This window comes from Megalops cyprinoides, chromosome 22 (genome assembly GCF_013368585.1).
Source record: "Megalops cyprinoides isolate fMegCyp1 chromosome 22, fMegCyp1.pri, whole genome shotgun sequence".
NCBI classification, from domain to species: domain Eukaryota; kingdom Metazoa; phylum Chordata; class Actinopteri; order Elopiformes; family Megalopidae; genus Megalops; species Megalops cyprinoides.
Window position 1 is genome coordinate 3,819,824 of NC_050604.1, and position 72,089 is coordinate 3,891,912.

At 41.6% G+C, this 72,089-nt stretch overlaps 2 protein-coding genes across 2 annotated transcripts in view; both read left to right on the plus strand.

The window, feature by feature from the left end:
- The first annotated feature begins 18,621 nt into the window (after window positions 1-18,621).
- Window positions 18,622-22,826, plus strand: LOC118770013 (cationic trypsin-like). Its single transcript, XM_036517451.1, has 5 exons — window positions 18,622-18,661; window positions 21,249-21,438; window positions 21,888-22,147; window positions 22,269-22,399; window positions 22,599-22,826. Exons 1-5 carry the CDS (start codon window positions 18,622-18,624, stop codon window positions 22,740-22,742), a joined length of 765 nt encoding a protein of 254 aa, XP_036373344.1. The 3' UTR covers window positions 22,743-22,826.
- A 40,476-nt stretch (window positions 22,827-63,302) lies between these two features.
- Window positions 63,303-72,089, plus strand: part of LOC118769756 (major histocompatibility complex class I-related gene protein-like) — an 8,808-nt gene continuing 21 nt past the window's right edge. The window contains exons 1-7 of the mRNA XM_036517055.1: window positions 63,303-63,402; window positions 67,675-67,938; window positions 69,819-69,938; window positions 70,176-70,466; window positions 70,601-70,711; window positions 70,883-70,936; window positions 71,029-72,089. The exon at window positions 71,029-72,089 is cut by the window's right edge and continues 21 nt beyond it. Of these exons, the coding sequence (XP_036372948.1) occupies window positions 63,348-63,402; window positions 67,675-67,938; window positions 69,819-69,938; window positions 70,176-70,466; window positions 70,601-70,711; window positions 70,883-70,936; window positions 71,029-71,093 (960 nt within the window). The 5' untranslated portion in view covers window positions 63,303-63,347 and the 3' untranslated portion in view covers window positions 71,094-72,089. The remainder of the gene's footprint in view (window positions 63,403-67,674; window positions 67,939-69,818; window positions 69,939-70,175; window positions 70,467-70,600; window positions 70,712-70,882; window positions 70,937-71,028) is intronic.

The window sequence follows — 72,089 nt, forward strand, 5'->3', positions numbered from 1 at the left end:
CTGGGAATACCATCACACGTCAGCGGGCGAGCCTTCATCCAGCCCATGTTGATGCCCTTATCTTCTTACATGCAAACCAGGATTGAAACGCAAAAAACTGTGACTGAGCAGGACTATGACAGCGAGGAGTAGGCTTACAGGCTGGATCTTGCGTGAGTTTGCGTGCCCAAGTGTTATACTAACATTTCAACGTTTCTTCTTTCCCACTTAAATAGAAGTCGTAGCATACAACTTTTTCTCCAACAGACTGGCTAGACAGAACCTCAAGAAGGCCATAAAATCTGCCAAGAAGGAGTACAAAGCCAGGTTGGAGCGTGATTCAAGTGCCAACGACTCTGCAACTGTCTAGAACACACTCAAGACAATCACAAATTACAATAAGAAAAGCCCTGCAATAACCTCATCCCCTGGACTAGCTGAGGACTTCAACACCTTTTACACCAGGTTTGAGAAGTCCCCTATCACACACACTGATGGCCCCATCGTCTGGGCCACCCCCATCACTTCAAGACCATCAGCCCACCCCCACCCTATCTCAGGAATACTATATGGATTGACATCATTTTCCCGCCAGAATATTCCCCCTCAGTCGGACTGAGTGGCAAAACATCCTGCAACACAGCTGCCTTTAGTATGGGAAATTGCAAAACCGGGAGTAAAACAAACGATTATCTGCTTAAATTAAAGGCAGTTGGACTCGACAGTGATCCTTACAATTTACAAAAGACCCAGTGGTCCATGGAAATTGACATGTGGCCAGGAAACGGGTTTCCTGACATTTATATGTACATGATTTCGATGCCAGGGAAATTGCTACACAATTTTTTGCACACAAAGCAAAGCCTGAAGGCATACAAAAATCAGGACATTCTAAAACACTTAACGTGGCTTAATGTACCAAAACTGCGATCAATGATCACCAAATTTCTCTCGGGCATCTCTTGTCAGAAACACTTCCTCTCGTCAAAAAATCAAAACCGAAATCCTAGGAGTATGGTCGTTATATCACGTTAGCGTTTTCCTCTCCATTGACGCCCATTATAAGGAAAAAGCTTAAAATGGTTTAATGTCCCAAAACAGCGATCATTGATCACCAAATTTGTCTTATATCTCACGCGTCATAAACACTACCTCCTATCATAAAAGCAAAACTCTCCCTTGACGCCCATTATAAGGAAAATGCTTAGTAGCTTATTTTTCCAAAAAGCGATCAACTAACAAAAAAGCAAAACTGAGAGGACAGCACTTAACGTAACATCGGCCTAACTACCATATTCCTCGGATTTTAGTATTGCTTTTTTGATAGGAGATGGTGTTTATGACATGGGAGATGTCAGACAAATTTGGTGATCATTGGATGCTATTTTGGAACATTAAGCCACATTAAGCCTTTTCCTTATAGGCTAATGGGTGTGAATGGAGAGGAAAATGCTTAATGTAAAACTACGTCCATACTCATAGGATTTTGGTTTTGATTTTTTTGACAGGTGGAAGTGTTTATGACGAGATGTCCGAGAGAAATTTGGTTATCAGTGATCGCTGTTTTGGAACATTAAGACACGTTAAAAGCCATTTCACGTTAAGCATTTTAGAATGTCCGCAAAAGCCTTGACACTTGGTCATACTTCAAGGCAGCATTTGTTGGCAATATTAAAGTGACGAGGACATCAATGGATATTCTGGTTGTATGTGGACAGGTTTGCACAAATATTTTTATTTTATTACAACTTTTATTTGGAAAACTGTAAGCTACACGTTTCGGTGCCTGGATTCCAGTTGTTTCTGCGAATTGCAGCAATCTACTTGCTTCTCTTTTCTTTTGCTTTTGGCAGTCTGTAAAAAGGTTTCTTCCGATTTCTTGTTCTTGTGTAACAGCTCTTTCCCATTTTAGATGTATTTTTGTGTTTTCGCAGCATTCAAGCTGAACGCTAACGCTGCCACTCAGTAAGTCTTGCTGCCACTCAGTGGGTGTAACCCATGGTGACTCCGCCTATTGTGATGTACTGCATAGCCTCTATCCAGAGCCATTAGCTGTGGAATGCCTGCCTCTCCCCGCCTTCACTCTCACCTTCACAGAGGAGGACATCCATAAGCTGTTCACACGGCAGAATTCAAGGAAAGCCCCAGGACCTGATGCTGTCTCCCCAGCCACACTGAGGCACTGTGCCACCCAGCTCTCACCAGTGTTCTCACACATTTTCAATCAGTCTGTCTCTGAATGCCGTGTACCACCCTGTTTCAAAGCAGCCACCATTGTTCCAGTTCCAAAGAAGGACAGAATTATGTGCCTGAATGACTACAGACCTGTTGCCCGGACATCTGTAGTCATGAAGTGTTTTGAAAAACTAATCCTGTCCTTCCTCAGATCAATCACAGACCCCCATCTGAACCCTCTACAGTTTGTACAGAGCCAACCGCTCCATGGACGATGCTGTTAACCTCAGCCTCCACCACATACTACAGCATTTGGAAACACCCAGCACCTATGTCAGGACTTTGTTCATGGACTTCAGTTCAGCCTGCAGTACCATCCTCCCTGACCATCTGCACACCAAGCTGCTACAGCTGCAGGTACCCCACTCCATCTGCGAGTGGATTACGGACTTCCTGACCAATAAGAAGCAACAGGTGCGGCTCGGCATTCGCCTGTCTGCCCCCCTCACCACCAACACTGGAGCTCCACAAGGTTGTGTTCTCTCCTCATATCTGTACTCCCTGTACACCAATGACTGCACCTCCAGCCACCCCTCCATCAAGCTGGTCAAGTTCGCTGATGACACCACGGTCCTGGGCCTCATCAAGGACAATGATGAGTTGGCCTACAGGAACACTGTGTCACAGCTGGCAGCATGGTGTACAGAAAACAACCTGGAGCTCAATGTCAACAAGACGGAGGAGATGGTCATGGATTTCCGGAAACACCCACCCCCACATCCCCCACTCCTCATCAACAACACTGTAAAGGTGGTAGGATCTGTTAAGTTTCTGGGTACCAACATCACCAGTGACCTGAAATGGGAGACACACTCATCTAAGGTCATCAAGCAGGCTCACCAGAGGATGTTCTTCCTCAGACTGCTTCAGAAGATGAACATCTCCTTGAAAGTCCGCACCCAGTTCTACAGAGCCACCATCGAGAGTGTCCTCACCTCCTCCATCACTGTGTGGTACCCCGCATCCTCTGCCCACACCAAACACAGACTGGAACGCATTGTGTGAACAGCCAGCCAGTTCACAGGCCAGGAAGAGGTGCCTGTGAATGTTCTGCATGATGCCAGAGCCAGGAAGTGGGCTAGTAGGATAGTGGTGGACCCATCACACCTGGCTCACTGCCTCTTCAGAAAACTCCCATCTGGCCGCAGGCTCTGCTCCATCAGGACCAGGACCACCAGACACCTGAACAGTTTTTTCCCTAAGGCCGTCACTCTCCTCAACAACTCATCCTAGTTCCCACCTCATCCCCTGACTGCCCACATGCATCATTGCTAATGCCCTCCCCCTCACATACACACACACACATGCACGCATGCACATGCACTTCACACACACATTGTACGGGACATTGTATGGGACTGTGCAATATGTAACATTATGTAACACACATTATTACTCTTAATCTGTGCAAATATTCTGAACCTGTACATGTATTCTTACTTAATTTGTATATATATATATATATATATATATATATATGTGTATGTATATTCTTATTTACAGTTAATTACATTTCTCCTTTTTACTCTTTTGTTCACTGCGCTGTATCACCAAGTCAAATTCCTGTGTACATTGTGTACATTGTACATTTGGCGAATAAAGCGATTCTGATTCTGATTATTGCATAAATTGTTGCTGCTGAGTTGCAACCTGTTGTTATTTCTACTTGTTTCTGTTCTGCCTAAAAGATATGTGTATGAGCTGTTGTCAGAATATGCATTCAGTTTTGCGAATACAGTTTGTCACTTGTTGCAAAGCATTCCCTTCTCCTGTGGTTTTATAAATGACGTCATCAGCTATTAGTCGACGTCAACTCGACATCACATAACTGTTGACTTTAAAAAATCTGAAGTCGTGCAACTCCTAATGGACTATAACATTATTCATATTATGTTAGCAATTGAGAGAAAGTCCAAATTAAGAGAGATACTGTTCAACCAATACCATTATACCACAATATCCTTGTATTATGTATGCCTCTGGCTTCATGTTAAAGTTATTTCAGTTCCATCCAACCTGTGGAGACGTCAGAAAAATGAGTCAGACCTCAGAATCATTGTAGCTGCTTTGGTACAAAGCTCCAAAAAAGGCCAAACTGTTGGTGCTATATGGGTATGAAGTATATATGGCCAACCCGTAAGAACTGACAACATCAGTAGCTAGCCTAATAGGTCAAAATGTCATCTTTAGTGTTAGAACCCATGTCTCTCTTCTCTTCAGGTAAAATCTGTAAAGTCTGTAAACCATGCTAATATGGGAGTAACAAATGGGAGAATGACACTGGAAATTTCACATGGCAGAGGGTGTGTACCCACTGACTCCAGGCCAGATTGAAAAGTAATCCAGTACTCCTAGGTCAGACAGGGGCAGCTCCAGGCCTGGAGGGCAGCTGTTCTGCAGGATTTCAAATTAACTTTAGCTTTCAGTAGCAATGTTACACCTGGTCCATTAGTGGTTGCTTAGGTGAGATGACTTCCGGAGCGCAGTATGGCCGCTGACCCAGTGCTTCACGTCGGCAGTTTGTTTGTTTGTTTTAACTTTGTCAAGAATGTATGTACTAACCTTGTAACGATAACTGAACAAGCGGTTTTAAAAGCATGGAACTATTAAATGCTTGGATAGCGAGTTATATCGTGCTGCTGCTGTTTTCGGCGACTAGTGTCTCAACCAGTGGACATGACACGCACACCGTTCTCACCTATGGCAGAGATCAGCTGCTGACGCTCCAGGCCCACGCCGGCAAATTTAAATATCCCATTCCGATGGACTGTATAGAGATCCTGAGACACAGGAAAAGCATCCAGAAGGAAAACAAAGATCAAGAAAAGGAGATGTGGAGGAGGTGTACGCACGAGATTGAGGAGACGCGGCTCCAGGTTTCCTCTTCCCGCTATCACCTTATAAAATGTGCGATCTCTCAACAACAAAGTTGGTGAGTTAACAGCGAGACTAAGCCTTGAAACAGACTTTAAACTATGCGACCTCATCTGCCTAACAGAGACATGGCTAAAGCCAGAAACAACGGTTTCCTTTGCTGGATATACAACTATAAGGGCAGATAGAGAAGAGCACCTGTTGAGGAAATCAATCGGCGGAGGATTGTGCATACTCATGGACAACAACTGGGCCACACAGATGAACATTCAGGAACAAGTCTGCACCCCGGATTACGAAATCCTGACAGTGTCATTTCGGCCTTTCTATCTACCAAGGGAGTTTGGACAGATCACAATTATCCTGACGTACGTACCTGGACCAAAACATCAAGAGGCTGCAGGTAGGATAGCTGAAAGCTATAACGCTGCACTCACACACTCTCCAGATCATCCGGTGTTCGTCCTCGGGGACTTTAACAACTGTGATCTAGCCCATGATCTCCCCATGCTCTATCAGTATATTGACTGTCCGACGAGAGGCACTAGAATTCTCCATCAGTGCTTCGGTAACATTCCAGACGCATATAGAGCACTATGTCATATGCCACTAGGGAAGTCGGATCACAATGTTGTCCACCTGCTTCCGAAATATAGAGCCAAAGTTAAAAGAGAGCAACCTGTGGTGAAAGAGATTCAGGTATGGGATGAAAGGAGTCAGGAGATGCTACAGGACTGTTTTGGAATCACGGACTGGCAAATGTTTTTTGACTGCTATAGTGATGTTGACGAATTAACAGAGACTATAACTGAATATATGAAATTCTGTGAGGATAATGTCATGAATCTTTCCAAATAACAAAGTTGGAGGCCTCAGCAGAAATGCGAAAGTGTATTATGGAGAGGAGAACTGCTTTTATTAATGGGGATCAGGACCTTGTGAAGTCAAAGAGGAGGGAATTGAGGTCAATTTTAAGGAAGAACAGACTGAAATATAAAGAGAAGGTGGAGAGTCAGCTCTGCCCTGGGAGCGCCAGAGAGGCCTGGAATGGACTCAATGTAATGATGGGCAGGGAGGGAAAAAAACGGGGGGTCTTAGAAAACAAAGGTGTATCATTTGTCAATGACCTGAATCAATTTTATCTTTCAACATCACTTTTTGATTTTGATCCACTTCAGTTTGTGTATAAGAAGGGCCGGGGTACTGGTGACGCAACACTGACACTGATGAACATTGTCAGTAAACTCCTGCAACAGTCTAAGAGTTATGCCAGAATCTTATTTATCGATTTTACCTCAGCCTTCAATTGTATGCAGAAACATATTCTGATTAAAAGACTTTGTGATATTAATACTAACAGCTACATTGTACAGTAGATTAATGAATTCCTGACAGACCACCCACAGAGAGCGGTGCAGTGGCTTCTCCTCTGGTACTGTAATACTAAATACAGGGTCACCTCAAGGCTGTGTGTCACCTGTTTTGTCCTCTCTATACACTAATGAAATGCAAATAATGAACTCTACCTGTCATTTATATAAATATGCTGATGATATGGTGCTGGTTGGCCTTATGCAGGCAGGGAATACAATCAATCAATCCACATATTTCCACTGTATTGGGGAGCTTACAAAATGGTGTCATGACAGTGCTCTTTTCATCAATGGAAAAAAGACCAAGGAACTGGTGATTACGAGATTGCACAATGCCTGCCAGGATTCACCTGTTATGATTCATGATCAGCCTGTAGAAAAGGTAGAGGAGTTTAAATATTTAGGAACTTTCTTCTACTGCACTTTAAGTTTTACAGGGAACACAGAGTACATTTTTAAAAAAGCAATGCAACGTCTATATATTTAATCAGAAAATTAGATTCATATGAGGTTAGCAAGACCATTCTAGAGACCGAGTACAGAAGCCTTGTGAAAAGTGTATTGACCTTTAATATGCATACATGGTATGGGAATCTTGGGGCTAAGAACAGAAACAGACTTGCAAGAATAGTAAGCATGGCTAGTAAATTTATTGGGAGAGACCAGAAACAATTGGGACACACTTATGAAACACATGAGACAAAAAGCCCAACAAATCGTGTCTGATTGTACACATCCCCTGTTCAAAGAATTCATTAAACTGCCCTCAGGAAGACGTTATAGAGCCGCAACAGCAACTAAGAATATCTACAAAGAATCATTCATACCAAGTGCAATAACATTGCTTAACTCACAATAGGCCACTCATATGGAATCCATATTTATTTATACTGCTGTCTGTTTCGTGTATGTGTACTATTTATTAACTGTGTTTTATTGTATTTATTGTGTCTGTATTTTTAACAACTACCTGTGGAGCCAAAGGCAAATTTCCACATTTGTGGACAATAAAGTCATATTATTATTATTATTATTCTGAGAGGTTCTGATGATGTGTGACAATTTATACTCAATCCTAATTTAAGCAGACACAAAAGAAGAGGCAGAAGGCACAAAAGAAAACCAGTTTCATTCCACACCCCACATTCTCAATATACTCTAGAAGCTTGTAGCCACAAATAAAACCACAATTTACAGGCCATAACATTTTTTCACCTTTACAGAACATCACGCTAATGTCAGCCATCAGTAGAAACAGAAAACATTTAGAGACCTCAGTGTCTATTCTTCAGTTCAAGAACAGTCTATTCTACAGTCTGTTGTGAAACCCAACAAACCACTTCTAGCAACTCAAGCCTTCCTAAGGTCTTAGAATCTCAGGATTGGAGCCAATGGTCAACAAAACAAAAGAAACTGGTAAACTGACAGAGAGGGTTAATGATGCTAGGGATGTGTCTCTTTACAGTGAGGGCATGTGGTGCCAGGGATGTGATGATGATGATAATATAAAATGATGACTGATTATATTGCACCTTCAGCTGTACTGAGAGCCGGTATCCATACCACCTGGCTGTCATCAAGCACTCTCTCCTACTGAACAACTGAAGCTAAATGGAAATGAGCTTGGTTAGTATCTGGAAAGCAGACCTTGGGGGAAAAAATATCAGGTAGCTGTTGGAACTGGTGTTGGTGAGCCAGTAGTGAGCAGTCTTCCCACTGGGCCCAGTAAATACAATGCTGTAGTGCAGTGATGTGGGGAATGTGTTCTAGAAGGTGCTGTCTTTCAGATCTGACATTAAACTGAGGTCCTCACTCACTGTGGGTATTAAAGACCTCTTGGTACTTATTGGAAGGGTACGGTTGTTAACCTTCGTGTCCGAGTTTGCTATACCTGGCCACTTAATCATCCCTCAAGCTCCATTCTCTATAACAGTGACCTTTGGCTGCAACATGGGTGGAGACTGGCTATGCATCTTTTCCAGTCTCCACCTAAGTGGCATCCAAAGGTTACTGTCATAGACAATGGGGCTTTCAGCACACCTTATACATATTATCTTTTATTTACAGAGTGAAATCTGTTTCAAAAATTGAATTTGCATTTCACAACTTGAAGTATTGAGGACATTAACTGACTCTGAATGTGAAACTATGAATTTATGTACTATGCTTTGAATGTATAATTTGAGTTTGTATGTGAAATTCAACTCAAAACTCAAAAAGCCTTACATTCAGTTTTACAAATACAATTTTATATTTTCCTTTTTTGTGAATTGAGATTTCATATTCATTTTTCAGTTTCAAGCTTGATTTTTGGTGATTTGCCCTGCCCAGACCCCTATGGAGTATGCCGGTGAGTAATAAAAGCACACCTACTGATTTAAGAGAGAATGCCAAGCAAACATGCACCAGCTACATGCACAGTGAGGGAAATCAGGAGTGAGAGAGACAACTGTCAACAGAAACCAGCAGGACCAGTGAGCTGGTCGCAGAAACCCTGAAAATGGAGTAGGATTTATGCAAATTTGGTTTATTTTTATTTATGCATGTAATGTTTACCTTTTTGTCATTTAATATTTTCTCGGTGGATTCATAAGGGTGAATTGGGAGGATTTATTCACGCTCATTTCTCATGTCATATGTTTTGTGGCACCGATAAACATCACTTCACAGACCAGAAAACATACTTCCCACAAAGCATTTAATCCCTCCACAACCATATCACACAAGCGGTGTGTGACAAGCTCACAGTTTCCCCTTTATCTCATTCAGGCATTTCTTGAAATATTGTTCACATGCTTAAAATATTTGATTTAACACAACTCTAAGAACAGTAGGATGTTTTGTATAATGACACATTTCATCTGCAAAATGCTGTAATTCTCTCCTATAAAATACTTGTCACCAAACAAAATAAACGTGCCAAAACAGTATTATTTGTAATGGACTAAAAGGCATGTTTCATTCACAAATGGAACAGTAAATACTAACTAGCAGCAACAACATAAGTACAAATATAAAAACTTATCTCCTGTGTGTCATTCCACATACTTTCATCATATCATAATGATTATTCTCCCCCGAAATACAGCGAGGAAAAACCCTTGGTGAGCATGCTGGAGCCATCCCTGGCCATCCTCTGTGGTAACTGCCTACATTCATGGCATCCAGAAGCCTCATTTGGTCATGGGGATGGTGGTCATACACCTTCCATTTTCAGGCCAAGAAAAGCTCCTCATACAGATACGAAGAGGAGGAATACGTTGGGAGGTCCATCAACATACAAGGACGTGAGGGAAAATCACTCTCACATCAGCAGTGCAGTGAAAGGAAACATTGTCCCATATCACAAAAAAATTGACAGATTAGGCACCACTACCTCTTGCTCTTCAAGGGAAATAAGTCCACTTTACATGGCATCAAGGAAGGTGAGTAGGCTTTTGGTGCTGTATGGGACAATGATGGGGATTTCCCTAGAAATGGCAGCAAGCATAATAATATTATCACCACTTTGGCCTGGTACATTGACAGTTAATATTTTTCCAAGTATGTTCCTCCAACAGATCCTCACTTTGGCTAAACTGAATCCAGCTTCATCCGCATATATGAAAAGATGTGATGATACACCGGTTTCAAGTTTCATTATTTTCTCAAGGAAGCATTGATATGCAGTAATATGTGTTAGGAGGACACGACATATTGTGGTGAACTCTTACTTGTACATACTAGTAGCTCACCCCCTTCGCTCTGGTATCATTCTGTTCAAATTGCACCCTGTGCATTTGTTTCATTTTCTCCTAGTTTGGCTGCAATACCCCATTATATCTATCATAGCCAGAGAGACAGAGTTTATATTCTGAAAAATCTCCTGGTCTGCCAAGGGTGTAGGTTTGCTTTTGACATTGGTGGGGACATAACCAGCACTACCCACACGATTGAAGTCTGATAGAAGATACATCATAGAAGATATTTAACTATTTCATATTAATAATAGCAATGCTATTCAATTGACATTGTTTTAGTACATGTTGAGTACAATAATATGTTAATTAACTAACATGTAAGGTTATGTAATGTTCAGTGCAAGTAATGACTGACAAGGAGGCAGTTTCACAAAGGTTTTAAGTTTACTACAGCCATAGTCCAGTTGTAAACATCAATTAAAGCATGCATTGTAAACATCAATGAAAGAGCATCTAAACATAAAACTATATCCACTCTTATAAAACTAATACAGAACAATTATAAATGTCCACTGCCTTGTTTCTATGTGAAGGAGCCAAACACATGCCTACGCCTCTCTGTGACAGAAATGAATTGCTGGCATATTTCTTTGACATCAATACTGTGCAGTCTATCCTGGTGGACATGGCACACAGCAACATTGTTTAATCTGACTTGTGTCATGTTGTTCTCAGCCATGTTTTCAGTCTCCTGAGAGCACTGAAACTTCTTTCAGCCTCAGCTGATGAGACTGGGATGACTAAAAGGAGCCTGACAAGGGTCTCAACTTGATCAAACAGGCGTCTCACCTCAACTAGCATTCCTTTCATTATATTAGCCACGCCACCACTAGATTTGAAAGTGTGTTTGGATCTAAATATAGCTAGCTGAACTTTTAGACTCTCCCTGTTATGTTCTGGGTACTGATCAACAATGTCATTCACTTCTCCAGTGAGTAGTATTTACTCCAGCTTCTGCAAGACATCTAGATCTGGTTGGTTCAACCTCTCCTGAAACTGAACATCTACACTATCCAGCATTTTGTAGAACTCTGTTCTGTAATGCTCCTCGGGTGACTTAGGGGTGTGCTGGCTTGCCCCATCAGTGTATCGTTTTGAGGGCTGTCTATGGTGAGGAATCTGAATGGGCTCAATCCCAAGGGAGTCAACCATTGCCACTGCTTTATCAAAAACCTCACGGAAGCTTTCGTCATTCCTTTTGCCCTGTAGAATGGATCTGACATACTCTGTTGAACTTCTCATTCCTGCAATGGTCTCAGTGCGTTTTTTCAGGGACTTGTTCAGACATTCTAGTTGCTCAATCACTTCTAATGCCAAAAGAAGCCCAAGCACAGTTTTACCCTTTTCAAACCTCTCTCACAGCCCATTTGCCCTCACACCTGTGTTAGATCCATTTGCTGCCATCTCTTCTAAGCTAGACAAAACACTTTCATACTGAGACAGCACTGCTTTGATAGCTTTTCCTCTCACTGTCCACCTAGTTGGGCACAGTGATGCTGACGGTCCTTCTGCATCTGCTGCTACAGTTGAAAATATAGCTTTAAGCAAACAGTCTGGAAAGTTCAATGTCCCTAGCTCATGTACCCACTGCAAAGCATCATGTATCAAAGGACTGGCAAGGCATGCAGACTGGGTGATCAAATTAAGACAGCGTGTCCCACAATGCACATACAATGCCAATGGTTGCTGTCTCTTCAGTTCTGCTTGTGCTCCTGAATACCTTTCCGACATATTGGTGGCACCGTCATATGTTTGACCCCTCCAACAAGCCACGGGAATATTAAGCCTCAAGAGAACATCTGTGGCTACTCTAGCAATCTCCTCCCCAGTAGTCCCTGAGACCTCATATAAGCCAACAAAAACCTCATTTGGTACCAGGTCCTGGTCCACATGTCTAAGACATATGGACTCCTGTTCTATTCCTGAGATATCCTGAGTGCCGTCTATAATGATTGAGTACTGCAATACTGGTAAAGACTGGATGGATTGTGTAATACTTCTGACAATGCTGTTTCCTAACAACTGCAAAATCTCATTTTGCACTGAAAGAGAGGTATAGTCATGAAATCGGGATAACCAGCAAGAGAGACATGAGTCATCCCTGGCTTTGAATTTCAAAAGTTGAAACAGATTACCGTCTTGATTGTCATGGCCTCGCATTGCCATACCCTGCCTAGCAAAGTACTGTATTGAAGCTACAATGCTTTGTAGGCAGTGTCTGGCATTTTCTTGTTGTTTTGCCCAGGCAGTTGAGAGTTGTGAATCTATCGGGGCTGCTTCTTGAGTACTAACTGTAACTGCATGATGGTGGGACTCACTATTCTGATGGCGTTCAAAGCATTGTATGTACTTTAAGAGAGGCAGACCTGTAAGGAGACCTCCTTCACCATATGTAAAAGAATTCAAACCATGAGCGTGGTCTAAACAGAGATTGTGGAGTTTGAAGAAATGTTTTAGGACAAATTCAAAATATTCATTAAAAGAAGCCTTTCTTCACAATGTGTTTGTTGATCATATTAGAAAGCTACAGTTAGTGGAACAACTCAGTCTGATCCATATGTCTGAATATCATGCAATTGCGCCATGCAAGAAACAAAGAATTTAACAATATTCTTTCATTCAATTTACCTTTTTCCCAAAGCCTTTCTTTTATCCAAACCTGACTGTGAGGAGATACAGCTCTGTGCGGGGAGCAGTGAACAAAATTCTGCTCATACCCAGGAATTCTGTCATTAACATGCAATACTTACAGATTGATAATTGTTATTACTGTGCTGTTCTCCCAGAATAAGGGGCAGAGCCTTGCAGTCAGGAGAAGTGGACTTTTTGATCCTAACATAATTGGCTTAAACCCTGGATGGGCCATTGCTATGTTATTACTCCTGTATAATTCTTCATAAATGATAATTCTAGATCATGACTCAAATCGCATTCAAATTATGTTACTGTAATAGGTGCGCACTAAAATGTTACTGTTTTCCTTGTTAGTGAGTTGCTTGTTGCATAAGTGACAAGATTATTCAGATGTACATATTAAAACAGTCTAAAAATGAACAAGTAAATGGTTTAGGGCAACACTGGGTAACAGGTTCTTCAGGTGCATTCATACAATGTTATTACATTCCATGAACATGCATAATAAAAATTGAAATGACTGTCATTTTTAGGTAGAGAATGGCAATATTTGTACACTGAAGTCTGTAACTCGTCCTTAGCTGTTCAGAATACTTAGTCAAAACATTTTTAATAGAATAGAATAGAATAGAATAGAAAGCCTTTATTGTCATTATACAAAGTACAATGAGATTTAAAGCTTCTCTATACAGTGCACACATAACTTAAACATAGGGAAATATACAATAAGACTAAGTAGAATATAAAACTATAGTAGAATATAAAACTATAAAAGTGTAAAATATAAAACTACAAACAACTGTACATAAACTCTGCAAAGGTTGTCCTAAAGTGACTGAGTGACTAGATATGCAGTTTGGAAGGAGACAACTAAAACAGAATGTGCAAAAGGGCAGTTAACAGGTAGTTATGGTATAATAGTGCAAATCTGCTATGATAAGTCAGTGCAAGTTCTTAGCAGCTTTGTGGTGGTGATGACATTGCCAGTGGTGAGTGGGCATGTCAGTTTCTTAGTGCAAACTTGAGTTGAGTATGGAGACAGCTCTTGGGAAGAAACTGTCTCTGAGTCTGTTTGTTTTGGCTGATATGGTTCTGTAGCGTCTGCCCGATGGCAGCAGGTTGAAGAGGTGGAAGCTGGGATGTGTATAGTCCTTTATGATGCTTCTGGCCCTGCCTAGGCATCGGGAGTTGTAGATGGTGGTTAAGGTAGGTAGAGGGCAGCCAATAATCTTTTGTGCGGTGTTGGCTACCCTCTGCAGTCTGTGCCTGTCAGCTCCTGTGCAGCTTGAGTGCCACACTGACACAGCGTAGGTCAGCAGGCTCTCAATGGCTGATCGGTAGAAGGACACCAGCAGGTCAGTGTTGAGTTGCTCTTTCCTGAGCACTCTCAGGAAGTGGAGTCGCTGCTGCGCCTTCTTGACCAGTGCTGTGGTGGTGGTTGTCCAGGAGAGGTCAGCGGCGATGTGGACCCCCAGGAATTTGAAGGTCTCCACCTGCTCCACGCTTTCGCCGTTGATGTACAGGGGGGCAGGGGCGGCTTTGCTCCGTCTGAAGTCCAGGATGAGTTCCTTAGTCCTGGAGATGTTCAGCGCCAGGTTGTTCAAGGCACACCACTCACTGAGTCTAAGGACCTCATCTCTGTAGGCCTAATAACTGTGAAAGGAGGTTGTTCTCTTTCATCAGCAGTTGATCTACAAATGAAATAGAAAGGACACCGAAGTGTATCGTGCCTGTTCTGAGCTTTACCTGCTCTCTGCTCCTTAGCTGTTCAGAATACTTAGTCAAAACATTTTTAATAACTGTGAAAGAAGGTTGTTCTCTTTCATCAGCAGTTGATCTACAAATGAAATATAAAGGACACCGAAGTGTATCGTGCCTGTTCTGAGCTTTACCTGCTCTTTGCTCTATCTCACTTACATTCAAATAGGCCTGTTGGACATGAACAGAGAGAATAGTGCATTTGTGACTTAACTCTTTTGGACTGAACCAGGCACCAGGCAAGGGGAAAACAGACTTTATCAAAAGATTGATAAACTGGAACAGTGACCATTCAGTTTTGTACATCTTGTCCACATCCCTTGTTCTTCTAGATACAAGAGGGTAAAGTATGGACTTTAGCAGAATAGCACTTTCTTTAAAGGCTTAAGTATATGTTTGAATGTTTGATTAGTTGGGTTGTGACAGGAAGGTAAAACTTTATGTAGGACATGGCTTTGTACTGGTGACACTTTTGTGATAGCCATGTGGAAGGTGTACCTCCTCTCTTCTAAGAGTCAGCAAGTAAGTATTCATTCTGATGCTGTGAGCTGTAGACTAAATCCTGTTAAAATGTATGAGGAAAAACTGAGCAAGGACATTATTTAATTTAAAATTCTCTATACACCACAATGGCCCTGGAACCCCACTCCATCCCCTGGACCCCCTTAGTGTCAACACTACTGGTTTAGAATAAAAACATCTCAACATGTGTTACCATCTTACCATATGGTCAGCAAAAATAAAAATATTACATATGATACAATTCTCTGGAAATCAATAGAATTGCATAAAATAATATGTAAAATACATTGTATATTTCACCCTTTCAGAAACTGTGATCAAATGAGATGCTTTGCATAAAGCAAAACCTACAATTTCATCACACATATAAAAAAACAACACATTCACAATTAAGCGAACAAGATTGCTGATCATTCTGATAAATGTACAGTTTTTCATAAATTTTAAAACACTGTGACTGCAAGTATACACATTATCTCTACATTGAAGTTCATGCATCACTCTTTTGCAAAACACTTCACACACAGCTCTAACTTGCTCCGCAGAGCAGTTTTCATGATGACATATTCTATGTTCGTATGGGCAACCTATGACCGCAAATACCAAACTCACTCTTCACCTTAGCATGAATAAAGAAGTCACAGGTGAACTCTTCATTGAGTTAAACCAAAGACATGGTAAAGCTTTTTTAATGACATTTTGTGCAATGCTGGTTGATCATTTCATCATGCGTTGAATATGATAGAACAGGTAAGGGGACATTAGTCAGTGCTCTGCTGTGTTATCCATTGTATTCTTATATGCAGCATCATGCAATATGTAATTCAGCATGTAAGTGAATACAATAAAGTGAACTACTGAAATGAAGCATAGATATATTTTACATTGTAGCTCCATATGTCAGCATATTTGTATTTTGTATTGTGCAGAATGCGGCTGCACAACTCGTCTACAACCTCCCTAAACATATTCAAGCCACACCTGTCGGGGCTCAGGCAGGGACTCAGGCGCGGACCACGGGAGCGTCGGGTTCCGTGCGTCTTTAATGGAATCGTCAGGCAATTCGCTAATCCGAAAACAAGCAGGGTCGAAAACTGGGAGACAGTCCGTGGACAGAGCGAGGATCGGGAAATCGGAGCAGGCAAGGTCGGGGAACCGGACAGGCAGGCAATCAAGCGAACAAGGCAAGGAGGCAGGCAAAAACGAGGTCAGGGTACAAGCAGGGTCGAAAAACGGGAAACAGGCAGACAGAAGCATAAAGCAAACGCGGGGACGAAACGGGCGAAAAACACTGTGACGAACTAGCAACAGGACAGGGAAAAGCAGGGAAGATATAGGGCAGGGCAGACGAGGGAATGGGAAGCAGGTGTGCAGGCAATCAGGCGGGTGGAGACCGGGCGGGGAGCGGGGCAGGACTAAAACACAAGGAAAACAAAAGCACATGGGCAAAGGAAAAAACAAAAACTCGACAGCTAAGGAGGCGGAGCACTGACAACACCCCTCTTCAAGTCACTTCTTTGGATTCATGTTATCACTTGCATCAAGTTCAAAACCTTGGTTAGGGCATACAGGACAGTGAGTGGGATAGTCCCCTCATACCTACAGTCGGACTTCAAATAATATGTTCTGCCAAGATCAATACACTCTAACTATGGGACAGCTGACTGTCCCTTCCTGATGAGGTCACTCCTCTCAGACATGATGCATGTCTGTACTGGTGCCTCAGTGGTGGAATGAACTCTACACAGGAGTCAGGACAACAGAAATACTGGTCATCTTCCAATGGAGACTGAAGACCTTCCTCTTCAGACTAGTTCTACCTAAATGTGCACCCCCTAACACCTGCTACTTGTATAACTTCTGTTTTTTAGGTATAGTGTCACAATGTGTTTTGGATTCTGATGACTGTAATGTATGCTGGTATACCTGGCTTCCCTGATCTAGTACGGATGCACAAATTAGCTTGTGATAGGGCTGAGTGAGGCTAGTGTTATGCTCACACTCACTGTTCTGAGACTGTTAGCCTGGTCTGACACTGTTGCTCATTCAACTTGAATGGATACACTTAAGTTCTTTTTTCTGGAAGTCACTTGGATAATAGCATCTGCTAAATGAATGTAATTCTTGTACAGAGCTGAAAAAACTGCTGGTGGCAGTCTCTTTACTGTATGACAAGAGACTGCAATAGTTAGGTGACATAGACATGGTGTTGGCAAATAACACCTTAAATAACACCAAATAACTTGGTGTTACTGGACTGTGAGAAAACCAGTCATAGAGAAAAATGAACAGCTTCTCAATATACACCATGTTAGAATCTCTACCATTGAACATGTCCTGAAGAGAAATGGAATGAATTAAAAAATTCCATTGTGGTTTTGGTTTTTGATTTTTGGTTAATCTTTCCTGTATCTCAGAAATGACTTGGGAAAAAATCATGATATTTTACAGTGGTATTTATGTTCATTTTGGAACTGAAGATGTTTGTAGATTATCCATAGTAAGGTTTGATCAGGCCATACACACATATAAATCCTGATGGTACTATTTTTTATTTATCATTGCACTGTGACATTGGTGTTTATTGACAGCTATTCATATGATATATGTGTATCATTTAATGCAAATATTTTGAAGGGCATTAACATGGTTTTGAAGCCAATGTTTCAGTTTGCACATGATTTGTGAGGATTTACTGAGTCAACAAACTGTTGTGACCATTATATTAATATTTTTTGAGAACAAGAGATTTTGTTTCAAGAAAAATGTGTAAACAACTGAGAAAAACTCTACCATTAGTATCCCTGTGCAGGTATGGGTGTATACACAACCTAGTAGGTGACATTTTCTGATGTAGATGTTTTATTTTTACAGGTATTATCTGAATTTCAATCAATCCTTAATTTTGCAGTGGGATTTGACTGTTTTACAGAGAGGACATTTAGATGGGTTGTGTTTTGAGAGCATGGCCCTTAGATTGCAGAAATCTATCAAATTAATAAAGAAAAAAGTGTAAAATAGGTGAAAGCACTGGCTACTGGCTGCAGGCCAATGTAAAAATGATTGAGTGCTCTAAGGTCAGGGAGAGGCTATTCCAGGATGGCTCCTCTTGTGCAAGTGTTAAAATAGAATTTCATCACTTTATACCTGGTCTATTAGATGAGGATGTGGCTTCCTATCTAAATCTGAAAAAATCCCACCCAAAAACAGGCACTCTGAGGACTGGAGCTGCCCATTGCTGCTTTATCTCAGCATAAATTTAGAGACTGATTTTATGGTATTTGGTATTGCATGTATGCACAGACCATATCATAACAAGTATGTATGAAATAGGTTACATAGCTAAAAAAAATTACCCTGAACAGAATTTTTATTTATCAGATTGTTGAATTAGCTGGCATTGGTCAGTTGGTGATAAGAAGAGAGGGTGTGACAGGGTGTGTGTATAAATCTGACACTCAGTTCAGCTCAAGAACTCAATGAAACACTGCAGACAGAAACTCATCATGAGAATTTTTCTCCTTCTCCCCTTGCTTGGGTTGGCAGGTAAGCCTTACTAAGTATTCTCCTAATTAATTTATATAATGTTTATTAATGATGTTTTGATATCTGAAATTGCAAAGCTGTGAGTTACATAGTCTAACGACTCTCTCTGTTGAACATTTTACTGAGATAATTCTTGGTAGGCTATGGTGAGTGTGAGAGTATATATTGTCATTCCTCTAATGTTGTATCCTTCTTGTACACATCCCTGATGTTCAGGAATCCTGTCCATGCAGTAGATCTGCCTAATAGTTGGCAGCTAAATTCCTGATTACACAATGTGATCTATACAGCGAGTTGTTGTGTTCTATCTGGAGGTGTACTTTAAAACACTTACACCACCAAGCTGGTGTAGAATTTTAGACACCAGATTATTTTTGGTTGCTAGTCAGGTATCTATTTCAGCAGATATGGATACATAGCTGATCGAAGTGAGTATTCAAGGAAATGGACACTATTTTCAGTTTAGGATAATACTGTTATGGATGTAAATGGGCATTTGAATCTATGATTATACATTTAACACACATAATGACAGACATGTACATACTTTTGTTCTTTAATTTATGCACAATTTCTTTACATCTGAGAACTGTGAAATTTAATGATAAATAATATTATATATAATATTTTCATTGTTGGAAGAACTCAAGCCATTTTGTATATTTGTATATTGTTATAGAAATACTGGACACACTGCATTTTGTGAAATTGAGGATTTTCATAGCAATTTAACCACTGATGACCGAACCAAGTTGTGCTATTGACAAATGGATACATAGTTTGAAAAACTGATCTAAGAGATCAATAAAAGTTTATGTCAAACAATATGAAACAAGTCAAATTCCTCTACATGTCTATATGGGTGCTGCAGTGCACACAAGAATGATCATACATTTACAATACAGTCAGATGATCTGTTTTATTAATGATATCACAATGTTTCAATTCAGACAACTGGTCAGTTGGTCAGATTAATTTACAAAGTTAAGATGCAGACAGATCCATTCTATTTCAGTGTTCAGTTGCAGACTAAGATTCAGTCATTCCATTGTCAAAAACATCAATCACCCTTTTTTCAAAATAATTAAGGAAGGTGTCCCATATATCTCTGAACTCTTAGTTTACCCTTTGAAAAATAAGTTATCTTTTCTAAAGCAACCCTCCAGCCACTGGGTCACAGCAGGACTCTCCTCATTTATCTACATACGAGCAATTATACATTTAGCTTCAAGCAGACATAGAGTAGCTAAACAGAAGTCCTTTTTTATTCACATTTAAGCCGCCAGGCAAAATATGAAGAATGCACAGCTTTGGACTCAGGGGGATGTCCTTGTCAGTGATTGGTGAAATGGAGTCAAGTACCTTTTTGCAGAAACAAAAAATTCCCACAAACAGTGAAATAATGTACCTTTCAATGTCTTCGGGATCCAAACGTATCCGGGATATTAGGATTGAAGGGATGCAATTTGGGAGGGGTTATGTGCATTCTGTTCAACCACTTAAATTGGAGCAGCTTTAGACTTGTGTTAATGGTTTGGGTTTGGGCTTTGAGACAGGAGACTGCCCAGTCCTCCTCAGATGTTTCCTCCTGTAAGTCTTTACTCCAGGCTTCAAGGTTGTGATTATTTGATTATTTTGATTTCTCTACTAAGAAGTCATACAAGATGGAGACTTGGCCTCTACCTTGCAAGTGATCTACCACTACCTTTTGTAAAAAGGATGGTGCTGAGGGGTCAAGGGAGTCATGTCTTGAAAGAACAAAGCTTCTTACTTGAGGATATTTGAAAAAAATGTATATTTAACAAGAATAATTTATTTATCATCCACAGAAACCCTTGTGAGGAAATAAACACAGTTCAATTCCACAATTAATTATGATATAAAAAATATAATACAAATATGCAGTTGGTATAAAAATTAGCAGGATTGGATAAAATACATATGAGTTGCTAGCACACAGGGGAGATCCACATTACCACACAGGGCAGGCCAACTCCTAGGGGAGAAGACCACCACCAGAGAGAGGACACATAGTCACCACACAAGCACACACATGCAAGTGCTTCCACACACACACTGCAAGAAAGAAATGTGGAATTAGGTGCGGTGCAAAACTCAGTCACATGCAGGAAAACATGGAGAAGCATGTACTGGCAGCCCCCGTGCAGTACAACCACAATAAAAATACAGACACTCTGTCTGAAATCTGCTCTTTCTTCACCTTCAAAAACAGACATGGGCATATTTTTTTCAATTGATTCCCATGTTGACTGAGTTTACATTTTTTACTTTTTTTTGCAAGAAAAAAGTACCCATTTATATCCATTTTTATACTTTTTAATTTTTTGTGGTTAATGTACAGTATTTGTAGCATCCAGTGGCAGACAAACAACAGATGCCCTGGCATCAAATGTAATATTAATAAACTTAAGACAATCAAATAATTATGAAAAGGAGTTTTAACATGGACAAATGGTTTGATGAAATAACTACTACAGTAGAGGAATTTGAAAGTGACAGTTTTCAGACTTAAAAAGTACAATACAGTAATCTTTCATTTCTGTTTCTCCTGTTCTCACTCCAATAGTCTGGTTTACAAGTGCCACCCAAGTGGAACTATATAAAAGGATAATTGGAGGAAGGGACTGCAATCCTGATGAAGCACAGTACCAGGTGTTCTTGAATGATGGTCCTGTTGTTCGTGATGATGTTGATGCTTGTGGAGGATCCCTGCTGTCTTCCAAGTGGATCCTCACTGCAGCACACTGCAATTTTAAGTAAGATTCCCTATGGACACTGTGGTAAACACAGATCAACCCATGACGTATGTTTCAGTGAAAGGATAATTGACTAAAAGCTATCATAATGAAGTACAGTACTGCAGTTTTAGTGGCACGGACTTAGTAAGATACTAATGCACTATGGCACAAAAACCCATTATATATCATGAATATTGGCACAAATAGGGGATGCTCTTAGTCCTTTGGCATTGCTGACCCCCCCCCCCCCCCCCCCCCCTTTAGTTATTGTTGCTAAGTTATCCCACAATTTTAGATTGAGTCCATGACCTGTCTCTTTGATGAATGTTGACAATTCTAAAATGCTGGCAGTCAATATGAAGACATTAAAGAATATATCTGTCATACTCTGACATCTTCTTTTTGAATTCCTGATAAACTACCATGGTGAAACTTTTAAGAGGTGTTTGTGTGTTTTACTTTTTCAGAGATCTGAAGCTGTACATTGGCATCCGTAACACTGATGACATAAAAAATAATAATGTTCAGCCTGTTGAGGTCGAAAGAAAAATACAACATCCAAAATATAATGCAAAAAAATTTCTCAATGACATCATGCTGATCAAGCTGAAGAATGATGTTCCAAATCCAAAAACTGTAAAACTACCAGCTATATGTGACCACTACCCTGAGGTTAATGTTCCAACAAAGAGAGACCTTCTTGTCGCTGGCTGGGGAAGTCTTGGAGGTAAGAAAACTGTCAGAGATTAAACACACTGTGATATTGACTGACATCGACCAACCTCTACTGTCTGCCTTTCTTTAGGTGGAGATTAATGCTAAATGCTAAATATCTTTTCTTTTGTCAGAGAAAAAAGTCCCCAAGTTCCCTGCTAAGCTCCAATGTGCAGAAATCCGACATGCAGTGTGTCCAAACATTGACCCAAAAATCATTGCTGATGCCTTTTGTGCTGGAGGTGAAAGGAAGAACGTAGGATGTGTAAGTGATCGTCACTTTATTCTTCTCATTCATTCATTCATTCATTCATACATACACTCTCAACACACTCTCTCTCTTACACAGACACCTACTCTCTCTCTCTCTCTCTCTCTCTCTCTCTCTCACACACACACACACACACACACACACACACCATAATTAAAAACACACATGGTTCTGCTTTCTCTTTCTCTGTCAGGGTGATTCTGGTGGAGGTGTGGTGCGTACAGCGAGAAATGAGGTGTATGGAGTGGTCAAAGCTGGCTGTAGTGACCAGGATCCTAGTGTATTCACAAGCGTGTGCTCCCATTTGGACTGGATTAAAAAAGAGACCAAGCTGTAACAGCAATAATAAATAAAATGATCAGAGATCAGCACTAAGAGCAAACTGAATCTCAGCCTCCTCTTTTGTCCCTCAGTAGTATGTTTGTCATGTGTGACTATAAGTATAATTTCAAACACAAAAAGTTTTCAAGGTAGGTTTTGAAGGACAAATAATGGCTAAGATGAATATGACAATACCTGCTTATTATAATTAGTTACTTTTCAGTGCAAAATGTAATGAATACATTAGAATACTTGGGGAGAGTGAATGTGTGTGTTGCTCCGTGTGGACCAGTCCAGTTTTCTGTATGTGATTTGCAACATATACAATAAACCAATTGCATCAGACTCTGAAGATTATTCTTGTACTTATTTTCTGAAATTGTTATATGCAAAGTTGAGTAAGTTGGATACCTTGCAGTACAAGTGTGGAGGGAGCCACCAGTCCAACAGGCCAAGACTGGAAGTGGTTTTCTACCACAATCTCAAGTATGTTTTTATCAATTTTCATTTGCTAAAAGAGCGCTCTATACTTGCGACGGTAGATGGAATTGTCAGAAACACTTGGCATGCAATGGCCATGTTTGGAAAAGCAGTTTTCATGTCTCTGTCAACTAAATATTGCAGCACTTCAGATGGGGTGTTTACATCAGTTAGGAGCAGATGTGACAGAAAGGTAAATTCACTGGCCAGATCCACGCTATGAATCCCCCCCCCCCCCCAAAAAAAAAACTCAGCAAGCTCACCGCAGGCTTTGGTCAGGTTATCAATATGGTCAATATTTTTAATGTCCAACAACACGCCAAAAAGACGATTGCACTCACTCAAAAATGAAAAGCGCTATTGCATCTCGCTTAATACAGTGTCCAACAAGCAGTTGAAAAAGTTCACTTTAAACTTTTCCTCTCCATTCAAAGGCTCATCTACTGGCGTTACACCGGGAAGTTTTTTTCTGCATCAGGTACAATGTTCTGTGAAGGTGGGGGAAATTTTTTTTGTTTCCTTTCTCAATAGCATCCTGGAAACCGTTTAGTCTATACAATGACAGCTGTTCTTTCACAGATGTGACAACACAAAATGCGTCACTGATGCTCAGTTTTGGTGTACAGTGACAGCTGGTGGTGATATTGGGTGGGTGGGCTAACAAATGCATTGTACCCATCAATAGTTCATGCTGCAGCAACAGTAGCATCACATCCAAGATACTAAGTTACAGCAACAGCACTATATACCTTGTTATAGCAAGTGCTCTACAGCAACACTGTATCTGTCTCTCTCTCTCTCTCTCTCTCTCACACACACACACACACACACGCACACACACACACACACATACATACATACATACACATACCATTTGACTATTTTTCTCTGTACACATTAGCACATGCCATTTCTAACAAAAACAAAATATGCAAGAATGATGGATGATAGGCTACATGGTTGAACAGAATGCTCTATCATGTAGCCTACAATGTCAGAAAAGGGTCCACTTAGGGATGCACTAAAAAACGTGTCCCAACTGTAATGACTGCCAATAGATACTGCAACTGTTTTTATCACAACCGTTTTGCAACACATTGTGTCAAAAATCATGTCCCGAATAAAACAATTTGGTAACCACAGCAAATATAACGGTCATTACAGAAGAGTGACAGGCAATATATAGACAGGAAAGCTAAAGGAAAGACGTGTGATGGTCTTTTAAGAGGTCTATAGGCTTGGGTCTACCGTATTTGAAGAGAAGCTCACATCGACGACCTTTCTGGGACGATGATTTCTGGTGATTTTTGGATGAAGTCCTGCTCAATAGACAGCATAGCTAGTGCTTTTGCCGTGACCATGTGATTATTAGAAGAAATGTGCAAAACAGACAGTCAATAGATGTCAGTTACTTGTATTCCAGATGACAAATATATAGTCTGAGACAGTAAATGATCTAGTTTCGCCGGACTTTCTCAGATACTTCTCAGTAGTTTCCAATGGAAAATGGCATTCAGATTAACTGGCGAAAAACTACTTGAGCCTCCATAAACCACGTGACCGCCTGAGACTTCCGGGTACTTCAGTGGCGCAACTCTCTCTATCAACGGCTCTGGGCTGAATGAATTTAGCCCAAATGATCACCAATTCAAGGGGGCGTGCCACGCAACCTGTCACTCACTTGGCACTAAGAATATGGAGGGAACCTGATGCTACTGTGTCTGGGCTGTAAAAAATAAGCCCATTTAGATATATCCTGTGTTTTTCTTGTAACTATTTGTTGCTGCTGTAGGTTTCACCAAAATTTTAAGAAAATCTGTTCTAAGCTTTTGTAACAATAATTTTCTCATCTTTATTGTAAAAGATAGGGAGGGCTTAGCCCTGTTAGCCCATTTATACCAGCCATCCCTGTGATCGTAGGGCAACACTGGCATGGTTGACTGTGTTCGGCACAGTGTTGCAAATGACCAGGCTTGTCAAAAAGTCAAAAGTCTCAATTATTTTCACAAGGCTTGTGACTTCAGACATGGTGTCAGCATCACACATATTATCCTTGCTAACTTCAAGGAGTGCATCTCGAAGTTCAGGTAGCTGCTCAAACACTGTTTTTGTTGCAATTTCAGATTGATGACGTTGGAGAATCCCCCAGTGCTTTGTTGATCTGTACAGTCGATTTAGTACTCCAAAAAATTCTTGGCCTCACCTGAAGACTCGGCTGCATGTTCTACTGCCAGATTCCAGTTGTGAGGGCAACAGGGCATAAAGAGGGCCCATTTGTTCATCTGCTTCACTCTGGCCTGCACTCCTCCATGAGCGGCCCTCATGTTTTCCCCGTTGTGGAAGCACTGTCCCCTGCAATCCTTGATTCCTGATCCTTCCTCAGTCCTTGAGTCCTGATTGGTTGGCCCAAGGTCATTTAGGTTAAAATTTGAAACAGTGTCGTGCACCTGCTATGTTTCTTGGAAACAGGGGGAATAAGTTCATGGTATTTTAATTTTAAATGGTCTGTCTAGTTATATTATAAATATTTACATATTTTATTGTTATTCCAATGGGCATTCAGGGGGTGTGGTTTTTTTGGGGAAAAAGTAAAACTGTTTTGGTTTTTTTTTTTTTGGAGACTTGAGGGAAGGCTGATGTTGGAGAGTTGGTGACAGTGAGCGGATGAGAAGAAAATTGCTGCTGCGATACTGTTGTACCAAAGTAAAGTGATTCGGTTTAAGCCATCGCAACACGTCTGTTTGCTGCACCTAGACTCCTGGAAAGCCCAGTTGAGCCGTGGTGGCAAGGCCGAGCTGTGTCATTCAGGAGGTACGAGTCCTTAAATCCACTGGGACTGGTACCGAAGGATTGTTGTGCCAAAGGATCTCCACCACCTTGAGACGTCACGGCCGAGGACGCTCCGTGGTTGGGACAGTGGGTAAGCATTCTCAAACTCCACAAACCTCCAACAGAATCTCCACAAGCGCGCTTTTGAAAAATGTTTTCTTTTTATTTTTTTGGGACATTCGGGTACGGATAATTTATATTCTGTTCATTTACAAACGGTGCAACGTACATGTATGACTGAATTGTTGTTTTATTTATTCTTAATACAACTAATTGAGAATTTACTTGTTCGTGTTTGTTTCCCTATTAAGAGTGTTGACTGAGCATTCTGGTTGAGGGGTGTTATTCAGGGTGGGTGCTCATATTTTCTGTGTGTTTGTGTTTTTATTTTTGGTTATGGACACACACTCAGAGACAGCGACTTCACCACCTCAGCACTAGGACCTTAGACCTCTCACACACACCCCGAGAGCCAAACTGTACTGCACATTTTTGAATGTACAGGCCACTTCATTCACAGGCCCAGTTTATAGGTATGATAGCTGCGTATGAACTGCACTCTGCGGGCAGAGTGGCCTAAGTGGGGTTACATAGTGAACATTGCCTGAATGATTTAGATGTTGAGCTAACACCACGTCATTTTCAGTTCAAGCTTCAGAAAATTCCCATTATTGTCCTTGTATAACTGGTCAACAGTTCCTTGAAATGCTAGGTTTTGAGACTGTCAGTGCTCCGCCTCCTTAGCTGTCGTGCTTTTGTTTTCCTTGTGTTTTAGTCCTGCCCCGCTCCCCGCCCGATCTCCGCCCGCCTGATTGCCTGCACACCTGCTTTCCATCCCCTCGTCAGCCCTGCCCTATATGTTCCCTGCTTTTCCCTGTCCTGTTGCTAGTTCGTCACAGTGTTTTTCTCCTGTTTCGTCCCTGCCGTTTGCTTTCTGCTTCTGTCTGCCTGTTTCTCGTTTTTCGACCCTGCTCGGACCCTGACCTCGTTTTTGCCTGCCTCCTTGCCTCGTTCCCCTGTTTGCCTGCCTGTCCGGTTCCCGACCTTGCCTGCTCCGATTTCCCGATCCTCGCTCTGTCCACAGACTGCCTCCCGGTTTTCGACCCTGCCCGTTTTCTGATTAGCGATCTGCCTGACGATTCCATTAAAGACGCTTGGAACCTGAAGCTCCCGTGGTCCGCGCCTGAGTCCCTGCCTGAGCCTTGACAGAGACGCAAGAAACATCACACAATCCAGAATTCTACAAAGCACATCATGCCAATGTTGTCTCTTGCTCTCAAGTTCAGCCTACAGACTGCTATCAGTGGATCTGCCAGTTGACAGGGTGAATTCCAGTGTCTTCCACTTTGAAAAATTCTCAATATGGGACTGGTAATGTTTGTGTTCAGATAGCCTTAGGGACAATTTGGTCCAGTATAAAAAGACCCTGGTAAAGACTCCTTTGTCAGTTCCAAACAATTTACAACAAAAACAGAAGACAGCATCGGTAGACTTTGAATAGCCTATCCATGGTCGGGGGACATGTTGAACACTCACTTTCCTACTGTAATTGGCTGGTGTGAAACGACGGCCATCTGTTTTAGGAAATGCAAAATAAATTACCTGCAGTGGTTTGCTTAGGACTATATCCGTTCTAAGGCTGTAAGGCATTAAGTCTGGCCAATGTGCAGGGTCAAACAAGTCGTGCTCACACTCTCTATCTGGACAATCTTGCACTGTTTGGGCCTCTGTTGCTTTGTCGGAGAGCTCAGTACTGTGGCCATGATGATACTCAGACAATGATCCAGTGGATGTGCTAGCATGGGGATTGCTAGCCTCAGAATCCTCAGAAGACTGTACTTTAAGCCAGGAACTATACTCTCTTTGCGTTTTCTGCCTCCCTTCTTGTGTTTCCCAGGTGGCGTTATTGTTCTTTTCTTTTCTCGCAACCCAATTTATTTTTGTACATTTTACACCCTAGGTTAACACTATCTCAGGACTGACCATAGGGACTGACAGCCTGCACCTGTAGCAATCCAAGGGGGGGGGCAGCATTTATTATGAGTGGTCCAATGGCAATTAGATATTTTGAAGAGAATGCACCATTAACCATTTGAGTGACTAGAATAGACGCAAAACACAGTTGGATAGTTCCGAGTCATGCTTCCTGAGTCGGCCATGAAAGCACTGAATTCGGACAGGACACAGAGAGCTTGCATTAAAGACCATGATTCATAAAATATCATTTTATTTTCGGGCCCCCCTTAAGACTGGGCCTGGGTGCATCTGCAGTATTGCTTGTGTATGCGTCAGGAGTCCTGGCAGGGTTAATTGGCCGGGCTGGATTCCCTGGAGGTAAGTTGGTGAGGCGCCGGGAGCACATATTCCAGGGCATAATGAACAATTGTTTAATTGGCTTTTGGGCGGCGGTTTTGGCTGGAGTGCGGGCTTGCAGCTGCTCCCTGTTCCTGATTAGGGCGCCCGGCAGGTATTTAGGAGGGTTGCGAGGCTAAGTTGGAAGGGACGCCAGGGAGGAAGGCTCTGTGTGCAGGGAGTTTTGGGATTAGGTTTTTTTTTGTTGTGGAGCTAGCTACTTTGGGAATCAATTGGAGTTTTTTTTTGTAGTTTCTTTGTCAGGTTTTGTTTTGAGTTCCCGGAGGTTGCGGACCGGGAAATTTATTTTTGTTAGTTTATCAATTATTTCTTTTTTTCCCTTTTCTTTTTTTCCTTTTGTGGTTCTCAGCTGTGTGGTTTGTGTTGTCTTATGCTGTTTGTCGGGGCGGAGTGGACCACGGGCCTTCCTGGCGGCGGTTCTCGAGATGGACCGACACCGGCCAGGACTGATAAGAGCTGGGAAAAGGGGAAGACTGCAGGTGGATAGACAGCGGCCTATGACCCCCGCAGTGCTGGGCATGAGATTTGGAGTGGACACCCCTTTGTTTACAGTGCCGCGGCGCTCCGGAACCAACGGTGCGGGGTCGACGAGGAGGAGCCGACAACCGGGGACTACAGCAGCTGCTGGGAGGCCTGACAAGGCGTGGCAAGGGCCAGAGAGTGGGGGCACCAGGTGTGGTTAATAGCACGTGTGTGTGGGGGAATAGACCTGAGCGGTCCGAGTGGTGTACTGTGTAGGGGGTTGCCCATCGCTGCGGGTCATCTCCCAAATCTTGCGGGGAGCGAACCAGGCCGGGGGGGAAATAATGACAGTCTTGGCGTCCCTGTTCGTCTGTATTGTTTTTAAATTATTTGTTAAAGTCTCGCTCTTCTTTTACTTATCCTGTCCTGGCGTCCTTTGTGGTCGGTGGATCCCAGGGGGTAAAGAACCGGCTTTGGTTCAGGGGTGAGCTATTGCTGCTCCTGACGTGTGTGTTTGACGTGTAAACAAAGACATGAAATCAATTTCCCTGTCTGCATTCAGATATTCAAACATTTTTCTGTAGTTGCTCCTAATCATGTTTAAATTCACATTTTGCAAGAACAAACACAAAGCACATGAAATGAAGCTGCATGAAACAGTCCATACAGGACACAGCCACCCACATCTGAATATTAACCTCTTTCACAGTGCTGTGATAACTACATGATTGAATAACTTCACAACTGCATTGCATGTAAGTGCAATGTGGAACATGTGAAAATTATGACTGGGCAGTGGAGCCAAAATGCGGTTTAAATTGGTGGGTCCTCAGAGATGGCCAACAAGTCTGATGTCCAGTGGGAAGCTCATTCCAGCAAATTGGATCCAAAGGGCACAAAGGACATGACCGTGACATGTGGCTGTGAAGGGGAGGGGCAGCCAGGTGTCTTGACATTCAGAATGGAGAGATCTGGCTGGAATGTAGGATTTGATGATGAATTGACGATGAGAGGGAAGAGTTAACACCAGGGTTTGAAATGGATGTAAACCATGGGTGTTGAAAGATGCATGCTGAAAGATGAATGGGGATGAAAAAAATCAACTAGAAATATAATACTACTGGCAGCACAAACATAGGAATTTGCAAGAATTCTTCTTGTGTTGCTCTCCTACTTGCATATTATGCCTTGATCTTTCAGTTGAATCTCATGTGAAACATACAGAGGGACCATTCCTCATCAATGCCTTTGTCTCCTCAAGGCTGGATCATCCAAAAGAGAGCAACAAGTTGTTCTTATTGCTCTCCTATAGATGCCTGTTAAAGCTGGTTTCAGGTGTGCCATGCATGTGGGAACTTTGATAAAAGAGAGGATGCAATTTATTCAGCTGAGGAAGGGGTGTGTTAAATTCTTTGGGACATGGAGTAGTTATTAGGCTGACTCAATTTATTTTATTCCAAGCAGAAGATACATAGCCTAAGAAGGCTCTGAAACTCAGCAGATTTTGACTGTATTGGAGTAATGTATTGTAATGATCTAGCCTTGAGGACACAAAGACATAGACAAGAAATGGTCTGTTGATATTTTTGTTTTTCTAAGGTGAACAAAAAGGTCCCTCTCTATGTTTCACGTGAGATTCCACTGAAAGATCAAGGCATAACATGAACTTAGGTCTGCAATTTACATTTACATTTACCTTAACACAGACCCACTGTGACCTGGAATGATCATTTGTTTTGTCAAAATTTAGTAATAATAATTAGACCACATTTGGCAGAAGCAGGTGAGTGTAACCTTAGCAGGGGGGAGGAAGTAGACTGGCACAAGGGGAGGTAAATAGTACAGTCTTGTGCAAACTGTATTGTAACATTTTCCAAAAAAATGCTGCAAACATAAAGCATTTTCAAACTGCAGATATGTTCTGGTTCTATGTATTTCACAAATGGCTCATAATTTAACAGTAGCCTGTCCAAATAGACGTGGTCAAAATGTTTTGAATAGGGAAGGCGACAGTTTTTAGTTATTACGGCCTTGATGCTAATTTGTTCTGTGTTTTGTTACATTGACACCCAAATGGGCTCTGTGAAAACAATGGAGAGAGAGAGAAAGAGCGAGGGAGAGAGAGCATGAAGCAAATTTCAAAGGTCCTATTCACGATAATTCTCATTTCCATAGGGCCCATTTGGATTTCAATCAAACTGGAATAAAAATCAAATACATAAGGGGCAAGATCCAGTCTGGTATTCAAATTGTTTTGAATATGTCTGTTTGGACAAGACACCGTTGTAATACAAGTCTATGTGAAATGCATACGGCTTGAACTTATCTCTTGTGTGAACACACTTTAAATTACACACTGTTCACAATACTGTAATACAAACTTGTTATACAAAATACAAGAACTCTTTCTCAAGGTGCTCTTTCTTTACTGACATGATCAGCATTAATAATGGAAATCCCAAATTCCAATGCAGCACCTCATCAAGAAAAGCATGTTACTGACTGGGTCACTCAGGAGCCCAATATGTAATCAGTGTTTTTTTTAAGTCAAGTAAAGGGATTATGATAACTATGATAAAGGTGCCTGTTACTTACTGTAGGCCCTGGAAAGAGTGGCTTTCACTGCATTTGAAACAGGACAGCACAGATAGCTGTGGGTGAGGCTGGGTTGAAAACAGACAGCTGTAGGTAAATGTGGCTATCTAGCACTCAGTGCATAACTGCCATTACCATGTGTGCATGTATAAGTAATGGAAGCTTGATTTGTGGACAAAGTTTCTATGGAAAAGATCTGGAGGCCAACAGGATGACCCTTACAACCCTTACAATGAATGGTTGCCAATTAAACACTCTGAGATTTAATTTTACAATTATTTTAAGTTAATTAAATATATGTTACATTTATATCATTTTTGTTGTAGAAATGAAATAGGAAATGTGCATTGCTATTTACTTTGTGTGTTTGATTGTTCATAAATCCACCAGTCTTTGGTCTTAGAAAAACTTACACATCAAAAATAGGCGTTTTTTAAAGTAAAATTGTACATTGTACAAATTGTACAAGCTAATGGTTTCTTTCAAAAGTAAATCATGAGAAGGGGTATGAAGCAAGGTTTGCATATGGACGATAGGGACATGTCCCTACCAATATTTTGGGAGGACGGAACTGTCCCTACCAATATTTGAGCGAGCTTGTTCGCATTATCTTTGGAGTGAAGTATTATTAGATAATTCCGATGTGCCCTCCCAGAGGCTACGTCCCCAAGACAACCAATTTAGGCATGCTAGCATTTGATTGGCTGAAAGGGAGGGGGCTATCTGAAGGCTCACGTCACGTGCAAATATCATATTTAATGCCAGACACAGAGTTAGTTAGTAAGTTATCAGGGCTGTCAGTCTATACCCCAAGCATGGGTGAAAATTTTGTCTCCGATGACTTACTCCCTTTCCTCTATTGCCTGCACTGCACAGTGCACATAACGTAATTTTGTCCATGCCAACACATTTTGTACTTTCTAGATATCATGCCACCAAAAAAGAGAAGGGACATCAGGGGCTTTTTCACCAGCCAGAGCGTAAGTAAAAGGTAGTAAACTAACTAGCCAGTAGCCATGTTGATTTAAAATGAAAACGTGCTAGCGACCTAATGTCACCAGTCTTTCCACTGTGGAAAATAATGTCAACTGATGTTAGTTAACCATGTTAGCTAGCGTTAAATAGCAAGCTAACCCTGGCTTCTGTCATCTGTTGGCTAGCAGTCAGGTTGCCAGCAGGAGTAAACATAAAATGGGTGGATATATCAAATTATGAGTTGAATTTCAGTCTAGAAATCCCATGAAAACGTCACCATTAATGAATTAGTTTGTATGCAGGAAATACAGCAGCAGGCTAGAGAAGTAGAGCAGGCTGATGAGGAAACAGGTGCATCTTCAGGGTTTCAGATGAAATCCTAATTATGAATTATAGTGTTATAGTGTCAATTATAGGGAGGAATCAGCATTAAAGTTAGTCTTAGGCTGTCTGGGTTTTTTTAATTTTTTTTTTTTTTTTTTTGCAGTGGTCACACACCCTCCCTATTCATTGGTTTTGCATTAGACATTTTCAATGTGTGGGGGTGGGTTGTTGTGTCCCTACCAATGTTGACACCAAACCTACACCCTTGGTATGAAGTGTTAAAGGATGCATATGTTTAAAAAAACATTTTGCATTTATGCTGAGGAGAATAAGTAAAAATTAATCAAATCCTCCAGAATGAATTCAGCATTGGTCAGTTTGCGATAAGGAGAGGGGGAGTGGCAGATTGTGTGTATAAAACGGAAGTTCAACAACTCAGTGAAGCTTTGCATAAAGAAACTCATCATGAGAATTCTTTTCCTTCTCCCCTTGTTGGGATTGACAGGTAAGCCTTACTAAGTATTATCATAATTAAGCAACATACTGTTTAATAATGATATTTTCACATCTGAAAAAGCAAAACTGTGACGTAGATGGCATATGTGTTCTCTCGCTTGATTATTTACCTGAGATAATTTTCCCAGTAGAACTTGGCTGGTATGAGCTTGTTAAGCTCTCCCCGGTGTACAAAGAACGTGTCCATGTAGTAGAATGTATATAAGAAAGTATAAATGTGGTTGGCATCTTAATTCCTCATTTAAACAATTATGCTTCCACAATGTGCTCTATACATCAGGATGGTATGTTATGTCAAGAGGAGGAAATTCTTGGGATGTGACTTTTTCAATGCTGTTATTCAAGTAAATGTGCATTTGGATCTATGATTATATGCATGTAAAATACACAGTGACAGATGTGTGTATGTTTAATTTTATTTATGCATGATTTCCCTACATCTAGAAACTGTGAAATTTGGTGATACATTACATTATTTTCATTGCTGGAAGCACTCGTGTCATTTAAGTTATTTGTATATTGTTATGTGTATGCTGTAGATATACTTTTTTATTTCCTCCTCCATATCTACACATTCCACTTGCCTCATACAATGAGACCACTTGGCAGTGATGAATTTTACAGCGTAATGATGTTGTGATTCTGGCAGCTGACCTGGTCCAGTTTGAGTGGTGGAGGAAGTGAGCTGCCAGTCGCTAAGAAACTGCTCTCTTGACCAGACCCTTTGCCAGATGTGGAGAGGAAAGAAAGAAGTAGTTTTTAACCAATGAGAAGTCAAACCAGACACTTCTCAGCAAGCTCCCTGCATGTGACCATTTCTGATTATGAGATGGGAGACAGCTGTGCTCATGAGTGATTGTCAGCAGCCAACTTAAATGCTTCCAAAAACATATTTTCTTCTAGAATTAACTAGCTGTTCTTGGTTTTTTTAAAAGCTAAACATTAGGCCAAATTGTCCAAAGGAATGGATCCTAGTATGTCAAGAGACAACAGAATAATTTGATAAATATCCTAATTAATGAACTCCTTTTCAAATGAAAGCTCCATTCTGTGCAACAAAAACAAATGAAAAATATGTTACCATGAACTGGTTTTCAAATTAATCTTTCCATGCATTCCTGTCAACATGTTCAAGTAAAATAAAAGTAAAACACTTTCCATATATATTTACTAATTGTCATGATGTAATATTGATACTTCGAATCATATAAAATTAAAAAATATGGTGAGATGTGATTGTTAGTATGTATTTGACATTTTCATATTTTTGGGACTTTCCTTTGATTGGTTGTCTTGACAAAAGAGTGCCAGCCAATTAAAATGTCAATCTGACAGCCCTGGCTTCCATCCACCTGGGCATAAGGTTCAAAAAGACATGGCTAAAACAACTAGATCGAAAAGTTTGGTTATATCCTTTTTCATCCATCAGGTGTGTAAATGTCACCAGTACAAATGGGGTCACAGACTGTGATGTAAAACTGTAGGCAGGATTGTAATCAAATATATGAAATAATCTGTAGCTGCTATATTCATTAAACAGAAGTACAGTTAGCACTCTTGGGTATGTAGGTTACCTTATTATTACATTATTACAAGTGATTTCAATATTGGGCATTAAAAGCAAACTATGAAGGAAAGGTGTGTATTCCATAAGTGTAACTTCGTAACTTGTGTTACTTTGTTTTATTGCCTAATTTTGGCTTTCTTAGCAAATTTTTCGACAATGCCTCTCTGTTACCGTTACTGTTACAAGAAGAACATGAGTTTGCAGGCTGCAAGTATCAGGCAGGTACCATAAAGTAAAAAATCTGCAGGTACTGTACAGTCAAACCCAGCAGGTGGTTTCTCTTTTCTGACAGATTGGCCTACAGTAAGTCACTGCTGGTATACAAATATGAAAAAAGGATTACTGCCTAGTTATCTGATATAGTCAGTTCAGCATGGAAGGCAAGGGAATCATTATTTCTAAAGATCACTGACAATGAGTAACAAACTGTATATTCAAAGTACACTAAGTAAAGTTCTGTATTAGTTATTCAGTGTTTCCCTTACCATAGCCATTATCAGGTGGGTAGGCCACCTGCCGTGAGTGGCCGCCCACTAATTGCACAACCTCCCTCATCAACAGTTTCACTGTAGGAAAGCGAAATTTAATTGCACTGTAGCATACTTTCAGTCAATGACAAACTTTTATGTGTAGCTGTGATCATTTCTGCTATTCGATTATCTTGAAGATGCCATGCACATTCCAAATGCAAAGCAATTGCGATAGCCATATTGTCAGTGGTTAGCCTACATCCAACATACTCGTTAGATGAAAGCAAGCCATGAGGATCTTGCATGATGTTTTTGCTGTTTTGGAAGTTTACAGCCAGTTATTGTAATTTCAAACAGTTAGTGAGAACACCTAATGTCAAAAAATGGCACAACGGGAACAGGTTTGGTGTAAGACAGGTGAAAATTTCCTCTTTTTTGCCTTATTTGATATAGAAACAGAAAGTCGTATGGTTTGTATATGGTTCATGAGGTCAGTTGTATGTTCAGAGGTGTCAACATCTTATTTTATGAAAATGATTTGTGCTTGAAAACAACAAAGTAAAAAGTTCAAAGCTACATTAAACAACCCCCCCCCCCCCCCCCCCCCCACACACACACACACACATATCCATGTGTTTGTGTCTCTGTTCTTGCTCCATGCTTATAGGCACCACCCCTGTGGACCATTATAAAAGGATCATGGGAGGGTATAACTGCCACCCCAATCAAGCACAGTGCCAGGTTTTTGTCTATAATGACAAAGGGAGTTTTTGTGGAGGCTCCCTGATCCATCCAAACTGGGTCCTCACTGCTGCACACTGCAGTAATCCGTAAGTACTGTTGTGTGGACAGTGTGATTCTGACATAAACATGGTTATTAAATACATTATATATGTTTAGATAGACAGACAGACCAAAAGCTGTCACTGATGTAAAGCACCACAGTTTTAGTGAGCTAATAATATGAGAAAATGGTCATGTTATGACATCAATATTACTAATGACTATGATTATAGAAGTGTACTCATGATCCTATGCTATAGTATATTTGCCCAAACTGGGACCATGGGACCCAAACTAAGCTTTTCAGTATCTGATCTATACCTCCACATGTGGGGTGGGTATTAAAAATGTATAATGACTATTTTCATTAGACACATTTTCAACATACTGCATTCAACTGATGACTTTGTATTGGTTTTATTTTAATCACGAACTAACTGGGCTACCTGCTTCATTTAATACATTTAATTAATTTAACAACAACAGAATTATTTATTTATTCACATTTTCATATTTCAATTATTAACCCCGTTCTTTGAGGATAGCTTTGCTCAGTTCAGCATGGTTTTGGTTCTGTCACAGCTCCTCCCCTTATTCCTGTTCCCCCCCCCCCCCCCGCTCCTCTCCTCCACATTACATCATCAGTGATGCTCCACATCCTGCATAATGCATCTCAGAATTGGCTTCTCCCCATATTCTGCCAGTAGCAACATCTGTTCATTATAGTCAATCACAAGCTCAAGACAATGTAAATGCTTTGGATTATTCTGACACATTTTTGGCTCTTCACAACAGGCTGTCAGGGCTCCGCCCCCTTAGTCGTGGTGTTTCCGTTTTTTTTCCCCTTACCTGTGTTGTTTCCCCTGTGTTACAGCCCCGCCCCGCTGCCTGCCTGCTCACCTGCATCCCATCGCCTCGTTACCTCTGCCCTATATCTCCCCTGCGTGTCTGATTGCTAGTTCGTTTCAGTGAGTTCTTCCTGTCTCGTCCCCGCTTTAGTTTCCCCGAGTCTGATTGCTGTTTGCCGAATCCTGCCTGTCTCCCGACTTCGTCCTTCGCCTGCCAACCTTGAACCCGTCCGCCACTTTTCGCCCGCCTGGTTACCGACTCTGCCCGCCCCGACTTCCGATCCTGGATCTGCCCCCCGGACTGCTTCCCCGTGTTTTTGAACCCTGCCTGTCTCTGTACTACGAACTGCCCGCTGATTACTATTAAACGCTTGGTTCCGTTTACCCGGTGGTCCGCGTTTGTGTCCCGATCCCCGTTCTTGACAAAACGAACTAGCCCTCATGGACCCAGCGGACCTACCACAGCTGAGGACGGCCCTGGAGCTCCAGGGTGCTCTGCTGGGGGGACACCAGAACCAGCTGGATTCCATCGGCCGGTCCCTGGAGGGTTTCGCCACCAGCCTCGCCGATGTCTCTGCGCGGCTGCAACAATTGCAGCTCAGCCAGGAGAGCCGACCTTTTCCGCCAGCGGCTGCCTACCCACCAGTTCCGCCAGCGCCGAGTCATACGCAGGGGGCCCAGGAACCTGCCGCTCGTTTCTCTCACAGTGTTCCCCGATATTCGAGCTGCAACCCTCCACGTTCCCCACAGACTGGGCGAGGATCGCCTACGTCATCACCTTGCTGACAGGCCGCGCGAGGCAGTGGGGTACTGCTGTCTGGGACGCCAGCGCTCCCTTCTGCCGCTCATATGCTGATTTCGCTGATGAGATGAGAAGGGTGTTTGACCGTTTCAGGCAGGGCCGCGAGGCAGCGAGAGAGATGCTGCAGATTCGCCAGGGGCGTCGGTCGGTGTCGGATTATGCAATAGACTTCCGCACCCTGGCCGCCACCAGCGGGTGGAACGCGGAGGCCCAATTCGACACCTTCCTCCACGGTCTCGCGGAGCCCATCAAGGACAAGCTGGCCACTCGGGAGCTGCCTGCCAGCTTCGAGGCCTTGGTGGACCTGGCCATCCGCGTGGACCAGCGCCTTTCGCAAAGACGCAGGGAGAGAGCGTCCAGCAGCCTGCCCGGCCCTGTCCATGAGCAACCCCTCCCGATGGCGCCCAGGAGCCCTGCACCACCATCCCCGGGTACCTCCGAGCCGATGCAGGTCGATCGCACCCGCCTGTCTCCCGCGGAACGCCAACGGAGACTCAGCACCCAGTCCTGCCTATACTGCGGGCAGTCTGGCCATTTTGTTGCGAACTGCCCGGCCAAGGGCCAGCGGTCACTCGCAGCGGGGGGATTGCAGGTGAGTGTAACCCCACTGCGTCATTCTCCCCAGACCCGTCCTCTGTTTTCAGCCACCCTGCTCGTCGGAGGTCAGAGCCACGCTGTCTCCGTCCTGATTGACTCCGGGGCAGATGGCAGCTTTATCGACGCCGACCTGGCAGCCCGGCTGCGCCTGCCCCGCGTCCCCCTGCACTCGCTGTTGGAAGCCCACGCGATCACCGGGGCCCCCCTGGTTCGCATGACCCACGCCACTCCCCCGGTGAACTTCCTCATCTCGGGCAACCACCGCGAGGAGATCGTCCTCAACGTCATCCGTTCCCCGCAAGCCGCCCTGGTCTTGGGTCACCCCTGGTTAGCTCGGCACAACCCCCACATCGATTGGGAGGGCAACCGAATCCTGGGCTGGAGCCCCTTTTGCCACTCCCACTGCCTTCGGGATGCCGTTACCCCTGTGTCACCGATCGCTTCTGCTCCCGAGGACTTCCCGGACCTGTCGGCACTGCCGCCCGAATACATGGACCTGAAGCTGGTGTTCAGCAAGTCCCGCGCCACCTTGTTGCCTCCTCACCGCCCGTATGATTGCGCCATCGATCTGCTGCCCGGTTCGTCCCCCCCTCGGGGGCGTCTGTTTTCTTTATCGCCACCGGAGACCGAGGCCATGAATAAATACATCCGGGAGTCTCTCGCGGCCGGCCTCATTCGCCCCTCCTCCTCTCCTGCGGGGGCCGGATTCTTCTTCGTAGGGAAGAAGGACGGCTCCCTCCGTCCCTGCATAGATTACCGGGGCCTCAACGCCATCACCATCAAGAACCGCTACCCCCTGCCTCTTCTGTCGTCCGCCTTCGAGTCGCTACAGGGCGCTACCATCTTCACGAGGCTCGATCTCCGTAATGCCTACCACCTGGTCAGGATCCGCGAGGGGGACAAGTGGAAAACGGCGTTCAACACCCCCTCTGGGCATTATGAATATCTGGTCATGCCATTCGGTTTGACGAATTCCCCGGCTGTATTCCAGTCCCTGGTGAACGACGTCCTCCGAGACATGCTCAACCAGTTTGTATTCGTTTACCTCGACGACATCCTGATCTTCTCTCGCTCCCTGCCTGAGCATGTACAGCATGTCCGCCGCGTCCTGCAGCGTCTGCTTGAGAACCACCTGTACGTGAAAGCGGAGAAGTGTGCCTTCCATCAGCGCACTACTTCCTTCCTGGGCTTCGTGATCACGGCAGGTAGTATCCGCATGGACCGGCAGAAGGTCCGCGCAGTCGAGGAGTGGCCTCGCCCCACCTCCCGCAGGGAACTGCAGCGATTCCTAGGTTTCGCGAATTTCTACCGTCGCTTCATTCGCAACTACGGCACGGTAGCGGCTCCCCTCACCGCCCTGACATCGGTCAACAGAGCGTTCACCTGGGCTCCGGCTGCCGAGGAGGCGTTCCGCGACCTGAAGGCTCGGTTCACCTCGGCGCCTGTCCTTATCCAGCCCGATCCCGCTCGTCAGTACGTAGTGGAGGTGGATGCTTCAGACGTGGGAGTGGGGGCGGTCCTGTCTCAGCGCTCGTCCGCCGACAACAAGCTCCACCCCTGCGCCTACTTCTCTCACCGCCTTACGCCCACCGAGCGTAACTACGACATCGGCGACCGGGAACTACTGGCCATCAAACTGGCGCTCGAGGAGTGGAGGCACTGGCTGGAGGGGGCGAGTGCTCCGTTCTTGGTGTGGACTGATCACAAGAATCTCGAGTACGTCCGATCAGCTAAACGCCTGAATCCCCGACAAGCCCGCTGGTCTCTTTTTTTCTCCCGCTTTGACTTCACCCTGTCATACCGACCAGGCTCTAAGAACGGTAAACCCGATGCCCTCTCACGCCAGCACGCCCCGGCCGAGGACTCCCAGGAACCCAGCACAGTCCTGCCAGCCCGATGCGTTGTCGCAGCGGCGCTGTGGGACGTTGAGACCGCCGTCCGCACCGCCCTCCAGAATGAACCGGGTCCCAGCTCTTGTCCCCCTAACCACCTCTTTGTTCCCCAGTCTGTCCGTTCTCAGGTCCTGCAGTGGGGGCATTCATCCAGGCTCGCTGGCCACCCTGGAGCCCGGCGCACAGCGGCAGTCATTGGCCAGCGGTTTTGGTGGCCCACTATGACGGAAGATATCCGGAGCTTCACCGCCGCCTGCTCGGTCTGCGCCCAGAGCAAGACCTCCACCCGACCCCCCGCCGGTCTGCTGCAACCCCTGCCTGTTCCCAGACGGCCCTGGTCCCACATCGCCCTGGACTTTGTTACTGGCCTGCCACCATCTGACGGTAACACCGCCATCCTCACCATCGTGGACCGGTTTTCCAAAGCCGTGCACTTCATCCCCTTACCCAAACTGCCCTCCGCCAGGGAGACCGCTCAGCTACTCATTAGCCAGGTATTCCGGCTGCACGGTCTACCCTCCGATGTGGTGTCCGACCGAGGGCCCCAATTTACATCTAACTTTTGGAGGGCGTTTTGCAGGTTACTGGGGGCCACCGTCAGTCTGTCCTCTGGTTTTCACCCCCAGTCCAACGGCCAGACCGAGCGGGCCAACCAGCAGCTGGAGACGGTGCTACGGTGCCTGACATCTCGGGAGCCGTCGGCGTGGAGCCAGCACCTCCCCTGGGTCGAATACGCCGTCAACTCCCTTCCCTCTGCTTCCACGGGGCTGTCGCCCTTCCAGTGCTGTGTGGGCTATCAACCTCCCCTATTCCCGGCCCAGGAGGAGGAGGTGGGGGTCCCCTCGGCAACGGCGTTTGTGCGGCGCTGCCACCGCACCTGGAGACGCGCGCGCACCGCACTGCTCCGCTCCTCGGCTCGGGCTAAGCGGTTTGCTGACCACCACTGCTCCAAGGCACCCCGCTATCGCCAGGGCCAGCGAGTGTGGCTCTCCATCCGGGACCTTCCCCTCAAGGTGGACTCCCGCAAGCTTTTTTTGCTACTAAAAAAATTTTAAAAAACCCGTTGTGATTTTTGACATCCCGGATGAGCGATTAGGACACTTTAAAAGTGATAGAGCATCAATGTACAAATGCTTTCATCCCATGCACACCAGGAAAGCCAAAACTTCCAGCTATACCTGTGACTACTCTTCTACGTATGTAAAAATCTAAACTGTACATATTGTACACTGTTTATTATGACGTGAGCATCCGCCTTATAGAGAATGACTTTTCAGTGTAGTTTCGTGTTCATAATCAAGGTGTGCAACAGGCTCACTAATGGTAGAGTGCAGAAACCGATGGCTATTTAAGGCAATCCTAAATAGTCAAAAGTGCAATTAAGATTGGAGCAGGGACCATGAATAAGCTGGGGCTGCCAAGATGTTGAGCTTTATCTAATTTCAGATGTTTTTAACTTAATTGGATTTCACATGTTTTTATTTTGATATACAATTTATTTTACCTCAGACAACAGTAAAATAGGTATAAGTACATAAAACAAGTGAGTAATAAATGTTAAAGTAACATTATAAAGTTCAATTTTATTTCATTAAAATTTAAAGATATCATCTAAAAAGCTGTTTGGAATTATCCCGAAGAGTAGCTGATCATAAAGCAAATAAAGGGCTCAGAGGGAAAAATGTTTTATTGTGCAAAATTCCTATGAATGCCCATAAATTCCCATTAATTCACATAAATTCCCAACTATTCCTTTTAATTCCTACAGATTCCCCAAAAATTCCTGTAAATTCCCACAAATTCCTGAAAATTCCCAAAGAAAATATCACATTTTGAACATTCCTGGAATTGTTCAAAATTGTTCAAAAAGCTAGGCAACCCTAGCTGTGATCCCAGACAACAGTCATAATAAAATGTGTCCATATCTCTGTGTGCTGTTTCATGCTAGCTTTATGTCATTGTCCAGACTGACAAAAAGTCAGGTGATCACTTGGCACTTTGGGCGTCACGCTCCTCCAATGGCAAGCAGCAGAGAATGAGCATTGCTGCTGCTTTTGTTCTCTAACACTATCCTCCTTCTTCTCTCCCCAGACCACGCTTCTCTAGATTTTTACTGAATTTATGTAATTCTTTGAGAGCTTCTTCAGGTAAGTCCATCTTATGATGCCAGACCCTGCTCTTACAGGTACTGTCTATGTCCCATGGGAAATGGGAAGGTGATGTTGTTGAAACGCATTGACTCACTTTGTGGATGGTTGCTCCAACATTCTCTCTGTGACATGGAGGGTTGTCCTTGTCCTGTGTGGCTATTATTCAGGTCTTAACTGAGATTATCAGAATGTATCAATTGATGTGCTTCAGAACGTTTGAAATGTTTACATCCAAAACAAAGAAATGATCACAAGGTAACATGTTGGTCTCAGAGACCAATGCTCTTGTGAATTTTGTGCTTTTAAGGTTGCAAGGGATACATAAAAAAGTATTAAGATGTCAAAAGGCTTAAGGTAGTTTCTCTGTTTTTTAGGCTTAAAACTGTGATAAATCTTTTGGAAAAGAGGTATTAAGTTTTGAATGATTGAAAAGTTCTAGATTTCATGCAGGGTGCTGTTGTGCCTTTTAGTTTCACAGTGCCAGTGTATCTCCTTTTCCTTGTGAGTTTGAAAGTGTGAAAATAACTTGAGGACAAAAAATACAGAGATGGGTTGAGCCATTAACAATGCTTCCAAGGTCTATGACTGCATTTGCAGAAAATGCCTAAGCTGTCAGGAAGGATGGATGCGAAAGCTGCTGATTCTTGCATACAGTGTGACACACAACATTTGAATTTCCATTTGGTCACTTGGCAGATGCTCCACAGTGATGTACAAGACGTGAATAAATTTAACGTTATATTTCCACCCTGCAGCTGCTCTTATCCAGAGTTATGTAAAAGAGTACACTTAATGTCACATTTTTGACATCCAGAAGATGCTCTTATCCACAGCAACTCAAATACAAAGGGCATCAAACAAAATGTCACCAAATTTTACACAAACAAGTACACCAACAGCAACACAGTGCTTTCTGCAGTTCATGCTACAAAAGCTCAGTGAAAACCAGAGCTTTCTGTAGTTCATGCCACTGTAGCTCAGTGAAAGCCATGCCACCATAGCTCAGTGTGGGGGCGCTATATAAGGTTCTGTGAAACACTCTGATCCAAGGCAATGATCTCCCTGTGACCACACAGTCTGTCTGAGAGAAGAAGTACCACAGATTAAACACTTGAGACCTTTTGTGTGAAGAACTTTTTGCATAAGAGCTGATCCTTGTGCAGATATACCTGTCACAGTTTCAGCTTGAGAATGTTCAATTTCAGAGCTTAATCAGGCTTTAGACCCAGTTACTTCCTCCTTTGTATGAAGTTAAACACATGAAGGGGTAAGAAGTTAAACACATGAAGTATAGTGGTAGTTTTGTGTGGGCTACCCCTGTAACAGCTCCTTCCTACAAGTGTGCTCTTTGCTCTGAGGAACTCTCTGGTTGATAGCAGGAATGACTTCCCGGAAGCTGTCTTCTCAGGCATGACTGGTAATGCCAATAAACATCACACAGCTCTTTAAATCTGCTTATGTGTACATTTTACTCAACTTGAACTCTGCCATTTGTCTATCTTGCAGAGAATGTTGCTTATAGTGCTTAATATTCTGAGACTGTTAAATGTCCCAGTTACATAATATAATAGGTCGGTACTGCTTGCTTTTGTTGGCAGTGTGTGATTTTGACAGTTAGCAGATGGGAACAAGGGGGTGTCAAGTTTGATGCTGGAAGCCAGGTGTTGGTGGGATGGAACACGGATTGAACATTTTTGTTGGAGGTCAGGGCGTTTCTTGGAGGTACGGGTTATTTGAGTCGCTGAGTTTCGGCCCCCTCACAGGAAGTGTCCTAGCTGGCTGTGATGGATTGTCCCACAGGCCCACATGCTCCGGAGCTCTCCCCCGGGGAAATGCACTGATGTGCTATTGATCTGGGAGCACTGCATCTGGGTGCACAGAGGAAGCCCCTCCCTTATTATGCATACCCAAGCAGTGTTATGTCCAATAGATTGTCCTCAATGAGATTCCTCTAGCCTCACTCTCACAGAGTTTGCAGAATTTTATCATCTGGGCCCAGCATTCAACCAATAAAATTTTCTTTGCTCTGTTGTCCCACTGAGTGACTTAATTTTACTTTTTGCACTTTAAGTACCACTTTCCTCCACGTAAGAACACCTTGACACAGATTCATACATTTTTACAGGGTTTTGTGATCACAGGCTCATTATACCCCATGGATACTTTAACCTAACCCAAACTTTGACCTGGTGCTGTGGAGATGTGTTCTGTCTGTACACAGGGTACTTGTTTAAGTAGTGTGATTTCTCCCAGTAAGGGCTTCTTAAAGTGCTATATATTACTCAGATAACTGCAAGATGTTTTGAATTATTCATCGGCAAAAGGTATGTCCAGTTCACATGTGTATACCAAAATGTTGCCATCTGTGTGGAGTAAGCCGCAGAGTGGATATTTCCTTTCTACTGAAAGTGGACCATTTAAGTAAAGTTCTTGACCCTTTGGTTTAGTAATATCCCCTTTCATCACAGGAGACATTTATGTTCCTGTTACTTTCCGAAATGTAACCACACATCAGCTGGTGTTTTCACCTTTGCAGTGAGTAGGCCACCTCATTGCAGTAAGCTGTGGTAGTGTGCTCAATGACTCTTCAAGATGATGCAGAACTGTCTCTACTGCCAAATTAGGAAAAGGATTGGTAGCTTACTAAGAAGCCACTTATTTTTACAGGGATTTATTTTCTTTTTTTTTTTTAAATCAATGTCAACTACATTTTAAAATAATTATGACATAGCCAATAAAAAGTGGTGAGTTATTTTCCTTATCCATAACAATGACTTATCGATAATTATTAATAAAATGATGTGTGGTCTCAGTCTTAGTTCACAGTTAAGGTGAATAATGTTTGTGCAAATATGTGAAAGTCCCTCTCCAGTTTCCCAGCACCCTAATCTGGGCTGGATGTGAGTTCTCACTCTCTCCATCTCTCCCCCCTCACTCTTTCTTCCCCTTAGTTCACTCAAAGTTATTAATGCACTAATGCATATCTTACCAGGACTCATAGTGGAAGCAGAAACCCTGAGGGTGTTGAAGACCCTGCTGAATACAGGGCTACATACAGTCTAAGTTACAGGCAGCATGACAGGTTTAGCTGTGTTGAATCATTAAACTTCTCTTCTTATTTGACCACTCCTGTCTCTGCTTGGTTGATAATCACCCCCCCACCCCTTTCTCCAGCTGCTTCCCGTGTCTCCAGGTGGTGGCAGCCATTGTGTGAAAGATTAAACAGAGCTGCTGGGGGGTGAGTAACTCCAAACTGCTCTCCATCATCCTCAAAAGATCCCTGCACTTACCTGCACCCTCTCTCAACTATCCTCTCTCAGCTGCATCGTCTCTCACATTTACTCACATACCTACACCCTCTAACCTTTAACACAGTGGACCACACTCTATTTCTATCCACCATGGCTACATTGGGGATTCCTGACACAGCTTTCCTTTGGATATAAGCAATCAAACCTCTACAACTGATTCAGAATGCAGCTGCACAGCTTGTCTACAATCTCCCTAAACTTAGTCAAGTTACTCCTCTCCTCACCTCACTTCATTGGCTGCCTGTTATCACTTGAATTTATTCTTCTAGAGACTGTTGTATAGTAATATGGTAATGGGACTCACTAATCTTGAGAGTGTTGTTAGCCTGGTCTGACACTCTTGCTAAAATGAATGGATACACTTATGTTCTATTTTCCCGGAAGTTGCTCTGGAGAAGAGCGTCTGCTAAACGCATTTAATGAAATGTAACATAATGTAACCTACATCCATCGTCTCTTATACCCTCTTTTACCAACACCACTGGAGCTGCTTTCATTGTATTTGTCTGACTCTGACTGACTCTTCGTTTCAATCCACTTGAGTTGATGTACTGGGACAACAGTTGGTTGTGAAGATATCGATCATGATAGAAAAAAAAAAGTAGCGATCCATGTTTTGCTTTCTTCTTGATTAAAATAGCCATTTGTGAACTTACCTTCCTGCACAGTAATAGAATGTGACAGGACCATAAAATGAATAAAAAAGTATTTATGTGACACCTCAATCATACCCCCACCCCTACCCCAACCTCTTCATCTAACTGCATGTGTTCTACGATACCTTACATCTTTACACTGAGGCATTTTTATTTGTTAACTCGTATTTCTAGGAGGAAGTCTAAAACATATATAAATGCACCTCTAAATACATATATTTATACCCTAAGGTCTGATTCATTATGAACATTAATGTCTGTGGCATTAAGCCTCATTTAAACATACAAAGTTTGAATATAATTGCAAACAGCCACAGTGTAAATGCCCAGACAAGAACTTTTTAATTTCTTCCTTATCATCTTCTTCCTCTTCACTTCTTTCTCTGTCTTATTTTTCCTGCTGCATTACATAATAAATATTCCTCTGGGCCCCAAATAAAGCTTCCCATAACTGGCCTCTTAGCATATTTAACCAATAGCCATAACTGTTCATTATATCTTACGGCTGTGGACATGTGAGTTGATTGGTACAAGCAACCACAGGAAATTATGGATAATTCAAACTTCTTCACGACCAACAGTGACTTAAACAAGTCAGACAGTTTTTACATTTAGTAGTTTAACTAAATGTAAAAACTGTCTGAAAGGAGAAGAACAACAAAATCTAGTTTAGTTTGAAACCAAAACTAAAGTTATATGTTCAAAGATACTTATGAATTGTATTAAGAATTCATTTTAGCCAGTGCATACAATGATACAGCGTTCCTTTTTCAGCTGCACACGTGCAGATCTTACATACACAACAGAGTAGAAAGCACACACAGAAATGTACCTTTTGCTTAGCATCTTCAACTGCTGAGCTAAAAATCGGAATCAGGTCCTGAGAATCTAGCACAAACACCACCCCCCCAAAAAAGCAGGTCTACTGGAGGCACCAACAGGATGCCCTGTTGCACACACAGCAGGGTATAACTGGAGGACGTTTTTACAAAAAAAAATTTAAAAATAATTTAAACAAAGTTCAACTGTCTAAAGAGTTACATAAACATATCTTTTTGTTTTCCTTTTTCAGAACTCTGACAGTGTATATCAACATTCGCAACATTGGGAACCTACAACAGCATCAAGTTGTACGAAATGTACGAAGAAAGGCAGACCCAGGCTATGACCAAAATGCCAGGCTAAACGACATCATGCTGCTTGAGCTGGAGCACTCTGCTCCCAATGGTGCCGTCACTGTTCACCTGCCAACTCAATGCCAGCTCCATGCTAACACAGCTCCACAAAGACAAGACCTTTTAGTTGCTGGCTGGGGAGATATAAATAGTAAGAGAACTGATCATGTAAATGTAAAAATGTAAGGATCATGCACTCGTTAATACTGACTAACAGGAACTTAACTCTGTGCTCTCTTTCTTGAGACCAAGGAACTATCTCTCCCCAGCTCCAATGTGTGGAAATTCAGACAACCCCATGCCCACCAATGGCAACTCCTGATGAATTTTGTGCTGGGGATGTCATAACAACGATCGGATGTGTAAGTAACACATTACATTTCAATGCCTCCTTTGTATCTTGGTATAATTGACACATTAACCTGAGGAATTCTTTTAATCAGAAAATTAACAAATAAAAATAAAGCATTTTCAGACATATGTTAATTTCAGTAACTGCCTAACTCATCTTTGAGAAACAACAAAGATAACACCAGCTACCTTTTTTCGTTTAGGTCGCAGTGTTAAATACCAACACACTGAACACAGACAGACTCAAATTGCCTTCTCTTTCTCTCCTAGGGTGACTCTGGAGGAGGTCTGGTGTTTAACACTGGTCCACAGAATGAGGTGTATGGAGTGGCTAAAAGTGTCTGTAACCTTACTATTGGTACTGTTACTTTAACTTTACATAGCAGATTCACAAGTGTGTGCCACCACTTGGGCTGGATTAGAGGTGTGACACATCTTCCATAGAAATGATGGATAAATCCTAATAAAATGATCACAGATTACCTTTATGAGCAAACAGAATGTCAGCTTCTTTTGTTCTGAGCAGGGAATATGAACAGATTTTTTGATTGGTTCATTCCGAAGAGATCCATTTTTATTGGTCCTAGTCTTTTGTCCCAGGTTCTTACTTACATTACTTAGACCCAAATGAAACTCACCTTGTCAATTTTTCAATATAACACTGGTTGACATAAACATAAGGATGAAATGGAAGAAAACCCACATTTGTATTGCTTAAACTTCAAATACTACTACTGCTACTTCTATTGCACAGATTCAAAGCCATAAAAATCTGTCTGGGTACATAATGAATTGGCTCATTTTTTGGTTTCTTCACTAGCCAATATATTCAAGTCTTCATTATTTTTTATTTTTGATACTGTGTGAACTCACAAAATTCAGCTGCCTAGCTAGTTATATATTGCACACTTGTGGTAGCCCAGAGCCATTTTGGTATCCAGGAATATTTATACAAAACATCAAAGAAAGAAATTAGCAGTTATCTTCAGACAAAAGATTTTCAGTTTTCAGATTTTTTTTAACAGATTTTATATCCTTAGATACAGCAAGCCAGGAATTATAGAGATAGAAATTTTGTTCATGTGTATGTATTGAATGTATGTACTGTGACGTGACCAGAGGTAAGGAACGGAGTTGTGCAATAAAATGACAGACAAAACACAAGGAAATATGAAGAAACTAAATTTATTGCTTTTATTGTGACAGGTGGAGCACTGCCAATAGCAGGGCAACAAAAATAAAACAGACACTATATCTGTTTTGGAGACGAGGTGGACAGGTGTGGTTAATCTCTGTTACTGGCCAGCTAAACTGGTTACCAGTGAAATAAACAAATCTGAAACAACAGACAAAAAGGGTAGTCAAATAACACTCCAGGATCAAAATACCAACTCAGTTTCTCAGATTTTGCACAAAACTGTTTTTATTTAAAACACTATCACTCACTATATCTCACCATCCACCCTTTTACCTAAAAAATACTTCACACTCACTGTGGCACAAGGGAAGCTAAAAACACCATGGGTGAATTAATTGCCTTCAGGTGACCTTTGCCAGGCAGGCTTAAAGATATGGTCTGGATACAGTCATCCAGGGAATGGGGGCACATTTTGTTCAGTTCAGAACAAAAACCCATTAATTTTGTCATTGTAAAAGTATTTTAATGCATTAAATTGTATTAAAATTCATTCAGAATGTATAGTTGTCTGTATTATACATTACACACCACCACAGCCACAGAATAAACAAATATTGAATAAAAGGAAACCACATCCTGATTTTATTGGTAGTCATACAGTTAGCTTCATTTATGTCAGTGTTTCTCAATCCTACTCCTGGAGCCCCCCTGTCCTGCATATCTTCAGTCTATCCTTGCTCCAAATACACCTGATTGAAATGATTAACATGCTCTTGATTAAATAAGGTGTGCTTAGCTAATCAAAAGTGCCACTGATGAGTTCAGTCAGGTAGGTAGAGCAGGGGGGCCCCAGGAGCAGGATTGAGAATAAGTGATTTATCTGAACAGGTTTTTCTGAATGACTTGGAGTGAAGACATTCCAAGTCAAAATGGTGGTTGAAATGCTGCCGTCTCCTGGCCATTTGTGTCACTTACCTGCTCCAGTGGAAAGAAATAACTACCACCTGTGGCCAATTGCCCAAACAACCACATCTAAAAAAAAAAACAGTTTGCACTCAAGTATACAACAATGTAAATATCCAGGTAAATTTAGTCTTTTTAACCCTGTCCTTGCTTTTAAGCACTATAGTCAAGCATTCAAATCAACAGACAAAAAGTTTTTTTTTTATGTTTGGAAAAATACAATAGACATACATAGAATAGTACTGGCATTTAGCAGACGCTCTTATCCAGAGCAACATACATCAATTCCAGGTTTTTACAATGTTATCCATTTATACAGCTGGATATTTACTGATGCAATTGTGGTTAAGTTCTTTGCCCAAGGGTGCAGCAGCGCCCCTGTAGGGAATCAAATTGGCAACATTTCAGTGATGTCTTGCTCCTTAACCATTATGCTACACTGCCACCCAATAACACATTCTAATTCACATAAGAATGTATTATGTAAAATTAACATTTGTGTAAAAAATATATATTTATTATGTAACAGAAAATAACAAAAAATAACAAAAAAATAACAAAAAAAAATCTATACAAAAGGCAACAAAAGTAACTACACCAACGTTTGGTCAATAACAGATTCTAATTGGTGAACAGGGTGTGTATTCATTTCCAACAACAGCACACCTGCTATTTTCTATGGGCATTTTGGCTCTTTTCACTGAACCAAATGGTTTTGTTTTGGTTTGGTTTGTTGTGAGTATGTGCATGTGTGTGTGGGTGTGATGTTGTACAGTTTGCATTTTGTGACAGTGTGCATGTGTATGTGTCAGTATGTGTGTCAAATCCATGTTCCCACTTCACTCTCCTGTGGTAGTGTGCTATTTTTTGCCCCTCATCTTCCCTTTAATGATGTTAGAATATTTATGTGGCTTTGGATTCTTTGGGCTCTTTCTGAATTGACTCTAAAGCACACGAGGACTCATCATTCTGCTGTGAGGAAAAGAGCAAAAGTTACTGACACACCTGAAGGCTTTAGATCTGCATCAAACACTGAACTCAGACTGAAGAGCGTGAACACCCACCTCCTACTGCTGTGTGCTGCACATCTGTGACAGGCTGTAGGGCCCCTCTGAACACTCCAAGTTAATGACACAACTAGGTCAGTGGAGTATTCATTATAATAAATGCATTTATGAATTTGAGCAATAAACTTCCACCTTCTCCATGTATAAAATTCTACATATCTATAATATTCTCAAATGGAGGTTCATCATGAACCTCAAACCCTTCCCTTACCAGTGTCTCTTTTCTTCCAGATGCAGAGGCCAAATATGGTGAGTACAAGTGCAGTTAGAACCCCAAATGATCCTCTGTAACGGACCAGACAGTTCCGACTCGGCTGGCATGCTGTAGAAACACAGAGTTGAAAACAGGTGTAACAAGTAACAATAAAACAATAAAAATGTTACTTGCCTTAACTGAAGACATAGGGACAACTTTTTTCCTCTAATGCACATCCTGCAAATGGAACTGGTGCAGTTGTTTTTGGTAAGCTGCTGTTAGTGCCATCTACAAAAATGCATCCGTTCTACGGACAGTTGACCTTTGTTACACCACCTGAGATCTGGAAGAAACCCTTTCATTGTCTCATTGTCTCATTACAGGAGGACTTTCTTACAAATAAGAGATTTGAGAGTGGCATCTGCTGATTAACACCAGCATTCATTTAACATTGGCAAATGACTGCATTGGTCTGTGGGAAAAATGCACATGAAACTGAGGGGGCAGTTTCACCCGTGACTAGGTTCAGGCTAAATTGCTGTCACAGTGGGGTGTCGGTCAGGATACAGGAGTCAGGTTCCGGGTTCAATTTTTTATTGAAGATTTGGGAATGGGTGGATGTGGGTGTGTGTGTTGTTTGTATGTGTGTGATTTCCTGCAAGGAGTAAGCAGGGAGAATAAATCAGGACTGATGGTTCATATTTGAATGTGCAATATACAATGCCATATGATAATGTAATTATAGCATTTATAAAATATACATTTACCATCTATGCACAATATGTACAAGCAGGCATTCTAGCAGTATTGCAAAGTACATTGCACCAGGATAACATGTGTGGGACATACAGGCTTTGACTGCATTAATGGGTATGGCTATGGAAACATTTATACATCAAGGACAAACACTATCTTAATTAACATGCACACACACCCTTCTCTCTCTACAGGCAATTGTATTACAACCAGTTGAACTTAGGCATACTACTTACCGTGGCACAGACGCACACAACAGCAGCACAATGCTTGGTCCCCAAGGGCTTGGTCTCCCCAGTTCTTCACCTCTCAGGTATTGTTGCGGTACTGAGGTGGGGGAGGTCACCACCACCTTTATATTGTCCTGTATCCTTGGCCCTATTGAGGCCTTGCCGAAGGATACGGGCAGGTCAGAGGGCAAATGGTGACCTGGGGGCCGTCCTTGGGGGTGCGCCTGTGCCTCGAGTTACCTGCGGGGGTCCTGCTGATAAGGGGAGCAGCAGGACCGGTTTGGGCAGGTTTCAACTGAGTTGTAATCAAGTGCCTGTGAGAGGTGGGGGTTGTTCGCAAACAAAGACAAAGACAGAAACAGAAACCTGTGGCCCTTTTCTACAGTATAAAACCCTAAAATAAATGGAACCAATCTGCTATGTAGGGCCACATGAAATCTGTTTTATTATTTTAAAATTTCTGTTTGATATTTAATTGATTTCTGTTTTCTTGGTGGTAAAAATGACATTTTCCATTATCACTGTAAAAATTTTAATCTTTTTGATAAATAATAGCAGGAAAGTGTGGCATTTTCACTTTGACTTCTAATACTTTTAATAATTTCACTTTGACAATGGAATGAAACTTCATCAAAAAAACATTTTTCTGTAATGCTGTTAAGACACCGTCTAGGGTGAGGTGCAACATAAAATAAAATGTGTGGACACCCGCTTTCTTGTCTCCAGTCCAGAACACAGACACCGCAAATAAAGCCAGGGTTCTTTTATTAACTCAAAATTTCGGGGGTGGGCAAGGCCAAAATAACAAACATAACACAACTTGCTGAGGAGAAAGGGAATAAATGACCTAGCCAAAGAAAATAAGAAGACAAAATACAATCTATTCCCTGACTCCCTAACTATTCGAAAACAGGAGAAAAAGAAAAAAAAATCAACAACAGAAAATGGCACCCACCCCCTACTACCCGCTGGCTAAACCACAAAACAGTAACACAAAGTATTTACATTATATTACAAATATACACAAAAACAAAGCACACGCACACAAACGCACATCATCTATCCGAGGCGAAGCCCTCTCCCCATCCCGAGGTTTCCTCCTTTTTCTTCTTCCCGCTCGTTCCTCAGCCAATCGCAGCGGGGCACCAATCTGCAGAAAAAAAAAAGAAAACGGAGGGCGGAACAGCACGAGAGCGGGAGCAGACACACGAACGGTAGTCTACATCTACATTCCAGGACGTAACAGTCCCACATTACATCTAGTCTTAAATTAAAGCTATTTGGCAAAGTAAGGATTGACCAGGCCCTTGATCAAGCAGTTGCCGTAAGCGTCCAAAAGCACAATAGTCAGGTAACTAAAAACCGTGAGATAATGAAGAGGCTAATCAGCAAGGTGTTGTACTTGGGAAAGCAAGAACTGGCATTTCATGGGCATGATGAATCTGCTCTTAGTCTGAACAGGGGTAATTTCACTGAGCTAGTAAATGCCATGGCATTGAGTTTGACCAAGAGCTTGCTTCCCATTTACAAACGTTGATGCCGGTGTTCACAGGAATGTCCAGCACCATCCAAAATGATCATCTCTTGCATCGCTGATGTGGTACAAAGTGAAGTTGATACTGACAGCAGCTTGGCCCCTTTCATTGCGGTGCAGATGGATGACACCTCTGTCATATCCTGCAAAAGTCAGCTGATTATCATTATCCAGTACATCAATCAAAAGGGCCTAGTGTGTGAGCGATTTCTTGGTTTTAGTGATGTGAGTGTGGACTGAGCTGCTAGGCTACATGTAGAGGTTATGCATGTGACGACACAGTAGGCGGGGGTCACTGCGGGTTACACCCACTGAGTGGCAGAAAGGCAGTGTTAGCGTTAAACTTGAAGCACCGTACTCTGTGCTCTGTATATTTTCCTGCTTTTTTGTCCTTTTGCCAATCACATGCCTGAATCATACAGAAATGACACACCTGCCCATGGCTAAAACTGCAAGAAAGTCCTGCCAGGCTATGGGCTGAGAGATTATCTGCAGACACTGTGGCTAAGACAACACGGAAGTAAATGCATTGGTCATTATTGTTGACTGTGAAGCCATCCCTGTAAAGCCTTTGAAGGTCTGTAATCAGTGGGTTCAAAATATCGGCGTATGTGGATCTTTGTTTAAGCAGCTGATGCCTCACAAGAGATGAATGTGTCGAAGTTGTGTCCTGTACTTTGGCTCAATGTTTCCAACAGAAAAATAAAATGCACAGATTTTGTGGATGGCTTTGTTAGATCCTAGAGGGTTTACAGTTTAAAATTCATCGGTGTAAAAATGAAGCCTAATTATGTTTTCATCACTATTAAATGGGAATCTTTGAAAAATTTCTCCATCAGTGAAGTAGTTCAAATAACCTCCTTCATGGACTCTACCATGCGCCACATTCTGAGAGATGTCTTCTTTTCTCAAAATCACTTTCAGTAGATCCTCAATTGGAACATATTGAAACGTATCAGGTAATCTTTTTTCATTCACCCCTAACATATGTTGTACTGGCGATACCAGACTGAGGTCAGTAGATGCAAATTGCAGTAACTTGTATTCCGATTTACGAATTTAAATGTGCGATCAAATACAGATGCATCTGACAGAAGGTAGAATAATAATAAGAAGGTTAAATGTAAATGTGAACCCTCAAGGCACCCACACTTTTGTATTTTTTTTCTACACTGTCCAATCACACATAAAGCAAAAAAATCAGTTTAGCGCTGGTGTGTCAGTTGCACATGGCTCAAGTACTTTGGAATGGTGAACTTCACTACACTGCAAAAACTACATCTAAAAAAATCTTCCATCAACTTGAAAGAAGGAAATCATTACGAAGGACGGGTTTGCTTAGCTTCACTTAAATTGTGTTGCTCCAGCCACAAACAGGTGTCATCAGGGGACCAAGTCTCAACCATATTTCCTAAAAAAAAAAAAAAAAAACACTTATAATGCATGGATTACACACACTCAACTGTAGCTCTGCGGTTCCAAGCATAATTAATGGATTTATGGATGATTTCACAGTCAGAATAGCATGATTAGAGATGTATTCTCTTGCGGTGCATTCTGCTGTGATTATTGATGGTCAGTAGATGGCGCTGTTGTGCTTTGGACTGAGGCAAATAGGATCCTTGGACCAGACAGCTGTCAATTATGTGATATGAGAACAATAAAATATAAATAAATACACTGGTGTTTATAAGACCCGTGTAGGCTATGTGTTTGAGTAGGGTGACCATACGTCCTGTTTTTCCCGGACATGTCCTCGTTTTGGTACCTAAAACATGCGTCTCTAAACGAGGACGTGTCCAGGAAAAAAGAGGACGTATGGTCACCCTAGTTTGAGAAGCCTGTAGTATAGACACCAATTCAAGTAATTGTCTCTGTAATGTCCCGTAGTGATTATTAATGTTGTTGCCAGCTAGCTAGCTACTTCGACTTACTGCTAAATCACTTAAACGTTACATTAGCTAGCTAGCTAGCTAGCCACCTTCCAAGCTAGCTAGCATAGCTAGCTAAATTATCTTAGACAATACTCATGGGAGGACATGGAATTTCCACCATAAACAAGAACTTATGTTGAAAGGGATACAACTCAAAAACACATCATTGCTAGCTGGTTTTCTGTTACTAAAGCAGGTAGCCTTTGAACAATTTTTTGAACTTTGAACAGCCTTTGAACTAGCTAGCTAGCTAGCTAGCTAAATTAATGGGCTAAACCTGTCCATACTGCTAGTAAAGACGTTATTAGCTGGACCAAAAAAAGTTAATGCCCCTTGAGGTTTATGGGAAATGGGAAACACCCCTTGAGGTTTTTAAGTAACACCACTGGAAGCTTTGGTCTGCACTGCAAACAAAACAGACATTAGCTACATTATTCACAGAGCAGAGATGAAAATTTTGTGCCACTTACTGTTAGAAACCAGTGCAAAATAGGCGTCTCTATGAAGGTTCTAGCAAAGGTCGTTGAAGTTCAAATTGCCCTTGCGTGCGTGAAATAGAACCTTTAGTTGGAATAATGGTTCTATTTCCCAGCGTAACAACCTCTATGATTCCATATGGCCACCTCAAGAACCCATTTTTCTAAGAGTGTATCATGAATATAAACGCAGCAGGTTTCTCTTATAGTGAAATTCAGGTCTAGAGTTAGTAAGATACCATTTACAAAGTGCCTAATATGTTCTGTATTAGTCTAGGAATATCTTGATTTTTCTTCCAGTACTCTTTTGGAGGGGACACAGGGATCATTGTACTGAAAATATTATTGGAAGAATATTCATTTTATGTTTTCAACTTTAGTTTGAAGAGAATCTGGGATCTCTGTCCTTTGTCCCATCTTCTTTACATCTCTTGCAGCTTTTTCCAGTATTTTAGCATGGTTATGTCAGTATGGGGGACTGAATTTTGTTGTCTGAATAAATCAATTATTTTGTAATTGTAATGATAGAGGAAAGAGCTAGCTCTCCTCTCATTAAGAGGGAGACTTTGTCCAGTTAATTCTGTGTTCAGACAGGTCTCCAAATTCACTAAAGGTTGTTAAAATACTGGGGATGGAATTCTGGGTATCAGTAATATAAAGTAAGATATCATCAGCAACCAGTGAAACTGCATGCTTTTAAGACTGTGTTTGGAATACTGACTGATGTGTTGTGCTAGCACTTTGAGCAAGAGGGGAAGCAGGATGGGTGACAGAGGGCAGTCTTGCCCTGCAGAGCATAGACTGTTTGGCATGGATGTGCGTACAATGCCTGCACCATTATTGATGAAATTTATACATAGACCAAATCTCTCCATCATTTTCCAGAGATATTCCCATTCAAGTCTGAAATCCAAATCTTATGCTCAGTATTTTATAAATAATAAACAGTGTATGTTGTCAGCCGCAAGCCACCCCTTCATAAAACCAGGGTGGACCAGTCTACCTTAGCTAAGACTTTAACATGTAGTTTCAGATTAGAGCTGATTAAAGAAATTTACAGTTTACAGTTACAACAGTTGGCATGTTGTGTGTGTCCTTCCCATTTTTTGGCTATTTTTAGAGATCAAGATGATGTTCATACATTTTTTTTTCATACAGCCTTTTTCAATGACTGACTTTGTTGCATTGAAAGATAATGGCCTAGTATGTCACAGAAGTATAATAAACGCTTTGGGGGAATCCCATCTGGACCTGGTGTTTTACTTTTTTGTTGTGGTCTTCAACACTGAATGGTGTTCCTGTTATGAGCTAGGGATGTTAAGGCCTTCTTTTTTCACTTTCTGTTAATTGAAAAAGATTGCAATGTGGGGGAAAAAAACACTTGTTTAACACTTGTTTAACTTCTTTAACACTTGTTGACATCTATATTGGAAGTAGATTTTTGTAGGTCTGTAAAAAACATACGTAGAGTTTATCTTTTCTGGGTCAAACTAATCTTTCGGTGAGTTTATGTAGGTTCAATGGTTGCACTAGACTTGGTTTGTGTTAGGCATGCATAAGTAATCAGGTAGGTTCACCGCCAATGAAATAATTGTTTGGCCTTACTGTGTATGATAAATTCAGATTTTCCTCTCAATATATCATTTAGCTCTCCTTTGACTGTTCAGAGCCGATTTTGGACTGACCACTTATCTTGCAATGGGTCTTCCAAGAATTTGCGTATCCACTCCAAATTATTGATCATGTTCTTTCTGGTTTTGTTTGGGTACAACTAAATACAATTTTAAGTGGCTTTGCATATCAGAAACAGATCATTAATGGAACTTTAGATTCCATCAGTTTGATTGTGAATTGGGAAATATAATCTGTGATTTGTTGTTTTTTTTTTTAAAAAAGCTACATTGACTTGCCAAGGCAACAAAAAAAGCAACAAAAAACCCCAAATGCGCAAGGCTAGGTTTCTTTTCATTTATTTTGAACAGACAGTAGTGCAAGTTACAGTCTTTCACCTAGTGTCATATAGCCCCCCCCCCCCCCCCTGAGGTAGTTGGTACAGCCTCAGCTATCTAACCATGGAAATTAATTGTATTGAACATGTGCTATATTTCTATTGAGGAAAATTATATTGTGATAATTATTGTTATCGTTTTATCGTCCAGCCCTACAGTTACAACTATTAATTACAAAAAGGGATGGAAAAGGAAAGGCATTTTAATTGACTATTACAAGCAGGGCTAACGTTTGCTAACTAGACTAAGATGTCAACAAAATGTATGCCTGGTTTCTTGAGGCAGACAGTGGATGGTTCGTGCAGCACACTTTCCCTATGAATTTAAGGTGGGAGTAACTGACGTTAACTCTAGCTATTTATTAAATTAGCGAATGTTACTATCATCCAAAGTAATCTAGTAACACTCTGCTCCAACGGAACCTAGTATTACTATGCAACAGATAAACTATTCATTCATCACATTACGTCTGTCTGCTTCCCGTTTTTCCTCCTCGTCTCCTTTTTTCATCCCTGGGCACCAGAGGGCTTCGGTCTTTTTGACATGATTACCCTACTGATGTTAGTCACGTTTCACGGTCACTAACTCAGATAACTCGCCCATCCCAAAATCAGGTAAGTCCGGGGGGCAGGCGATGCGTCTGGGGTGATGCTGTGGGCAACCCAAAAAATTAGTTAAGTAGTTATGTTGCTGTGGGCTTTTCTAATATTTCAAAATAATAGTATTAAAGTAGTATTAGTAAAAAACAGAAAAAGTTAAAAATTTTGATTTTTTTTTTTCTTCCCTCATTTGGACCGCCCCTATGGATGGACGGCGCCCCTAGCATTCGCCTATACCACTTATGCCAAGGGCCGGCCCTGGCCTTAACACTTGTGCATTTACATTGTACATACTGTATAGATAATACAGTATACCCTACACAGTGTAATTCACAACTGTAATTACACGAGACAAAGAGTGGTTTAACAGGTAGCAGATGCTCTTGTCCAGGGCAGCTCACATAGTTGGGGGCCAAGCAGCAAAGCTGCGTAGGCACCCATTGTGTTTCTACTTTTTTTTATTATTCACCTTTTTCTGTGTGTCTATGGCAGCCCCTCAAACTGTATGGTAAAAAGCTTTGGAATTTGGAGATATGTTTACACATGTAACTTTAGAACCGTATGCCCGAGTTTCAAAAATGAGTTACTGTTGGATTCCAAGTTCAATGCACGTATGAAGTCAGTTTCTGCCATATTGGATTTTCTGCCATTTTGGATTTTATGTTGACACCAAACTTGGTACATGGACTCGGGACCCCATTCTGAGGTTGTGCATAAAAAATGCATCATTTGACCACTGGGGGGCGCCACAACAAGGACTATTGATGTGTTTGCCTTAAAAAAGAAATTCTTGTGTCTGGTGATACCTTGGGAGGTCCATGGACAGAGACAAAAGCATTTGTCCATTACAGTCAACTGAAAATGGCAGCAAAGCCGCCAAACATGAAGTGAGGTCATAACTCAGCAATGATTTGATGTATCAATACCAAACTTGGTACATGGACTCGGGACCCCATTCCAAGGATGTTCAAAAACTTTTTCATCATTTGACCTATTGGGGGCGCTGCAATAAGCAAAAACATCTTTTTGCGTTGTAATTGTCGATGTGTTTCACTTGACAAAAGTGATTCTTGTGTCAGGTGATTCTTTGGGAGACCCCAAAGATGAGACATGACAAATTGTCAAGTCAACTTAAAGGACACGGCTGCCATTTTGTTTTTTTTTTTTGTTTTTTTTTTTATGAAAAAATGAACACCAACCAAACCAAAATTAAAACACCAACATATTTTGTCCAATCTTCACCAAACTTGGCACAGATCATCTTCAGACCAACCCTCAAAAAAGTTCTCTGATGCATTTTTGATTTTCAAAAACATTTATCCATTACAGCCAAATCAAAGGCAAATGATCTAAACAGGATGTGAGCTCATATCTCAGTTACACCCAGTCTTTGGTCAATTGACATAAAACTTGCTATCAGTGCTTACAGCTACGGTTTTAACATGATCAGATTGTAAGTTGCCATGCCCTGCTGGACAGCTTGGCCCCCTCATCACTACTTGCAGCTATATTTTATATATTTTATATTTTGCATGATATACATTTACACAGCTGGATGTTTACTGAGGCAATGCTGGTTAAGTTTCATGCGCAAGGGTACAGTGGTGGTATCCTACTAGGGAACCAGCAACCTTTGGGTTACAAGCCCTGAACCTTCCCACAATGCCAAGTGGGTACAATGTAAATACAGAGGTATTACTATAGGGTGACAAAAATGCAAAATGGGACCTGAAACAGTAAACATAAGGAGCCTCTCTTCTTATTCAGAAGCTGAGCTGCCTGTTAGCCCTCACCTTGGACCAAGTTCAAGGCCTGGTACTGCAGCTATATTAATGGCTTTCCAAGACACTGTACATGTGTGCAAGAGATAGGGAAATGTACTTGGTGGGTCACGCCTTACCAGGAATTGCTGCGCGCAATCTAACACACATGAGCGTGCACACACACACAATCACAATCACAATCAATCAGATCAAACCAAGACCCCCCCCCCCCAAACCCCCTCCTCCTACTCCTCCCCAAATTCAAACATAAGGTTGCTCCTTTGAAAAAAGAAATTACTTTCTAACAACAAAAAAAGAAGTAACTGACTAAAAACAATGAACTTCTGTGATTACTGTGCCAACCAAAATGAAGACGGTTTCTACGCACGTGGGTGCATTCTAAGATCCTTTGCTTTATCACTGGAGGACAATGCATTAGAACACTGTCTTGTGGTACTGTCTTCTGGTTGTAATCAGGACAGGGGCACAGAATGGTGTGTGTGGGTTTCTTTTCACTTCATCACTTGTGGTCATCTAGTCTACTGAAAGCCAAAACAAATGAAGCTGCAGTAAACCCCACTGCCAGTAGGGTGCCGCAAGCCTGCAGTACATCAAACAATGTGAACAATACACTCACTGTTGGAGACAAATGGGAACAACCCTCACAACACAACAGCAGAGAAGAGGGAAAAAAAGCTCCAAAAACAAACAGCCCTCCTTCCTAAGAAATGCAACGCAACACAAGCTCACTGTCTTTGGCAGGCTATGGCTGTACTCACACTAGGCCCAGTTGCCTTGTACCGTGCCCGAGCACGATTGTCCCCCCTCCCCACTCCCCCGCTGGCCTGCGCTCAGATTGCGCTTAACGTTCCGGGCCTGAGCACGCTTACGTCATTACGATGCAATTTTTTGTGTTGAAGAAAAGCGCTCTCGCACAGCACAATGGAGTGCATGATTGTACTTCCTTTGTGGCTTATTTGGAGTCGGTTTGGGTGCGGTGACACACGGCCCTCTCATATACAGTACCTTATAGATATATCAATTATGCAACACAGCGATTTTCAGTTAATCATGCTGCACGTATACAATGATTTTTATGGATTTTTCTATATATCTATGGGTTTCTCACTAAATGCTTCTAGCTAGCTACTGACTGTCTGGACCAACCAACCATCATAACCTTAAGCCTCCTAGCTAGAGTAGCAGGGTGGGTGGCACCGGCAAACCAGCGACCTAAATCAGATGTCATATATGAATGTCCAGTGTCAGTGGCCAATTTTGTGGCTTTCTGCAGGCTCAATGCACAAGCCCCTGCTCACTACAAGTATATGCTCATCAAACTGCTGCCATGCACATGGTAGCTAAAAAGCAGGATTTATTGCTTGACAGTCATACAAACACATAAATAGACAGCTATATCATTAAGAAAAGTTTGGTTATTTTACTAGTTAATTCCTAAGGTGGTTAGCCATGCTGTGCTGAGTAAAAAAGACCATTTCTTACCAAGTGTTTGGAAGTGTCTGGCTTTGTCTCCCTATGTCACCCTCAACACGAGGTCTACCACTCTGACTTCTCTCGCTTTGCCGGCTCACGCAACCTTCAGCATAAAACTTGCTATCAGTGGTTACAGACCTGTGTGAAGTTGGCACCCCAAGTATTTAAAAAGTTCGAAATGGTATTACTGTTCGTTTGTGCCGTAAAAATTTTCGTTTGTGCTGCTATGATTTTTTTAGATATAACAAATTATATTGTGACGTCACCCAGCACCCCAACCTCGTCCGAATTGCTCCAAAATGGTCTCAGCCGTGTCATGGTTAACCAGCCAATTAGCAAATGCAACTCAGGCATTGTAAGTAATTAGCTGGCTTAAAAAATAGCTACAAGTGCTTGTCATTTTTAAGTGTTGGATATTTCCAAATAGCGCTGCAGCGTAAGTTTACTGGGATCCCATGTAATCTCTTGGCATTGAAGTGCTCTGTGTAGGCCTATCAGGAAATAATGTAAGTTTTTTTCAGGGCACCAACCAGCAAAACGTTGCACAGTAGAAGCCACTTTCTTCGTTATGGAGAAAGCAGCATTCTGGAAGTTGTCACAGAATTTTTGCCATGAAGTACAGTGTTTATCCAAAGCATGACCGCACGAACTAAAATTATCATGGCACAAATCAGCACAAATGTAGCAGAAACTAACGTGACCATTTAGGAGCAATTCGGAGAAGGTTGGGGTGCTGGGTGACGTCATCACCCAAAAATGCAATGTTTATATCTACAAATCCATAGCAGCACAAACGAAAATTTTTACGGCACAAACGTAGCACAAACTAACCAGAGCATTTTGGAGCAATTCGGAAGAGGTTGGGGTGCTGGGTGACGTCACAGCAAATACAATATAATTTGTTATATCTAAAAAACCATAGCACAAACGAAAATTTTTACGGCACAAACCGGCACAAATGTAGCACAAACAAACAGTAATATCATTTCGAACTTTTTAAATACTTGGGGTGCCAACTTCACGCAGGTTACTTACAGCCACTCTTAACATGATCAGATCAAGTTGCCATGGTGACTCTGCCCTAGTGGACTGCTTGCCCCCCTCATCACTGCTTGCAACTATATTTGATAATGTTTCACATCTTTGGAACATTGGAACCATTGAAAAAATTACCTGTCAAACAACTCCTCCCTTTGGCTGACTCAGCTAGTGCAGCACACAGCTACAAAACCTCAGACTCTCAGCAGTCAGCACAGATTTACAAGAGGAAGAGCCTGTATTGGAGTGGCTGCCTGATATCCTAAAAATGACCCTGTTTCATGTATTGGCTCTAATGTCCTTTGTCAAGATTATTCACGCAGGTAAGGTGTATTGCTGTTTTACGGTATATAGATAATTAAATTGTGCATTTTACTGTAATAAAAAATCTCACACATTAGGTCAATGTAATAAAAAAGCACTTGAAAACTAAAGAAAGAATAAATGTATATTTATTTAACTATTTGTACCAAAACAAATGCTTCTCCATTCTTATATATTTATATAGTTTCCAGTGGAGTAACGTGTCTGAGTCATTTTCAAGTACAATTAGCCGTCACTGAGTAGCAGCTCTTGTTAGTGAATCGACAAAATGTGATTTTAAATGACTTTTAGTACTTCGTTCCTTTATAAAAAAAAAAAAAAAATAGGCTACTATTTAAAATGACACGTTAAAAGTATTTCAAAAGTAAAAGAGGCAAACTGTAACTTATTGTTTCATTTTTGTTTGCATGCCTGCGCAGGAAAACAGAAGATGAAAACACTTCCCCAATCTTTTAACTCCTCTGAGTCGTTCTCACTCAGAGTATCTCTCATATTTGGATATGAGATTTCATGGAGTGTAGGTGTGACTAACTCTCGGCACAAGCTGTCGCGTCCGTCTCACTATGAGGAAGTAGGAGGGATCACAAACGAACATTTGAAGTGAACTAACGCAGAGATTCATATTTGAATTATATACAGTTTATTTTTAAATTCGTCCTGTCAGTTTGTATAGTGCGTTCTTACAGAAAAGACAAATAAGTACGATGACCATAAACGGCTGATGCACTGGGTTGCAATGGCTGGCTGTTTGTTCGGTCAAGTTGCTCGACTTGATGAACTTGATATGCCTTGGTGTACCATGGTAAAATGTGGTCCTGTTTGCAAAGTATGCGGAAGCCAAGTAACATTTGCACTTTTAAGTGATTTGTATTTATAATTGGAAAAAAATCGGTGTGTATGTCGAAGACCAGTGTCAAGTAACGAACAAAAAGGATTACTTCTCGGTCATGGTTTTTTTTTTTTTTTTTTTTTTTTTTTCGAAATACGTCTTGATAAAAGTTTGCATTTACACGCGACATATGACAATGAATGCGCCAATTATTTTTCGCCATGAAACCATCGTATGTAGGCTACAATATTCAAGAATGATATACGGTATGTGTTATACCAGAGACATTTAGAGCTTTTTACATTTTACATGTCGTATTGGGACACAGACGAAAGATATTCAAGGTGTGTGATACACATGTATTGGGTTGTAAAAAACAACAACAACAACAACAAAAAGTGTAGAATTGAAAACTGACTATCCTGACTGATGAAGTGTTGTTTTGATGTTGCTGCAGTCCAACTGGCGATTTGCATGGCACATACACATTGGGCTATCGCAGAAAAAAGGATATTAAAAAGAAGGTCCCATGAGGTCCCCTTAGCTATAGTCAAACAAGTGGCTCTGAAGTGAGAAGTGTTGCGGGGCTATCACTGCAGCCTGATTGGCTGTATAAGCACAATTGTGCACGTAAGAAAATTACACATTAATACTGGGCTGTAGCAAAAAATAAATAAATAAATTTCAAAAGTATTAATGTTCAATGCACTCTCCAACATGTGCTAATCTAGTCAGTCTGCTGAATTGAAAGCTCTGGCTTAAGTAGTGTTGCTCCTAGACATTGTACACATTGCACATATATTTTCCTACATACATTAGCTACTTGTGTGGATGTAGCCACGATCAAAAGAGAGTTAATGGATGAAAGGTTGTTTCAGTACTCCCATTAGAGCTCCCATTTGAGAGGGTGAACCCATAGCTCCTTTACAGGAAGCGTGAAGTTTTTCTTAATTTTACTACATTGGGAAAAATAACCCCTTTACTTATGTATTTTTACCATCATAATTGATTTACCCCTTATAAACCTGAGCAGCAACTGTGTCCGCAACATTAATATTAATGAGAAAGGAAGACAATCATACGCTATTAATTTTGCCGTAATTATTTACATCACGGTGGTGCAGAAGAGGAGGACAGAGCTATCACTGGTGCTGAAACACGTGGTTTTGCTTTATGGAAAGAATCACTCCTTTTAGGTCAAAGAACAACAACAATAATGTAGGAGATTTAATTGAAAAACAATAGCTTACTAGTTAAAATTCCAATAATTCATTATAATATTAACATAATATTAGTCAATTACTTAAAATGAATATGTTGTATAATGAATATATTTTAAAATGAAAATATTGTTCCCAATTATACTTGACTGGTGAAATGCACATAGATACCACAGTTGTAACCATTTGACTGTTCCTAAAAGTTAGGGCAGAGATTAAAAAATTGTGCAATGTGCACTGAATTTTATCTGTACTACACACATTACCAATGTTTTGATGGATTGCACCTCTATTTCCTCAACAACATTATGTAAAAGGAGATTTTGCTTTCTGCAAAAAATATAAATTGCAGTCCACTTGGTCAGGTATGGTGCACTGCAGCTCATCTGAGACATTTTGCTGTTATATCTCAGAGCCACTGTTTTAACTTTTGTACTTGACACCTCAGTTCAACAAGACTCTCTAGAATTACTCCTGCCACCAGGAACTATGCAAATATCCTCTGTCATTTATCATTCACTCTTACCCAGAATGACTTACAAAGTGTGAGTACAATCTGCATCTAACAAAGTAGCATGCAGAGGTATACAAACAGGAGGACACGGACCACATTCAGACATGCATCAGTGCCAAACTGAGATGCTGAGGTGACAAGTGCATACTACATCCTTCCAAATGAAAAGCAACCACATGCCCTATAAAAAGACTTAGACTTGTAAAAGTACATGTAAGATGTGTAAAAGTACATATAAGAGTAACAAGATCATGCTTTGGTGGATCATTCTGTGGTACGTGTTCAGATAAGGTGATATAAATTTTTAAGTTACAAAACAGCCAGTGTCATTAATTTCTGAAAGGTGTCTCTGTTGTGGGATATTCCATCCTCCCTTGTTTTTGCTCTCTCATTCTTAAGAGACTTTTATCAGTTTTTAGGTGGCTTGAAAATGATTTCCTGTGGTACATACATTGAAAAATATTTTCAAATATTTTCTTCATATCATCACCACTAAAAACAATATCTGATTTTAACAAGATTATCTATGACTGTTCATTTCTCTAGTACGGTAGTACTGTTAAACAAATCCCTTTCTTTGTCTTTTTCAAAATATTTAGCTCCCAAATTAACTGTTCATTCATTCTCTCCCAGTAAGATGGGATTTTTGGGTGTTGGGAAAGAGGAATTTAGAAATAGTTTTATTTTCAAATTGAGGGAAGTATTTGTCCCATATTATGTAATACTTTGAGCAGTATAACAGGAAGTCCATCTAAGTCTTGGTTTCTTGCAGCTCACAAGGCAGCCACAATTTCACACAAGCCACAATCTACCTCACTCAGTTTCAAGGCTGTGGTCACTGAGTCTGGACTTTGCAAGAGTTTCTCCTTTTCAGTTCTCTGTTTTCAGGTATGCCACTAATTTAATGCCCCTGTTTAGCACCTGATAGCCCTGAAGTTGGTTTTGTAATTTTTGTTCATTTTTCCAGTTTTAGGTTTGTTTGATTTTAAAATTAGGATCTATTTTTCTTATTACCGTTTTGGGAGTTTTCATAGTTTGGCTGTGGGGCACTAGTAAGCACAAAAACACCTCTGCACCCTAAAACACCCACACACAATCCAACTCAGCTACAGGGAGGGGCAAAGCAAGTAACTTAAGTCAGTGCTTTTTCAATACACTCACATGACTATTGCTTGTGATTAAATTATGGTAAGACATGGAAAGATATGGTCTATGGCAGAATGCAAGTAAGATGAGTGGATTAAAGGAATCCTGTACACAGATACAGACAAACAAATACAGTTTAAACATGGATGTATGTTTGATTCTGAGTGTGAGGATCTCATCCTAATGCCCATGTTTTTAATTGTTTCTCAGATTACTGAATAATGCATGATGCTGAAGTTTAACACTGTTTTAAAACAAAGCCATATTTAAACTAAAGTCAACAAATAATTTACAGTAGAAAAAGTCTATTACAATGACAAGGGTTTTAGGTAGGTCTATGTTACCTTCTATGTAGAATCCTTTCACCCTCCAAAGAATACTTGTGGAACCCTTTTTCACAAATGGTTCTTTGCATGAAAATTGTTCTAGATAAATCTTACCCCTCCAAGAACCATTTTGGAACCCTTTTTTACAAGGGTTTTGGGCCGAGCCGAGGGAGGCTGGGTCGTAAAGCTATTGTATTATAGTCATCTACTTTCTCTGTTTCATGTGTCCGAACCAGGAGGATCTCACTCACTCTGGTACTTGGTCACACTGACATCAGGACTGACACCATTTCCAGAGCTGCTTTTTGTAAAAATGGTGGATGATTTTCCAGTTGGTTACTATGACAGCATGGAGAAAAGGATGGTCGCATGGAGAAACTGGGAGAAGGAGGAAAATGAAGTTCTAAATCCAGGAATTTGGCAACATATACTTGAACAGACCAAAAATATGATGACAAGAAGATTTCAGCTACTGAAAAAGCATTATAATCACAGTAAAGGTAAATCTTCTTAAATGCATGCATGAAACCATTACAGTTTCTCAATTGCTTAAACACAATTCCTGGAACAACTCATCATTTTCTCAAATCTTCACACACAATTTTAAAAACTTTGCAATCAGACAACACACTGGAGGGATTAATTCAAAACACTGCTACCAAAATATTTAGAATAGGTTTTCAGAGAAATAATTTGGAACTTTATAAAATCACAGCACAGACTATACAGATAACCCTTTCAGGAACACCCTGGCAAGAAAAATTGAAAACAGTACTGTAATGAATACCTCTTACATTACTGGATAAGGAAATATTACTGTATATGCTGTTTTGGTCAAAAACCTGACCTTTGAAATGTGACACTGACAAAACATGTAAGGAATTCCTTTCAAAAGGCACACGCTACAGCTGCTGTGTGGTTCTTCTGAACGATCCGGTCAATGTTGGAAATGCTGATGCTGTCAATTCCTTGGAAGACTACCTGGTCTTCAACTATTTAAGTTTGAATTTCCCTCAAATAGATGGCATTATTGGCAATCACCATATTCACCAGGGCAGTCTCCTGCTCAGCTGTGAGAAGTCTCTGCCTACCTCCAATAGATGGCCGCCTCTCAGTTCTGCAAAAATTAAATGTGACCATTACTGACCTATGGTCATTCATTACTGTGGTACAGGAAAAACTACACTGAGAACAAAGTGGAGATTCAGTCTATATGCACTACAACATTACATGTATCACAGTAATAACAAGGCAAATTACCCGTTTTCCCTTCTGAAAGTACAGACAATGGATGCAACCGTGTAACGACTTAGGTTGGGCTGCGCTAGCTGTCCAGCTTCTCTCATAGTCCTCCCATATAGGAGCACATGATGAACTAGGATGGCACGGATTTCATCTGATATTACTTGTCTTTGTTGTTGTCATCCTCATCCTCTTCCCCTTCCTCGTCCTCTCTGTTGTCTTGCAACTTCAGCATTGTTAGGACATTAGCACATGGACATGCCTCTAGGCCCTGTTTATTGACCCTGCAATTCTGATTGGTGTGTTAACAATTTTGAGGCTTAGTGTTTGCACCTGGAGAAAGGTGTGGTCTTTGAGTTTAGGTTGTGATGACTTGAGTTAATTATATTGAGAGCATGTGTTTGCTGAATGAACATATAGTGCAATGAATGATTTATTTGGCCACTTTTGTGTAAGGTTTTGCAGAAAAAGTTTTGAATACTGAAACGTGTGGAAACAGGTGAATAGTGTTTACGGTTATGGGAAATGTGTGTGTGTGTGTTTTTGGGAATGATGTAAGGGTATAGGTTTTTGCGCTAAAGGAAACATTTTTTTGTCTTTAAGCAATCGAGAAAAACTGTAAACACGCACCAAGTGCAATGGATGGAAAAGTGTATCCAATCCATTCCTGCATTGACCTGGAAGAAAGAATCAGTGTGTTGGATTTTGGCTCAAAATTAAAGTTTTAATAATTCATTTACATTGTTTTTTCATAGGGCTAGAACAGACCAAATTTCTTGGAAACCTCTGTAATCTTAAATCAAATTTAGCAGTTGGAAAAAGGGTGATTTTAACCGTCGCCTAGATGACTTCATCTCAGGATCACTCAACATCCCAAAATTCATTATTTCTCATTAATCAATATATCTCTCATTGCTCAATTTCTTCATTTCTCAATTTATATTTTAAAAGTGAGATATCAAGCCAAGTATTGACTGTATACATGTCTAGTTGAATAGCGTTCTCTGTCCATGTCATGTCAGAGATGTACTCCTTTCCCATTGAGATGTCTCTCAAACCTTGAAAAAGGTATGAAGTACATTTTTTACAGATCTGAAACCATGATCCTAACCCAATTAACTGTGTGTCTCTGCAACAGGGTTCCTTACATACCAAAGACTGTCTTTATGTGAGCTGGATACAGATGGGACTGAGAGATTCAAGACCATAGATGCTTACAATGGAGAAGATGTATTTGAATTTATCAGTGATTCCAGGGGTTGGTACAGTTTCAATCCAGAAGTAGAGGAAGACTTTAACCTAATGGAATTAGGATTTGTCACTTTTTCCCAGTATTTTTTAAAACCTTTATGCATATCTACACTGAAAATGCATCTTAAGCAGCTGAATACTTTACTGAACCAAAAAGGTAAGGTCTACATAAACAGGTTCAGCCATTCGAACACCTGTTACATTTAAGAGTTCTTATGAATATGTGTATGTTTCTCTCCTGCAGTGCATCCTAGAGTCAGAGTGATCCATAAACAGGACAGAGACACTGGGGGGATGGAGGTGACCTGCCTGGCGACCGGCTTCTACCCCCGACACATCAACATGACCCTGAAGAGGAACACCCAGCCTGTCCCAGACCAGGAGTTGACCAGGGGGGAACCCCTTCCCAATGGAGACGGGACGTACCAGCTGAGGAGAAGCCTGAGTGTCAGTGCTGAGAAGCTGAACGAGAGACACCTCTACACCTGTACTGTCACACACAGCAGTGTGGACAACAAAATGGATGTCAGCTGGGGTGAGTAACATGAATGAAAAGTTATGCAACTGGGATCATTCCTTCATGTGAAGTATCAGATTTCTTTTTTGATATCGACCTGCACCTCCATATGCATATTTTTCCTCTTTTTCTTTACCTCTGTGATTCTACAGAGTTCCAGCCAGGTCAGAACAATCTGGCTTTGTCCGGAATATCATTTGGGGTTCTGACTGCACTTGCATTCATCATGTTTGGCCTCTGCATCTGGAAGAAAAGAGACACTGGTAAGATTAGGAAGTGTACTTCGGCATTCATGATGAATGTCCATATCAGAACAGAATACAAGGAAAATGGAAACATGGAGAAGGAGGAAGATTATTTCTCATATTCATAAACTTATTTATTATTTATTATAGTGAATACCCCACTGACTAAGTTGTGTCATTAACATCTAGAGTTCAGAAAGGCCCTCCAGTCTGTCTCAGATGTGCAGCACACAGCAGTAGGAGGTGAGTGTTCACATTCTCCAGTCTGAGTTATCAGTGTTTGGTACAGATCTAAAGCCTACAGGTGTTTCAGTTACTTTTGCCCTTTTCTTCAGTAAGCAATGATGAGTCTTCAGGTGCTTCAGAGCCACTTCAGGGAGAGGTATCTGAAGCCATGTAGAGATTCTAACATCATTACAACGAGGTGTATGGATAGAAGAGCAGCACGGTACCACAGGAGAATGAGGTGGAAACATGGATCATATACAGAAGAAGAGATACAAACCCAACAAAACACACACAAACAAGAAATGTCAATTTGAAATGTATAACATGAAGTGTGCAGTGTGTTACTGGTGTAATGCATGTATGCAAACTGAATTCTACACATGGTTATGTAATTAAAATGTTCAGGTCATTCATACAGAAGTGAAGATTAAATTCATGAAATATTTTGCTTTTACAAAAGCAGACAGATACAGATGCCAGCTGTGTAATCAAGGCATATAGGAGGCATGATTCACTGTTAATTTATGTTCTGTCAGAAATCTTACAGAATGATACCAATTGTTGGTGTTTTTTTTATTATTAAGTTGTACTCTGAAGAAGTGTATGGGTCAGAACATATGGGTAAATATGTAAATTGTGGAAGCTTCACACTCAAACACACACTATACATCACTATGCTAGAAAACAAGGAAGCATGAATGGTGTAGAAGTTAACTGTGAGCATAAAATCAGGCTTTCTTCCCATGGTAGAACATTCTTCCCTGTTTCCATCTCTGAGCATCTCAGATCTTTGTTGCAGGTAAAGTACCCACAACATACTCTTTCTTTGACTGCAAGTGTAAGATGAAGCAAATTTGGGACTTGTGAAATAGGCCTTGAAACAGACTGGAACTTGGCAAAATGTATTTTATGCTGTTCCCGTTCAAACAATTATATAAACTCAGCAAGTGGCAAGAGTGCCCAAGTGTCTGAAGCATCTGGCAGATTAACATCTTCCTGGAACACAGGACCTAGAGCTCATAGGTTCCCACAAACCCCACACTTAACAGTTGTAGCTCTCAGGGGTCTCAGCTGGGCTTTGGTGTACTGGGCTTGGTGTGATTTTACCCTTCAGGACTTAGTTTAGCAGTCTTGCGTTCTTTACTTTACTGTGCCCTCAAATGGAAGA

Excerpts from the sequence above, each read along its gene's own strand:
- LOC118770013 (XM_036517451.1), top strand. The coding sequence starts at position 18,622 with ATGAGAATTTTTCTCCTTCTCCCCTTGCTTGGGTTGGCAG. Across the intron at positions 18,662-21,248 it reads CCCCTTGCTTGGGTTGGCAG|TCTGGTTTACAAGTGCCACC; the intron begins GTAAGCCTTACT and ends TCACTCCAATAG. Across the intron at positions 21,439-21,887 it reads GCAGCACACTGCAATTTTAA|AGATCTGAAGCTGTACATTG; the intron begins GTAAGATTCCCT and ends TTACTTTTTCAG.